General features: G+C 36.4%; 1 protein-coding gene across 1 annotated transcript; it reads right to left on the bottom strand.

Moving 5' to 3' along the window:
• Positions 1-16,557: 16,557 nt before the first annotated feature.
• MAP9 (microtubule associated protein 9) lies at positions 16,558-48,575 on the bottom strand. The gene is made up of 14 exons (XM_059394188.1): positions 48,525-48,575; positions 47,551-47,700; positions 46,699-46,783; positions 45,257-45,577; positions 39,083-39,312; positions 31,714-31,807; positions 30,012-30,250; positions 27,904-27,974; positions 26,710-26,878; positions 25,677-25,766; positions 23,869-24,030; positions 23,592-23,737; positions 23,269-23,401; positions 16,558-17,118 (listed from the first exon to the last, which is right to left on the bottom strand). Exons 2-14 carry the CDS (start codon positions 47,623-47,625, stop codon positions 16,996-16,998), a joined length of 1,938 nt encoding a protein of 645 aa, XP_059250171.1. The 5' UTR covers positions 47,626-47,700; positions 48,525-48,575; the 3' UTR covers positions 16,558-16,995.
• Positions 48,576-72,089: the final 23,514 nt, after the last annotated feature.

Below are 72,089 nucleotides of genomic sequence, written 5' to 3'. Positions count from 1 at the left end.
TTTGACCAATACACCAGTACACTAATAAATATTAAAGGCAAATATTATATAAATTATGTAACATTGGCATGTGTATGAATAGTACAAAAGTGTATCAGTCAGAATTTCATTTGGTTCCAAGTCCTTGAAAGCCTGTTCCCAGCAGCTTTAAACACCAGGGGTTTAATTTCCTTGTAAGAACATAGGTTAAAAAAACACAAAACCCCAAACAAAAAAAAAAACATAGATCCAGAAGTAGCAGTTATTGCCTTATTTCAGCAGCCAGTGTGTCTGGGAAACTCTTGCTTTTCCTGCAATGTGATTGATGCAGCTCTCATGCTATGTTCCAGAGTGGAAGCAGAAAAGCCCACTGCATCTGTCTCCTTTCAGAAAAGTAAAAACTTATTTAGACTTCTCGGCAAACATCAGCTCAAATCTCACAGGCTTCTGCAAGTGTGTCCTTTGTCACCACGAGCCATAGGAAGAAAGGAAAGCTTCTATTTATCCAGATACCTTGTTGCCCTAGACATAATTGTGGTTCTGTTATCAAAGGAGAATGGGAAAATAAATATTTGTTAAGTAAATGACAATGGGGTAATAATGACCTCCAACCTGTTAAATTTTTTATTCCACATATTGTAAATTTATTCCACATATTGTCTATATGGGAGATAAAAAGACTCAGAAAGAAATCAGAAAGTAGTCTATTTTTACCGAATGCCAAAATTAACATAAATAATCATATTTATGCAAGAGCTATATTTAACTTCTGCTTCCATGTGGAAGACCATTTGCAGCATGAAAATCCAGTTACATTCAAGTGGTTGTTTCTTGTTCATGACACAGTAAGAAAGAGATAAAAACATAGATGTGTACAAATACTTTCAAAATGATGTGGGGGAAAGAAAACAACAACAACAACAACAAAATATTTATGAAAGTGTTCAGGGTTAAACCCTCCAAGTCTCCCATATACTGGCTTATTCAATCAACATTTTACATTTCAATTTAACTTAGTTTTAGGTTTTGATTAATCCGATCTTGTTTAGTTTGAGTATGTGTTAGCAGGTGAGGAATACATTAGCTGCTGCTTCTTATTCATCTTGCCAGGAGTTTCTAATTAAGCAACTCTCCTATATGACTCATAAATAAACTTTTCATCCAGTCAAAAACATCTGGGGGCCACATTTATATATTTTTATGAGAGATTTGACTTGCTGTCATGACTCATGGATGGCAATAATGATCATTGATTTGAAGATTGACATTTCCTTCCTTTTCTTGATGTGGGGGTAGTTTTAAGCTGAGACATTCAGCAACTAATGAAGATTTTGGTGTATTATACATGAATCTGCAGTATTCATATATTCTGTTAATTTTCCTTGTAAATCTTTCCTTCAACATAAAAAAATTGTGTATAGGTTTATTTAATTAATATATTTTCTGTAATTATATGTTAATATATGAATTACAATTATTTAAAGGAATTCCTAAGTAGACATATTTGTTACCTTGGGAATTTTATCCATAGCCATGCTTTTTTTTTTTTTGTCTGTAAATATTCCAAATAAGCATTCATGTTGCCAGCTTTTATGACTGAATAATACTTTTTTTTTTTTAAGATTTTATTTATTTATCTGAAGAGAGAGAAATCACAAGTAAGCAGAACAGCAGACCGGGGTTGGGGGAGAAGCAGGCTCACTGCTGAAGAGAGAGCCCGATGCGGGGCTTGATCCCAGCACCCTGGGATCATGACCCAAGCTGAAGGCAGAGGCTTAAACCATTGAGCCACCTAGGCACCCCTGGTTAATATTTTTGTTTTCTGTTTTTAAAAGCAGGGGCAGAAATGTGTAACATTGACCTGAAAACCTTGATGGTTAACAAATCTTTGCCATATGTAGGCATTGAATTTTAATTTTTATTACTCAAGACATTTTTTTCCTTATTGGATTGTGCTTGCTGAGGGGGGAAATACTAATATTGTGTGAATGGCATAGATAATTCTCATCTAAATTAGTTGATTTCTGTACTGCCTAAAAGCACATGAGGCATAATTCTTTTTCATTTTCGCTAAATGATTACTGCGAGTAAGCTATAAATTCTCTATGAACAAATAAACCCAGCCTTGACCCCACGTCCCCTTCAGCAATGATACCCACTCTCGTTTCTCTGTTTCTGGTTACAGCAAGGCACATTGACAGAGTGGTGTATACTTATAATTTTATTTCCTTTCTTCCCCCTTCCCCTAACAGGTCTTCATCCCATCAGTCTGTTGAAATCTTATTTTCAGGTTACACGAACTTCTGTTTTATCCAACAGCTCCAATAGTTAGTCTCCTAATCTCTTGATCAATCAGAAAGATTTGATACTGTATAACATTCGTTTCTGGAAACACTTCATTCTGTTGATTTCCAGAGAACCCACCTCTCTTGGATTAGCTCTTATCATACTGGCCTATGTTTCCAATCATACGCACCGTGTCCTTTCATCTTTCGGACCTTGATATGTTGGGTCACCCTAGGGTTTAGTCTGGGATTCCCCTTGTCTTCTTTATCCTATGCTCACCCTCTAGGTGATTTTATCTAATCCCATGACTTTACACCATACCATCTCTATGCTGCTAATACCCAAATTTATACTTCTGGAGCTTTCCTCCTTTGGTTTGAATATTCAAACTACATGATCTCTCCTTTTGAAAATATTATTTACAGAAAAAAAAAAAAACTTTTTGCTTCCCCCTCAAACTTGATTTCTGAGTGTCCCCAGTTTAATAAAGTCACCATTATTTGATAAGGGACACGGAGTTTGATAAATGGCATTGAGTCTGTTGTTTGGCCCATTTTTTTACTCTTCTATTTTTTTTCGCACCTTCCCCAAGCCCGTGAGTAAATGGTGCAGCATCTCCCTTGAAACACATCTGGAATTTGATGATGCAACTCCTCCTTCAAGCACTGTCCATCTATCCCCTGAACGATTGTAATAGCTTCTGACGTCTATACTCTTGCCCCCTGACGTATATTGTCCACCCAAACACCTAAGGAAATGTTCCATATCTTAAGAGCTTGTGAGGTCACTGGTCTTAATTCTCCGATTTTATACTGTGATACTAGAATGAAACCAAAGCCTACTTCATGCCCCATGAGATCTGACTGGTCCAAATCCGGTTCTACAGGTACTAACATGGTTTCTCATTCACTCCTTTTAGGTTTTTGCTTGGAATTAGTCTCTTTAGATGGACATCTGATAATCCTCCACAGTTCTATTAACTTCTATTATTTTATCTCCTTAACCTGCTTAGAGGTTATTATACTATGAACTGATGGGCGTTACATTATAAATGTGCTTGTTTGTTCAGTGTTTCTCTTCCCTTCTAGAATATAAATGACATGAGGGGATAAACTCTGCTTGGTCCATTCAGGTATACTCTATTCTATAACTTCACTCATACTTATCATATCCTGGGCTTCCATATCATATAGAATCATTAATATTGCCAAAATTATTCTTCTATCTCACAATGCTGCTTTCCTCTCCCTTTGGATTTTTAAATTAAGCTTATCCACTTAATATTACATATTTTTCTTTCTTCTTTAACAAAGGGAAGTGTCAGTGAAAATTTCCTCACTTGCCTCTATAACTAGCATGGAGAGTGAGTTGACCTGGCCAAATCTTCGTTCTGGAAGAGTCACAACTTTGATTATGTATTTCTGAGACATGAGACATCATTCTTGGGGAAGGATGAAGCTGTGTATCCAAGATGTTTCATCTGACATCAGGAAAACAATGCTATTATTGATGACTCTTAGTGTTTTAGGTTGCCTGTCTCAGGCTTGGCTAACAAAATTAATTGGGTTTTCCATATATATTTAAAAACATAAATTAATAGAGAACAAGTTAAATAACAATTTTGTATAACATTTCAAAATAAAATATTTTAAAATTTAAAATGACAGACTTGAATTGTCTTTTATGGACATGATTTCTTTAAGTCAGGGTTTCTAGATGAGATGTCCAGATACAATCCTAATCAAGACATTTAAAGATAATCCCATCAAACCCCTAATAATCCCAGCAGACAAGATATATTATTAATATTGATAAATAATAAAATATTTTTTAAGATTTTTTTATCTGAGAGGGGCACCTGGGTGGCTCAGTGGGTTAAGCCTCTGCCTTCAGCTCAGGTCATGATCTCAGGGTCCTGGGATCAAGCCCTGCATTGGGCTCTCTGCTCCGCAGGGAGCCTTCTTCCCTCTCTCTCTACCTGCCTCTCTGCCTACTTGTGATCTCTGTCTGCCAGATAAATAAATAAAATCTTTTAAAAAAAGATTTTTTTAATCTGAGAAAGAGAGAGTCGGGAGAGGGATAGAGGAAGAGCAAGATGGAGAGAATCTCTAGCAGACTCCATGCTGAGTGACGAGCCACACAAAAGCCTTGATCTAATGATCCCGAGATCATGACCTGAGCTGAAATCAAGAGTCAGATGCTCAACCGACTGAGCCAACCAAGAAACCACTGGATAAAATTTTTGAATAGATATTTCATACCTTACAAATTGGTGATTATAATTTATATCAAGTTGTTTGGCATAAATCAGAACATTACAATTGGAATTTTATTTAAGGAACTGAACAGACTTTTCTTTCATTAACAGTTATAAACTTAAAATTTCTTGTGCAAAGCAAATTAATCTCTACTTATAAACTATTTTCATGTTAGATATAGTATATCAAAATAATCATGGAACTCTGGCTTGTAAAAATGGCACCCAAATTATTTGAAAGGTCAGAGCCATGAGCCTACAGGCGGTATGGATGTTACTAAAATCTCACACAAACTCTGAAGTCAACATATACTTGAAGACAGAACTGTGCCCTTGGGAAGACTCCCCCTGGTTTCCAGGAGCTATCCAACTTCCATTGGTTCTACCTGGGCTGCCCACCATAGTTGTGATTCCTGAGGACCCAAGAAGCAAACTCCCTTCCATTACAGTTAGCTATTGAAATAAATGGCATATGGTTGAGGGTCTTTGGAGTCAAGGTAGAGCAGTGAATTCCATTGTTCTTCACTGTGTAGCAGTCTGCAGGTACAGAGTGGTTTCCATGCAAACCTCCTTGGGGCACCCTTCTAAAAACACCTATGGAGCAGTTTGTAGCTGGAGATGACCCACTTGACCGGAGCTCTGCCCCAAGCCTCTCCTGACTGCCCTGACAAAAAGACAGACTGTTGTCTCTGTACCACATCAGTGTGCTTTTGATCTTTCATGTGCCCTGACCTGGCAGTTTGGAATTTGGGGGAAAGAAAACCGAAACCAGGAAGACGTGCAGTGTTGTTTCATTCGGACCTCGCAGTATTAATGCTGAGAGTCTTGTTTCTTTAGGTGATGCCGTTGTTCATCTAGAAAGTCTTAAACATGTAAAAATTATTAATTCTGTTGCTGACAAAAAGCTATACTCTGTATCCCTAATTTTTTTTTTAAAGACTTTATTTATTTATTTATTTGAGAGAGAGACAGTGAGAGAGAGCATGAGTGAGGAGAAGGTCAGAGGGAGAAGCAGACTCCCCGTGCAGCTGGGAGCCTGATGCGGGACTCGATCCCAGGACTCCGGGATCATGACCTGAGCCGAAGGCAGTCGTCCAACCAACTGAGCCACCCAGGCGTCCCTGTATCCCTAATTTGTCACGATCTTTATCCCTCCTTTTTTGCCTGTTCAGTATGGAGGTCATGTGACAGTTGGCCTTATCAACATACTTGTCAAGTTCCAAAGGAGAGCCAAATGTTTCTCTTAATCATGTTGGTTAAAGTGGGAAACCTGAAGATAGAGATGGCTTTATGTTTAAAAAAAAAAAAAAAAGGAGTCACATTTGTTGGCAAAAGTGAAATACACCTATGTGTTCTAAACCAAGTCAGTGTGGATTGCAAAACTAGGAATTAAATGTGATTTAGAGCTAAAGAAGAACAGGAGGCTATCACATTGCATAGGCAAGCATGTGCTGCCTCTTTTCATGGTGGGACATGTGCAGGACAATATGGCAATAGCTTTCATTGTTAAAATGCACGAATCTTTCAGTGCAGCACTGAAAGGAGTTCTCAACTTTGTTGCTATGATGGTGCTTATCCACGTGTAAAATGATGTGCCCACGATACTTTACAATATCGTCTGTGAGAAATGCTGATGAAGGGACCGGTGCAGACCTGGCCTGATTAAGACAAAGTGCCAACCAAAACCACTGAGAGACATTTCTTGACATGTATATTTTAGGGTTAAAAAATCTCAAGGTTGGGGTGTCTGGGGGGCTCTATCAGTTGTGTGCCTACCCTCAGCTCAGGTCACTATACTGGTGTCCTGGGATCAGGTTCCGTATTGGGCGGGGGGGGGGGTCCCTGCTCAGTGGGGAGTCTGCTTCTCCCTCCCTTGCTCTCCCTGCTCACTCTCTCTCCTTTCAAATAAATAAATAACAATCTAAAAAACCAAAAAATAAAATAAAGAATGGATGAAAACATTTAAAAAAATCAAGCTTTTTAAAGACTCCATGGTAACTGAAATTGTTTCCTTCAATGGCCTATCCAGCTGTCCAAGGCACAATATCCCCATTGACCCCAGACAACAGCCAGCTAATCAGCAGTTTACTGAAGGAGAGGAAAATATAGGTCACATTTCCACATGGTTGGTGTTTTTTCCTTCTTCCTTTTTTCCTCTTCACTTTTCCTTTTATATAAATCAGGGTAGTTTCTCTTTTTTTAAGATGAAATCAATTTATTGGTTGGCTTCCCTTGTATAGAAATTAAATAGCATATTAATGGTCATGTAACTATATGTCTGATTTTTTTATTTGACACTGTAATACCTGAAAAGGATTGGAAATAAATGGTCTTTTAAAAGGGAACTGTCCAATTAAATTATCAAATATCCATGTAATGCAATGGCATAAAACTGTAAGAAAAAAGTATTTCTATATGCATTAGTCCAGAAAGTTTTCCAAGGTATAAATACTATGCGGCCTAGTACACTCGTTATAATATCATTTGAGGGTGGTAAGAAGAACAAATAATTATATGCTTTTAATATATACAATATCTTTGGAAGGACAAACAAAAAAACTAATAACAGTTGCCTTTTGGAAAGCGAAGCTGGTGGCCAAGAACAGCAAAGGGAGACATTTTTTACTATATACACTTTTATACCTTGTTGAATGGATTCTGTACCTTAATTCCAATGTGTGGAGGTTTTACCACACCATTGACAAAAAATTCTGCAACACCAACTGAATGTTCTACAATTTGACACTCTGTACGCAGACAGCATCTGATTCAACAGGTTAAGAGCCCAGTCCCACATGATTCCCCACCCCTTTAACCCCTAGTGCCTCCCCTCCACCTCAGATGCCCATTGCAAACCCAGGTTATTTATCACCTCTGCTTCTGATTGGAGATTCCCAAGACCCCCTCCTTGGGTTCGATTAATTGGCCAGAGTGGCTCATGGAATTCAGAGAAGCTTTTTACTTCCTAGTTTGCTGGTTAATTATAAAAATACATAATTCAGGAACAGCCTGAGGATTCAGTAAGAGATCCGTAGGGGATAGTATGGGGTAGGGTGCTTGCCTAGCTTCCATGCCCCATCCCAGTGTGCTACTCTCCCCAAATCACTATATGTTCACCAACCTGGAAGCTCCCCAAACTCCCTTCACTTCGATTTTTATGGAGACTTCATTTCCTAAGACATAACTGATGAAATCATTGGCCCCTGGCAATTGATTCAACCTCCAGCCCTTCTCTCCTCCCAGGAGCAGGACTGAAAGTTCCAACTCTGTAACCCCTTGGCTGGGTCTCCTAGCAACCAGCCTGCTTCCAGAAGTACAGTCAACTTGTTAACATAACAAAAGACACCAACGTTGCTCTTATCACTTAACAGATTCCAAGACTTTTAGAAGCTCTGTGCCAGAAACGAATATGAAATATTTATTTATTACCACAATGTCACCCTTGTGAATCTAGGACTTTGTGAACCTACCAGCTTTTAGCTCTGGAATACAATATGAAGTTTGTGTTTGCGTTTCGCTTAACAGCGATCTTCATACATATTTATTATTCCGTAAAATTGGAGAATTGTTGGGAAAAGAGTGGGGAAAGTTGCAGGGGGGCCAAGCAGCTTCCCGGAAGTAAAAAGACAGAGATACTTCTTTTGCATGACCCCTCGTCATGATGTAATGAAGTGCCTCCTGTTCAATGTAGTGGGAAAAGGTGGCAAAAAAAGGCTTTCTGAACAGCAAGAGAAGTGCTGATCAGCCTCTGTGACTAGACGCAGCACCACATGGGTTGTCTTAGGATATGACTGCTTCCTGGGACAGGAATATCATGGCCCATGCTTGAAGTGTCCCTTGAACTGACTAAACCTTCTGGAACAATAAGTGTGCTGTGGGGTTCTGTATAGTGTGTGTCAGTTAAAGAGCATGCAGGGCTGGACGCAGATTTGGGTCATTTGGCCTCTCCATTCCCTAATCCCTTCACTAGGCTCGGAGACTTCTGGCATCCATCCCTGCAAACGTCAGATCCACCCCCATATCCTGCATCCCCAAATCTGTCACCTACAAACCTCTCTGAATAAAGGGCATCACTATCCATTCATTCACTGAGGCTGGAATGAATCCCTGATGCTGTTGTCGATTTTCCCCCTCATACCTCAGATTCTATCCATTAGAAACATCTATTTCTCTACCTTCCAAACGTATATCAAATCCAACCACTTTTTATTACCTCCAGCACTACAACCCTAAACCAAATCTCTTTATCTGGGCTAGTAAAGAAAACTCCCAACGGGTTACTCCTCACATAGTAGTAGCCTTGAGAGAACTTTTTTTTTTTTTTAATTTTATTATTTTATTTTTTAAAAAATATTTTATTATATATTGACAGAGAGAGACACAGTGAGAGAGGAAACATAGCAGGGGGAGTGGGAGAGGGAGAAGTAGACTTTCCTCCAAGAAGGGAACCCAATGTGGGGCTCAATCCCAGGACTCTGGGATCATGACCTAAGCAGAAGGCAGACACTTAACTGACTGAGCCACCCAAGGGCACCGACTGAGAGAACTTTTTAGAGTGTATGTCACATCACTTCACCTCAACTAGAACTCTTCCACTGCACTTGGAATAAAACACAGACTTCTTAAAATGCCTCAGACTGTCTATATAATCTTCCTTCCTCTTTGGCTTCATTTCCTTCCTCTCTGCTTCTTGTTTGCCACCCACCATGTTGGCATTTTCCCTCCTTGAAGCCTTGGCCCTCAATGTTCTTGCTGCTTGGACTGTTCTTCCAACGAGTCTTCCCAGTGCTGCCTTCTCATTTCAGGTCACAACTCCCACATTTTTTCTTCAGAGATGCCTGCTGAAAAGAAATCTTCCACAGCCTGGTCATGGTCTATCACACTAAACTACTTTATCTTCTTCACAGTATTATCAGAGACTGAAATTATTTTATTTGTATATTTGCTTAGGTGATTTTTATTTGCCTCCTCCTGACCTTACCATAAGTTCTTTAAAAGCAGGGGTTATTATTGCCAACTCCCTAACGTCCATAGAGGAGTCCCACACATGGCAGCTTGTTCACTGTTTGACGAACGAGCAGTTTTGATATGGGATAATCAACATCTGGTAGCCTTGTGGAAATCACAATCACAAGCTTTAAAGATGTAACTCTGAGTTCTAAATCTGGTAATGAGATGAAAGGAGCTACAGAGTGACCATGCCCTCCACTCACCCAGAATGAAGGCTCACTGTTGAGTCTAGTTTCAGGATCCACACTTGGTATATCTGAATTTAAGCTTTAGTTCATGGATTTTTCTACCAAGATTTGTCCTTTAGCATGAATGAGCCAGTGAGCCCTGGGCTTGCTTGCTGTCTTTCCTCCCGCCTTCCCATCCTCACTCCCTCTCTTCCCTCATTCCTCCTTTTTTGTTGCTGAATAGTACCATGGGAAGGATACCAAGAAAGAAAGAGTTCTCTTGATAGGGCTCAAGCTATTTAATTGTGAATGTTAGAATATATGTGTGGTTTTCCAGCTTAATGCAGTCACACATACACATACACAGAGAGTTTTCCACTTTAAAAATTTTGTTTTGTTTTGGGCTGAAAAAGTGATATATGTTAAAATAATGTGATAATGAGTGATAAGTGATATATGTTAAAAAATGTTAAAATAAAATTGTAAGCTATTTGCAATAGTTATCATACTCATTTTAAAGCCATCTTAATTATATATAAAATAATTTATATAAATTTATCAAATAACAGGGTTCTTGCTCTTTGTGTACTACGGTCATTATAAACACATATGCAGTCTTTTATACTCTATTTTTAACTTGTTCTTTATCAGCCAAGAAATATTCATCCAGACCCCACTGATAAAGGAAAAATGCCAATATGTATAAAATATATAATATATATAAAATATCATTCCCTGTCCTCATAAAGTTCTTTAGTTGGGGAGATACATACATTCGCCTACAAAGGTGAGACCTTCCATAACAGTTATTTAAGAGAAGGGAACAATGTAGTAAAGAAGGTAACAGTTACTCTTGAGTATATGGAAGATGTGTAGGGATCACAGTGGATTTTCCCCAAAGGGAACCCATGAGCACAATAGATTCATTAATTTTAAGAGTAAAATGGCTCTCTGTACAAAATACAAGTGAATATTAATCAGCCTCAGAACAGGATTGGTTTTATTCTTTTTCTAACCAACAGATTTTCTTACTATGCCCGATTATTGCAATTCTACCAAGAATTGTAATTTTGTTTTAAAAGCTTCAAAAAGAAGCCTAAAGCTTATCTCAAAATTAGGTGGGCAAGAATATCCAAGAAAAAAAAAAAAATCTGGAAGTAGGAATGATCAGAAGGTGTGGTTGAAATGTTTCTTTTCTACTCAGTGTTCAATCTCTGTTTAAGCTGAGCAGCTAGGACATTCCTGAGAACTGTAATTGAATCAAGGATGTGTCGTCCCTGATAAACAAGTCGATCTGATCAGACCAAAGGAAAAGACATCTCTCTAATTAGGGGAGAAGTTTTCTCTGTATTTCTCCCATGGATGAATGAGTAAGCATTTTGTCTTGCTGTGCAGTTTTTTTTTTTCTTTTTTTTGAATTGTGGTAAAATACACGTAAGATAAAATTTACTGTCTCACCCATTTTTAAACATACGGTTCAGTAATGCTAAGCACACACATTCTGAGGTGCCGCCAATCTCCAGAATTCTTTCCTTTTGAGAAACTGGATTTCTGTACCCATTAAACAACTCCCATTCCTGTGTAGTTCCTTGTAGTTCTGGCAATATAAAAAAGTTTCTAGTTTTATGAAATTTCTTTTGTTTTTCTGTAGTGATGATGGGATCTGACAAAGTGATCCATGATGTCTTTCTTTTCTTGCACATGCGCCTTAGGGAGGTTAATCCTGAGAAACCTAAGTGACTATCTCAAAGCCTGTTTCGCAACCTGCTGGCTTTCCTGACATTGTGGCCCTCCCCCACCCACCCCCGCCCTTAAGAAAGACAATGCAAAGGAGTAGGGTGGCAGGGAGAGGGACTGAGGGGGAGAGGGAGAGGGAGAATCTTAAGCAGTCTCCTTGCACAGTGTGAACCCAATGCAGAGCTCCTCATGACCCTGACATCAGGACCAGCACCGAAATCAAGAGTCCCAGCCCTTAACTGACTGAACAACCTAGGAGTCCCGCCTCACATTTTAATAGCAGATGCAAAGAATATGACTAACTCCTTAAATACTATGGATTCTTTTTCATTTTATAGATTTAATGAGGTCCACCCTCTTGATAACAAGGGTTAATGAGGTCCACCCTCTTGATAGCCAAGGATGTTGGCTGTATTATTACTTATTATAGTAAACAATTATAAGGAAGCAAATTGCCCAAAATAGGTTAGACTGTAGTTGCAGCATCAAAGATTATTAGAAAATGCATAATAGCATATGTTCATTATCTATTGTTGAGTGGAAAACACTGGTAACCAGAAATTTATAAAAATATAACACATATGTATACATACATATATTCAAACATTTTTATTCTTTAAAATTAAAATAAGATCAAAACTGCATATTTGGTTTTCTGAGTTTTGCACTCAAATATATATATATTTATATAAATAAATTTTATATATGTATTTTATATTTATATATTTTATAGATATTACTCTATATTTAATAAATATATGCAAAGATCTATGTATACAGAAATACAACACATAGGTATACACACAGAGGTGGCATGGGAGAGAGGCACAGAGAAAAACAGAGAGAGAGAAGGAATTTTATTTCTATTTTCTTCACTCTCCATTTAATTCCAACTATAGGAAAAAAGGCACTGGAAATTAAAAGCTGGAAGAGTACAAAATATGTTAACTATGATTATTTTGGGGAGATGGAAATGTGGGTTATTTTTGCTATTTGCACTTTCTAATTATTTGGTAAATTTATAATTACATTACCTTTGTAACTTATGTATTACTTCAAGAAAAAGAAAAGTTTATATCCAAATTTTCAGTCAGTTTTGAAAAATTTTCAGGCATTTCTAGTAAAAGATGTATCAGCATAATATGATCATTTCATCTTTTTTTAAAAGTTCTGTAGTTAGCAGACAGTGTTATGTCAATCTGAGGTGTATAATACCGTGATTCAGCATTTTATACATTACTCAGGGCTCATTATGGTAAGTGTGCTCTTCATCCCCTTCACCTATTTCACCAGTCTCCTCACCCACCTTCCCTCTGGTAACCCTCTATTTGTTCTCTATAATTAAGAGTCTGGGTTTTTTTGTGTGTGGGGGGGGTCTTTGTTTTGTTTCTTAAACTTGACATATGAGTGACGTCATATGGTTATTTGTCTTCCTCTGACTGCTTATTTCACTTAGCATTTATACTCTCTAGATCCATCCATGTTGCTGCACATGGCAATGATCATTTCATCATTAGCCCAGAAATGAAACTCATACCACGTTTTCCAAAGTTATGAAATGAAATCTGGCACGATCAATAAATAACATCATAACCCAATAAAATAAATCTTGAATGGTTAACTTTAATTCAGCACAACATGAAGTATGATACTAGAAAGCAGACAGTAAGTACATCTCAGGTAATTCTTAAAATAACATCCTAAATTTAATACCAATAATTTAGTTAACATTATACAATTACATGTAACATGTTTCAAAATAATCAAATCACCTGAAATTTTAAAACAGAAAGAATTCAGGGAAGTCTCCAGTTAAGCATTTATATAGCATTCATTATTCTGTCAGCCAGTGTACCTAGGAAGCAGGGCAACTGATAATATCTTTGCTTTGTGTAACATGGGAGCATATGGGACTAAATACCTATTAATATAGCACTTCTGAAATTAGAGCCAAGATGACATCAGGGAAGTTTGTTTTCTGTACGGGTTTATTCTCGGGAACTACTTTGACATGCAATTTCTCCCATTTTGTGAAATTCCTTTTTCCCATTGTATCTTCGCCTGTGACTTAGGGCTTGAGAAACTTATGTCCATAAGTTTCTACCACCCATGAAGTATTCATGTAGGTGTCCAAAGAGCCTTGATCTGGTGGAGTTATGGAGAAGGCACTGGAAGGATAAGGACCATCTGAAAGGATCACAATGAACCAAGCTGATAATGACCATGGATACAAAATTTAGTGTGAAAAGTTTTATTGGGTTCTCAAAATTATGGGATGGGGGCAAATTACAACTAGAAAACTGGACATCTCATCTCTAACTCTGGATTCTTCTGGTTAGTGGTATGGGCGTGGGCAAGTCAGAGGAATTTTGTTCAACTTGGAAAGAGGGTTTGGGCCTGTTTTATTAAAGTATTAAAACACTCCCAGATGCAGTTTTATCACTCTAAGGTAATACAGCTATGGACACTTAACTATTATCAGCTACTGCTTTGGCAACAGTGAAAAATATCAGTTTCAATACTATTAAAACAATAAATGAGCCACTAACATTTTCAAAATGTGATATAATACAAATCATGGAAAAATTGTTATCCCTGAACATTTCTTATCTTCTTCAAGAAAACTGCCTCTTCCTTCTGATCTAAAATGCCATATAGTTTCTCTTTATTTATGTAACACTATTTTCTACGAACACTATTTGTTATGGAAAATACATTGTGTAAAATATTTTATTTTTTGTACTGATAAGTAAATTTCTAGGGAAATTCTTTTCAGTAATGTTTTAGAATATTCATTAAATTCTTATTTTCTTTACTTTGAAGTGTCAAGTGATCAATACAATTTACAAAACTGGAAGCTTCACCAGAAAATGTATAGGTTTTTAGTGTCCTTAATTTGAATTCCCTCTTATTATAAATTAATGAAAACTTAATGAGTAAATATGTCTATTTACATTTGATACTTTTAAGGACATATGGGGAACTCATACCCCTTAAACAGATAAATATATTCATGAGAATACTACCAGGCTGGATTCGCTCCTTTCGATCTCAGAAAATAAGCAGGACTTTATTTTCACCCAGCTCCCAAAACTCAACTTTATTTCTGCTGCAGGAAAAAAGAGGGTTTCATTCAACTAGATAACTGGCCAGCACAGGTTGCTGTAAATGGGAAATAATGTATTATTTATCATAGTAAGACAAACTTCCCCATTTGAGGGAAACAACTTGTTGGGTCTTTGCAAACACCTCAATTTCTCTTTTCATCCCATTTCACAAGCAGTGCTAAGAAATTAGTATTTACGTTTCTTTTTAGGAACTCCCTAATACAGGTCATCTCCGTATTCTCCTTTGAGTGCTGGACTGGCCAGGAAAGTGGAGATTTCTTCTTGTTTACTAAAAATGTATGTCAAATAACCATTATCAATGCTGCCTACATTAACCTTCTCACATACATGAAGCGGGGAAATGCAGGGCTCTTGACAGTCCCTAAATGAAAACAATGCCATGTGGTTTACTTTAATTACTAATTTCATTCAGTGCTCACAACACTAAGAAGGGATAATGGCAAGCTACTGAATATGATAATGAAGAAGAAAATAATTGGGAAGTGTAAGCAAATATTTAATATGAAATTTATGACACATTTATGATCTCATATCCCTGATCTTTTTTTTCCTTTTACTTCCCTGGAATTTGCAAATTCCTTTTTAGCTGTGAATAGTTAATTGGATATCAAAAACAACGATTCATTCTGGTAGGCACTATATATGCATTTGGTGAAAAAGAGATGAGCTAAATCCCATGTTTTGATAGTACATAGTGAGGATAACAGTTTCAATTTCATGAAGTATGCTCCTAGTTCCTGGCAGTGTGCTTCTAGTTTTGTTTATAATTTTAAAACCAATTTATTCGTAGCACTGATGTGATCATAGAAAGTGACCCACGGTATCTCCCTAATTTTGCACATGCACCGCAGTGACGTTAATCCTCCGAAACTTCCTGAGTGACTATCTCAAAGCCTCTGTTCTACAACCTGCTGGCTTTCCTCACATTCTAACGCTAGGTACAAGGCATTTGACTAAATCTTTAACTATTATGGAAACTTCTTCTACTTTATAGATCTAATGAAGTTCAACATCTCTAAATAACAAACAGATATTTCTTAAAAGGAAGATAATCTCTGGATAACAATACATGATTTTAGGATCCCAGAGGTGATATGTGTTTGTAAAGTTGATATAATACAGATTCTGGAGGGAGAAAGACTTAATTCTTATCCTGATTCAATCACATGCTAAATGTATGGCAAGTTATTTCTCCGAGTCTCAGTATTTTTTAATCTGCAAAATAACACCTACACAGAATAATTGTTCTAAAGATAAGAATTGACATCTGTAAAGATCCAGCAGCAAGCATACATTAGGTGCTTAATAAATAGTAATTATTTATTCTCATCCATCATTGCATTGCACCATTGGCAAAAGTAGTATTGCAGCTCTGAGAGCATACATTCGGTCTGTGATAAATCAGCTGACCAGTTCAAGTATGAGTCCAATTAATTTAAAGATATGCAGAGATCAAATAAATAAATAAAGATTCTTTGGGCATTTTCTACAAATTGCCTTCTATATAGGTGTCTTCTAAATATAAACTATAAGACTCTGGAAGGGCTAAGAGATTGAAAATTACATTTCCATGAAAATTTACATTGAAAATTACATGGCTTTAGTCTGGAAAAAATTAACAGTGATAATGACCTTGAACTCTCATGGAATTTCCATAACTATTGCGTGAAGTGTATTACTACCAAGAAATGGATGTATTTTTGGTTCCACTGGAATAATAAAGTGAGATAGAACTTAGAAGACACATTTTAGAGGTCTACTCATTATAAAAGTGCCTACGATTGTCACCTTAAGTCTGGGACAGATAAAACTCATATTAAAACATAAGGCAAACTTTTGAAATAAAATGCCTCAACAATTCGAGTTCTACTGACCTACTGCCTTAACTGACTGAAACTCTAACTTGCACAGTGCAAGTGCAACTGCTTGAGCTAAAGATCAGTTTAAAAAAAAAAAAATATATATATATATATACATAAATATGTATGTGTATTTACATATATGCATACCCCCAGAGATGATTCCTTTTAAAACCTGAACCTAGGTGCACAATCATTCACAGATTGCATTAATAATTTCTATGATTATAGCACCTAGATGGTTTCCTATTCTGGGGAATAAACACACTTAAATACCATGCACAGCTTCAGGAAAGTGACCATGGATCATCTGACTGTAAGGACTGTCAGGACGTGATGGTCATTCAAATGGTAAGAGCAATCTGATTATTAGCTTCTCATCTGAGGCAGTTTACCTACAGTCCAAAAAAAAGCTTTCAGTTATTTCACTGATTAAACTCCAAAGCATCTTTTCCATTGTTAGTGGAAACAGCTGGCATTTAATAAAAATAGACTTTTCTAACTATAAGTAATTGAATAAATAGTGGCTAAAATGGGGAATTGATAACTAAATTATGTAAAGCTGAGAAGTATCAGAACACTTTTGAGAATACAGTTCTGCTTGGAGGGCTCCAGGGAGGAAGTGCCTCATTTTCCAGAAAGGGATGACGCTTCTTTTGTTTTCGTTCGATTCTTTCCTGCCTTTCTTTCTTTTCCTAAAGAGAAAATAGAAAACTTTAAATGTATATACATATATGAACATTATTTTCAAATCAAGTTGCTTGCTAAAGAACAAAGTAACCCATTATAAGACATTAAAATGTCACTTCCTATTTAACTGGTTATAAAGGAAAAGCGGCTGAGTATATTGCTCATCTATATTACCAATAGGTACTAATGCATCACTTAATCACTTATTTTTTAATATTTAAAGTGATAATATTTAAACAAAATTATGAAAAATGGGGGAAAAGACCTATAATTCCATAACTCAAAGAGAAAATTATGAGAAGTTAGTGATGACTTGAGAACATAATCTCAGAACTTAATTTACTGGGTGCAAAGGTTGAATATGCCATGACCAGCAGGGACACTTCAAAATTGTTATAAATAGTTGAAAATTAAGTCTCACGTTTCGTTGATTATTAAGTTTGAGCACATTATATTTTTCTTTAGCCCTTTCGTGAATTTTTTTGCTTAATTATCTGGCTATGGGTATCGATGCTTTTAATGCTTAGTAATTTGCATATTTTCATATGATATATATTATCTTTGCAGCACACATTTTACCTACATTACTGTCCTTTTTAGCAAAAAAAAAAAAAAAAATGAACTATTTCAGCCGAGACAATTGTTTAAAGAGTAATGTAATCAAAACTTGTGTGCCCACCATCTGCCTTATGAAAAAAAACAAGGACCAATACTTTTGAAGGTCTCTGTGTTCATTCCTCCATCATACTGCTTCCTCTCCACCCCAGTGAGGTAACCATTACTCTCAACTTGATGCTTATCATTTCAGCGCATCTCTTAGTACTTGTATTATAAATGTATTAATTTCAAAACAAGTAATTTTGTTTTGCATGTTTTTATAATTAGAGAAAAATGTAACATGCTGTACTTTTGCAGCTTCCTTTTTTATCCATCTTAATATTCCTAAGAACCACCTATGTGAATTACAGCTCTAGTTCATTGATATTCCATAGAATATTCATAGAGTTCCAGCATGTCAACTTATCACTATTTGTTAACCTATTTTTGTGTTGTTGAAAACATGATTCTTTTCCCCCTAGTAAACATCCCTGTTTGATGCCTTGTACTTATAAGTCAAGATTTTCTCTCCAAGTATCTGCCTAGGAGTGAATCTGCTGGTATTAATATAATTTGCTGGGAAATGATTTATTTTCCAAAGCAGCTGTAGGAACCCACCACCCCAAGCAGAACCTACATGGACTTTTTATGTTAACATATTAGTGATTTTAAATTCAGTATCTATTTATGTTTTTCTTTTTATTTCTATAGCACTTCTCGGTTTAGAAAAGCATCTTATCCCTGTGAGACTTGATAGTGTTTTGTTTTCCTTCAGTTCTTCTATTGTTTGGCATTTTATATTTAATGCTTAGGTGCTTTCGCTTTGCTTTGAAGTGATCTCATGCCCAAATGTGACACAAATAACCCAAGTTACAGTTTCCTTGCATCCATTAATTTGTGTTATTTATTATATAGCAGCACATCCTTCCTTGTCACAGGTTCTGAGAGGTCCTGGGGCAGGGGATGGGGGCGTCTATTATTTACTGGTTATTATACTGCTTTGATTTGTGTTCATTCATCCAACTGTTAAGCACCAAGATCCTACTCTGGGTCAAGCAGTATATTATAGGGGACCACGTATAACGTGATTCTAAAATCCCAAACACAAATCTGGTCCTTGTCCCTCAGGGGATTTTCAAAACAGACAGTTAACAAACAAACAACAGATCATTTCAAATTGTGAAAATTTCTATAGAACATATAAAAAAAATTGTTGTGATTGCTAAAGAATAAAACAGACTGCATGGCTTCAAAGAAAAGTGGATTCAGGGAAAGTCATTTCAAAGTGAGACAAGCCAGATAAGAGAAGCCCCTTGTGAGAGGCACTGAGGAGAGAGCATTCCAAGCAGAGCGCGAGCAGTATGTGTGAGGGCTCGGACACGTGGGAGAAACGTGGGATGTGAAAGAAAACAAGAGGGCCAGTGCTAGCCAGTGTGACTCAAACTGGGCAGAAGACAGGAGAGGGTACCAGAAAAGACAGGTGGGTGTGTGAGGTGGTGTGGGGCCTGCAGGCCAATGGTAACATCTGGAACACAGGTAAGAGAAGAGAGGTCAACAAATGCCATTGAGGAGAAAGGCAGAGAAATGAGAGACACCAGGGGAGCAAGGTACCCAGGGGAGGTGACAGTTGCCAGAAGATGAAAGTGGCTAGGGAGAATGTTTGAGAGGTCTGGGGAATGCAGCAGGAAACAACACATTGGATTGCTAGATGGTTTGGCAAAACTAACTTTCATAGTGTAGTTACAGTATAGTGATGGCGAAAGAGACAAGGCTGGAGTGTGCTAAGGGTGAAAAGGGTATGGAGTGTAAATAAAACTTCCTTAGAAGTTTAGCTATTAAAAAGGGGTAGTGAGATGTGGAACCACAACTGGAGGCAAATGAGGAATTAAGAATTAAGAATTATACATCTTGGAAAGTGATGGGACAAATCCAGGAAAGGAGAATGCTGGTTCATGGGAGAGTAGGACAGTGAATTTATACTTTATTGCTTGATAGAAACAGTCTTCTACCTCATCTTATTTTGGAAATATTACCTTCTATATTCTCCCATTTTTATTATGCTGGATGAATTTTAGAATCATTTTGTTTCCCTGCACATACTCCCTTCAAAGAAAGGGCTATGTGAGGATTACTATGAAAATTAAACATTAATCCAGGAATTCCTGAAATGTTAGCAGCACTAGCTCTTTTCATCCTACAGCTCAGATTGTCTCTTCATTTCTCTAAGTCTCTGCTAACACTATAGAATTTGGTGGTTTCCTCATAATGATGATTTTCTCAAAGAGCAGCAGTATCCAGGAACCTTAGATAGTGTCACCTCTACAGGCTGGACAGCTTGGGAGGGGCAGCATCTTGGTACATTATGAGGTGTCTATGATTCTTTCATCAGCAAGTGTATGGAATTGATGTGTCACAAGAAGAATACGATAATGCAAGGTTTCCATAAGCATACAATTATTCACATACAACAAAGGGAATGAAAAGAGATATGAAATTCTTTTTACTGTCTTAACATTTTGCCCCATGCTTGATATTCCTACTAAAGCAAAGAGTGATTCTCCTTTCAGAATCCTAACTAAGAAAAAAACAGCAACAACAAAAAACTGTAACTGGGCCTCTGTTAAACACTGTAGTATCTTAGAGAGAGACACACTTTCTAGCTAAGGAGCAGAAAAGCAGTGTGGGGCTGAGTCCACAGAAACTGATTGCACATACTATGCTCTTTTTGTCCATTCCATTTCACATGGGGAGAGAGAAGAAAACATGAAACAAGTCTGCTCTTAAAAGCAGGTGCTAAGTCAGAATAGGAAACAGGCAACTATTTATCAATCTTAATATCAATTAAGATGATCAAAAAGGTTATCTGGAGTAATCATTAAATGAATCTTGTTAAACAGTCCTTTTGAGTACTGTTTTTTGGAGTGTGAATTTTTTACTCATTCCCTTATTAATGGTAACTATTCATTAATCTGGGAACCAGCATAAAGAAGAGAGCCTTACTGATCTTTGACCGTAACTTTCCCCTAAAACGATAACCCATCCAATGCTCATTACTTAAAGCAGGTTTTATAACAAAATCTTGAGATGTAACTTTACATTAAAGTTGAAATTCTTAGATTTCCATATGGGGGTATTTTTCCATTCTTTCTAGAAACAAATTGCAATAAGAAATTGGCAAGTTGGAGGACTAGATCTGTAATGTGACTGGATGTTTTAATAAGTAGCATTATATTTGTCAAGGTTGTACTACATATCAAAACAAGTTATTTTCATCTTTGATAAGTTTTTGTTCTCCAGAGGACTGATTAGAATAAGAAAGTGGTTAAATACTATAATAAAACACAATGTACTTAACAGTGACTTAGTCATTAAGAAAATTCTATTCCCATCATCAAAAGTATGTGAAAACTGAAAAACATGCCAATTTAGTTGCCCTAAGTGATATAGCACAGTTAGTATATGCTTCCTTGATAGAAGAAGACTTTTAATTTTTCTTGAACCAAGGACTATTTAAGAGTTTAAGGAAGCCATCACAAAACACTACCTTTTTCGTTCAAACCATCCAACCAATTCTGATCACCTTTTTTTCCTTACTGTTTTTCTGCATGGACTTAGCATAAAGTAGCACTAAAATCAACACATAAACAAGAAGAAATTCTGTTGGCCTACTTATTAGGAATCATTAAATTTGTAAATTACTTCAGGAAGCACTGACATCTATAACATCATTATAAGACTGAGTGTTTCTATCCAAGAGCAGTTTGGATCCAGGTTCTCAAGTCTTCATTTGTGTCCTGCAGGAGTATTCTAAAATTTTCTTCATAGTGGTCTTATACATTTCTTAAGTTTATTCCTAAGTGCTTCATTCATCTTTTTACCCTATCTTTAAATAGACTGCTTGGTGTCCTGCATGCCTCTCTAGCTACTGTTGGTTTTAAAGCTGATGTGAAAAAGTAAACAGTAACAGTCAGAAATACTTTGAAAGACATGCTAGGAAGGAAGATTAACCAAAACAGATACGAAAACATATGAAGCCCTGAATGAGACAGTACAGTGCTGGAATATGTACCATGAGATTTGAGATTGACCAATGGGACAGAAAGTCAAGAAATTGACCCTAAAATCTGGGAAGGTATCATATAACAAAGGCAGTACCTCAAATCAATGAGTAAAAGATAGGCTATTTCATAGGAAATGCATTTGGAAAAAATAAAATCAGAATCATATTATCATCACTATTACTATTATCAAGGTAAATTACAAGCTGATCAAATGTTAAAATGTCAAGATACTAAAATTAGAAAGTTATTAGAAGAAAAATGGGAGTACTTCTTTTAGCCTCAAGTTATAAAGAAAGCTTTTTCAATTATGCTTGAAAATCAGAACCTAACAGATTGATAAGTCTGACATCAGAAAATAAAATTAGTTCTTCATGGCATAAAATACTATATGCAAAGTTTAGAGACCAACAAAACAATGGGGGAAAAAGTAGTTGTAACTCCTATCAGAAATGATGGGTTGATTTCCCTAATACTTAAACAAGCTTCTAAAAATCAAGAAGAAAAAGAGCAACAGAATAATGTGGAAAGTCTATAAATTAAGTTTCCACAAAAAAATTATAAAAGACCCTTATACAAATGAAAAGCTGTTCAAGTTCAGTCCTAACCAGAGAAATACAACCACAAAATACCCTGGATGATATTTTTAACTAGCAGATGGATGTGGATTTAAAAAAAAAAAAAAAGGCAGACAAGCATTCCTACTAGAAAGATACCCTACTGGATCCCAAACCCAGCGGAGCAATTTTACACGGTTTGGTTGCTGCAACATGGGATGTGCTAACCACTCAGATGAATGTGTCACCAACTCATATATAAAGTACTTATTCATATGAATGCATTCTTAGCCAAATATTGATAAACATGCATATTTATAATGATATTTTAAGCCAGAAAATCGTATTTTGCTTAACATCAATGAAAAGTGACCATAAACATAAGTACGTTAAAACAAACAAAAAATACAAAAAACAAAATAATGTTAAGTCCAGCTAGACATTTTCCTCCCACACTTTCTACTTACTTTCTTTCATTAAAAAACACCAAAATGAAACCTTCTCCTTGAGGTCATTAGAAAGATCAAGAGAATTTAAAAAATGGAGTAACTTTCTCACTATTCAATCCCGTATTACTATGTGTCATGACAAGTCCCACCTAAAATAGCCTGGCATACCGTCAGCAACGCACTTGTCAGCTCTCCATGATTTTAGACAGAATAGTCTTTGCAAAGGAAGAACAGGCGTGATTGGTAAGTAAATGCATCAGGATGCAGATAACGAAGAATATTCTGCCTGACATTTGAGTGCTTGAGGAAAGAGTAAAAGCATCAACAGAAATGAGTAAATCAAAGAAAATAGGATGGACACAGGGAGAGAAAGAGATTCCACAAGGCAGCTTCAGGTAAAAATGGTCAGTAGGCAGAGACAGAGAGAACTGGATGGGAAAGTCACGAATAAAGGGCATTCACAAGACACAAGTGAATTAACAGACAATACCTACCAGCCATTTTTCATATTCATCAATAGCTTGCTTATCTTTATCTTTTTTCTCTGCTCTTTTCAGTTCTTCTCTTCTTTTCTCATTTATTTTCTCTTTCTCCTTTTCTTTGAAAAAAGCATCCTTCTTTTCATTCCTATGTAGGATATTACAGAACACCGGATGGTTAAAGGGGAGGATAGAATAAGAAAAAATTAAGATTCCTGAATATAGCTTTGCAATAATGAGATGGCAATGTTTTAGTAAATTTCAAGCAAATAATCTTTTCAAGAGCCTTAAAGTGTTATTCACTTGGAAACTATCAAATAGCTCTCATTTGGGATTACCATTTCTCAACAGCAGTTAGGTTATCTTTCCTTTTCTCAGCAATCGTCTCCTCCTCTTTCTGCTTCTTCGCTCTTTCATATTCTCTCTCCTTTTTATTTTTCTCCCTAAGATATTCCATCTTTTTCTCTTTCCATCGTTCAAAGGCCTGAAAAAGTACACAGTGATTTTCTTATTAACTGTGAAAATGATCAATAAGGAGAGCCAGAGCTAGTCACTAATCTCCAGTAGTCAGAGAAGGCAAAATCATGCCACCAAGAACTTTAAGCTGCCGAGTACCTGCAGTGCTTCTTCCTTTCTCACGGCATTTTCTTCCTCTGTTTTCTTCTTGTTTTTGGCCTCAAGCCTTTTTTGGGCAGCTATTTTCTTTGCTTCCTTTTCTTTCATAGCCTTCCAGGCCTCAAAGGATGCTAATGCTTCTTCTCGCTTAGCAGCTTTTTTCTGTTTCAAAAAAATAAGAGACAGACATATAAACAGTGGACAGACAGCGGCAGATACAGACACATACTGATTGTGTTGAATTCCCTTCATCATTGTCATTTCTAGACCTTGTTGTTCAGAGTAGGTAATTTTTTTAGAATGGTTGAGACAAGTGGATTTAGAAAAAAAGTGTTATCGGAATTACTCATTTCAGTTTAAAATATCCTTTTCTAAACCCGTTTATCAGATATTGATCTGCTGTTCATGGGAAAGAACTCTTTTTTGGAAGCCTACTAAACAAACGTTATCAAAATAAACTATAATGGCCTGAGTGCTACTGCAAAATGCTCAGAATAAAATATTCCATTACAAGGAAAATATCAGGAAAGTTTCAGGCTTATAAAGTAAGAGTGAACTCAACTGGCCAAGTCCTGCAGAAAGCCCCGGATCTTTGCTTTGAACCTGAATTTTGACTGACATCAAAGCATAAAACTGTTACAAAATGAACACAGCCGGGATGCTGAAACTCGGTGCTAGACTGAGAAAAATGTAGATGAGGGTATGGTAAGCATGTTATTACTTTGACTTACCTCCATCTAATTCCATTATATTCTCTGCCTTATTACTTAATGCTAAATGACATGAAGTCTTATAAAAAAACACGCTTTAGAAGTAAAGGTACAAGCCACCTCAGCGAATTGTGACGATGACAGAAGGTGTCGGGCTTGCAGCTCAGCCATCTAAGGCCACAGAACTGCTGATGGGGATGCAGGCACACCCCTGCATGCTTCTCCATCAGTACCAGGCATTGGGGAACCCCGTTTCCTTCTGAATCCCTTTAGTACTGGACAGCACAGGGAAGGGTTTCTATTTCAGAAGTCGGGAGGGAACTTAGCATGTTGCGGACCACCAGGCAGGAGTCAGAGGTAGAGACTAAAGTACAGACCAGAGTAAAATAAGAGTCCACCTCCAGTAAGTGGGAAGGATACCAGTCAAGAGCTCACATGGGCGTTAGTATTTTCTTTTTCCCCAAAGGCGTTAGTCTTTTTTTTTTTTTTAAAGATTTTATTTATTTATTTGACAGACAGAGCTCACAAGTAGGCAGAGAGGCAGGCAGAGAGAGGAAAGCAGGCTCCCTGCTAAGCAGAGAGCCCAGTGTGGGGCTCGATCCTAGGACCCTGAGATCATGACCTGAGCCGAAGCTAGAGGCTTTAACCCACTGAGCCACCCAGGCACCCCTCCATAGATGTTAGTCTTTAGGACATAGATAAAATTCAAGATGGAAAAGAGGAAAAATGGAGGTTCATATCTGCTGATCCTTTATGTTCCTGGCTAAGTTGTAAGACTGAAGTCAATTTTAACAGTGAAAAGTTAAGTAAGAGTGAATAGGTAGTCCAAGTAATAGTTAAGTTCCTAAATCAGTAGTGTCAAATATATTCCACACATACAAAAATCAGAAATCTTTGCATATCTGTTTTCATGTGAGATGGTTATATTTATATCAAACTAAAAATGTATGAAGTGCCAGAGAAATAAAATCAGTAATCAATTCTTTTATATCCATGTTATTTTGCCATTTAAAAAACAGTGGATTTAGAAATGTTACTCAGAGATATTTTATTAACTTAAAAACCCAGAATATTTTCCATTTCTATATTTCAGAATACCTGTTCATTTTGGATTCTTAAGTTTTCACTTTCGATCCTTTTAATTCTGTGCATTTCATGTAAATACACATTTTTCTTTTCTAACCACTCCTGTGAAAACAAGAAAAAAGTATATAACATTCAGTTTTCCAAATGATTCAGAATTCTTACTCATTTCTGAAATATTTGATAGAAATTTTATTTTAAGATTTTATTTATTTGAGAATGGGGGGGGGGAGAAAGAAAGAGAGGGAGAGAGAGAGAAAACAAGCAGCGGGGAGGGACAGAGGGAGAAGCAGATGCCCCGCTGAGCAGGGAGCCTGCTGTGGGACTCGATTATGACCTGAGCTGAAGGCAAACACTTAACCAACTGAGCCACAGCAAAATACAAAATGTAGAAATTCCATATAAACTCGTATCACTTTTCTTTTTCTGATAATATTCTAATATATAAAGATGAGTTAAGAAAATAAAACTTATCTTAGTTTTAACAACAGACTCTGAAGATTGAACATAATGGCTACATAAATTAACATTTTTCTCCAAAATTTACAAGTATAATTTTCTAAAGTGTACTAGTGTACTATTTTGTAAAACAAACAAGACCAAAAAAAAAAAAAAAAAAAAAAAAAAGGATGTCTTTGGATCTTTGGGAACTGTGAAAAAAATCAGGAAAGTCTTGTTCTGTATAAGCTTAATGCAAAGTCTTAGGAAAAAAGTAAAACTCTTTGTGTTCTTAACAATATACATTTTAAGGAGAAAAAGTATAAAAACATGTATAGACCTTAACAGTATTTTTGCTTTTATCGTATTTTCATAAGTTGTTATGGCATATTCTCTTAAACAACCATGATCAGTTAAGCAAAGCTTGGAAGGAAGTATTCTAGTAAAACAAAAAAAACTCTGGGTTGCTCAGGTATTATAAAAGAACATCTTTCCTAATAAATTAAGTATTAAGCCATCATTTATGATAGGGTCTTTTTATTCCTTGGTAAACAGGTAATCTTATTACGTGATCAGTTCTTCATTTTTTGTTATATGTTTTCCTTTTTACCTGATAAACAGCTGCCCTTATGCTGTCTGCTCTTTCAGGTTCTATGTTCTGTTTCTGTGAGGGCTTTTGGTCCAAGACTTTCAAAGTCCCTAAATAGTGAGAAGAGGTAGTTGTTGACGGAGGTCTCCTTACAGAATTAGATTTCTTTAAGAACTCAGGGGTCATTAATCTGAAAAGATCCAAATAAATCAACAGAAAATATTAGTTGTACTTGGTAGAAGAAAAATTCACTAGAATTCACAACTACTATATTTGAAATTATATTGTAAATTAATAAATTATAAGTACTTTGGAAGTGATGATAAAATAGGAAAATGATAGTTTTTTCTTCATCTACTAAGAGCTTCAAATGGATGCTCTTTCAAGATATTTATAATTAGAACATTTTCAAGAAAAATGGACTACATCTCAAGTTATATGGAAAAAAAAGTATTAATAAAGTAGATTTTAAGTCTCTTGTATCATTTTGTTACAAAAAACAACTCTAAATATAAAATTAGAACAGCATCCTCTATTTCAGGGGTTGGCAGGAAAATATGGCCCATGATCCAGTTTGGTACCGTCTATTTATTTTTTAAGTTTACTGCACCACAACTATTCCCCTGCTACACCAGCAGCACTGAGTAGTTACAACGGAGACCATACAGCCTACAGATTCCAATACATGTACTAACTGGCAATTTACAGTTAAAGTTGGCGGACTCTAGTTTTATTTGATTTATGGTAATTGAAAAGACTGAGAAGGTTCTGATTATCATTTATGAGTTAGGCATTTGTTATCATCAGTGTGAATGAAGCAATATAGAGTCTTTTCATCTCAATAAACCAACTTAGTCCACAGAACCTCGAGGTTTTAAGTACAATTTTCATGTATGGGACAAAGGTGTTTAATAGAGAAGTATGATGCTGGACTTCAGCTTTATTACTGATATGTACTGTCTCAGGAAAAACAGGACAGAAACTCCATCGTAGGACCAATGCAGAGCATAGAGAACTCCTAACCAACTCCTTTTCATAAAAGAATATGATCAACTCAGGAGTTTTATCATGAAGTAATGAACTCATTCATTCATGAGATGAGAGTTTAAAGAAAATCAAGTAATACCAAATGAAATTCACTTTACAGAAGTTAAATTAAAACTAGCTATATTGGAATGTACATTCATTAATAAGGGATAACGACAGCTTTATTACCTGCCAGATGCACTGGAAGCTCTAGAATTTGTTGACTTTTTAGTCTTCATATTTCTATCTTCAATTGTTTTCTATTAAAGAGAAAATACCACAGATGGATTACTCACTGTAACTGTCATAGTTACCTGCCTAGAGGCCAGGAAATTAATGTTTTTAGAGCATCTACTATGTGTCAAGTACAGCAGCTACTGGAAACTAATAAGGATGCTACATTTTAGGACGTGAAACACAAAGCCAAATGTGAGTCATAATGGAGATAAACTAGGGTCCAGTGAGTGTGACTAGGGTGAGGGGTTACGTTAATGACAGTGACCAGGAAAGGCCTCCCTGAGGTCTTTTTTTTTTCTTTTTTTTTTTTTATTTATTTATTTGACAGAGATCACAAGTAGGCAGAGAGGCAGGCAGAGAGAGAGGGGAAAGCAGGCTCTCTGCTGAGCAAAGAGAGCCTAATGCGGGGCCCGATCCCTGAGATCATGACCTGCGCCGAAGTCAGAGGCTTAACCCACTGAGCCACCCAGGTGCCCCTGGCCTCCCTGAGGTCTTGACAGCAGTGTCAAGTAAAATGATGGGTAAAAAGGGGCCCGCATCAAGGAAGGTCTGTGGGAAGAAAGAAGCAGTAAGTACTAAGAGCCTAAGAAGGGAAAGAGCTTGATAGTTTTGAGAAACAGAAAGTGAACGACACCAGTGCACAGCAAATGGCAGCGGGAGTGGATGAATATATAGTCAGAGAAGAACAGTGTGAGGTCCTGAGGATGTGGGAAGGAATTTGCATTTTATTCTTCTGATGACAATCCAATTGAGACCTTAGCAGGGGAGTGATGTGATTTAGACTTGAGGAAGATCCCTCAGGACAGAGTAAGGATAAAGCCAAGGATTCAATCAAACGAAATGTTACACTCTTACTTGTTATACAAAATTCCCTGTTGTTATTGAGAATTGCCCCTATTAGACATTTCTAGGATCCTGTCTGTAAGTTCCAGAATACCCTTTTTCTTTTTAAGGAGTAACTTCTCTACTTTACAGAGACAGATCAGTGCTAGCATTGAAGTGAGACCACAGATGTAAGCACATCACTAACTTGGCATAAGTGATTTTTCCTGAAGAAAGTGGTTAGGAACAATATAACTGGAACATAGTTTAATGAACCATCTCCATAAATTTTAATACAATGCACTAGCACTAATATTCTGTATTATAAAAGTCCTACTCAACCACAGTTTTCAATTAGCACTGTTACCTTCCCCAAGATTAAGTATACATAGCTACCAGCTAACTATAGCTATAAGGAATAAAGACTAAATTTAAGAGGAATAAAGACTAAAAGTACTGTACCATAAATTTTAAAAACTATAGTTTTCTGACACCTTGTAGTATAGTGACAAGTAATCCTACACACCAAACATTTGGTTCTCAAGGTAATAATAGTAATAATAACATTTGTGATAATAATCCTGTCCATCCTTTTAAGTAAGCAAGACGGTGATAACATGTCGTAAGGATTTTCCTTAAAATTTGTAAAATGTTTCGGGGTGCCTGGGTGGCTCAATGGGTTAAAGTCTCTGCCTTCAGCTCAGGTCATGATCCCAGGGTCCTGGGATCGAGCCCCGCATCGGGCTCCCTGCTCAGCAGGGAGCCTGCTTCCTCCTCTGTCTCTCTCTGCCTGACTCTCTGCCTACTTGTGATCTCTGTCTGTCAAATAAATGAAATCTTAAAAAAAAATTTGTAAAATGTTTAAAAATGATACCTAAAAGAGTAACTTTCACTAATTCAAAACCTCAGAAGTTGTTCCAGATAGCTATATTTTTATAATACGGAGACTTATAGAAACCTACCCACTTATGGGTTTGTATTTCTGAGATATTTAAGAGTATATTATGATCATATGCCTTTGATAATTTTTAAGGAAATACTGACTTTTTTATATTCACTGCAAACCTCCACCAAAGTAAAACTCTACTGACTCTATTGTCTACCTAACAATATGTCATTATCAAAAAATGAGTTTTCCACAGACAATTCAGAAGTACATAATGTGGCAGATAAAATATTTAAAGCATCTATTTTGAGTTTCAAACTGTAGTATAAAAGGCATAATTTCATACAAATACCTTTGAAGGCTCTGTTGCATCAGTAGATATTAAGATACTCTGATCTTTCAACAATGGTGGATCAACTGTTAAGTCATTCATCATCAGTTCAGCTTTCTCCTTTTCTTCTTCAAGGTCATCAGTAATCACTTGACTTTCCTGGGATTTCTCAATTGGAGGAGTGACAAAGTCTATCAAAAATGAATTCTCTTCATTTTCATTGGATCTCATGTGGTTTTCAGGGAGTTCTTCATTCTGATCTATTTTGAGACAGAGTCACAAAACTGAAACTCCCTTCCGAACTAGTGACAGATTCATTTGCTTTCTACTAAAAGGAGTGTTTACAAACTCTTTGTCTTTCAGAATACAATAAAGGAGAGCTACTGTATTCAACCTGAGTAAACTTTTCTCCAGTGATCTATGAAAGAGAAAATGGCTACTCAATCTACAAAAACACCTGACATACCTAACACTTAGAAAAAAATATATGAGTATAAAAATGGAATAACTATCCTAAAGCAAAAGACACACCAAAAGCTCCTGTTGATGATAAACCAAGTAAGTAGGCTGGCAATATCTATTCTATTCAAAGTCTGGCCTTCTTAGCTGGAACAAGAGACTATGTAAGCTGGAGGCACACATCTCTACGTTACCAGAGGCACAATCAGTACAGACTTGTATAGGTGCAGGGGAACCAAGAACCCATGCACTTTTAGAAGAGTCATCACACCAAATAAAGCCATCCTCTAGACAGCTTTATCCCTGTTAAGATGCTTGCCTTTACTAACAGGCACTAAAGGTGAGCCTGTTGCTTATCCTTTCCATGCTCCAAAGGACAGTCTCAGGCTCTGGCATGAGAAGATCCCATTTTGCTATCACAGAACTGCTTCTGTTATTCTGTCTGCCCCACTTTGGAATGTTTAACAGAAAGAAATCAATCACCAACTCTCAGCTCTACTCGGAGCCACCTGCTGGCAACCTTGTCTCTTTATTGTCAAAGTCTTAATTCTGCTGCTTTCATTAAAGCCATCTTTGAAACCTGCTTTGCAGTAAGCAGGAGTTAAGATAATTTTGTAATAGAGTTAGACCTGTTCATCTGGAGAGCACTCATGACTCCAAGTACCATCAGTGGATTCTTTAGAGCTGCTAATCAATGCGTTCAGTTAAAAGAACGACTATGGAGCCAAAGATTCAAATTACAGCTCCGTTACTGACCTTGGGTATGTTTCTCAATATCTCTGCACTTCAGTTTTTCTCATCTGTAAAATGACAAAAACTATACTACACAGCAAGCACTTAATAAATGTTACACATCTCGGTCCTAGAAACAGTGATGCCTTTTTAGCTCTCATGAAGCTCTAAGTCATAGGACTAGGGAAAGACATACATTACCCCTCACACTAACTGCATGCTTACCATGACACTGTTCTCAGTGCTTTACGTGTATCATTAACCCATTTAGTTCTGATGGCCACTGTGTGGGGTGGGTGGCTCTTATGATCCCCATTATAAGATCAGTATACAGGGTCAGAGAGATTAGTTGCTTTACTCTTGGAACTGTGTCTAATTCTGCATCTAAAATCACATGGTTAGTAAATAGCACAATTTGAGGCAAATACAAACCTGTCATTCCTATAACTATGTATTCTTTCTTTTACAAATAGGATTCTAAGCAGTATAGAGTTCACACATAAACTAAGATGTAATAATCTGATACAACCACCTTTTATGGATGCTTTTCCTCCAGATCCTGGTGAAAAGGAATCTCCAAGACTTTCTTTAAGGGATGGCGATGATAAACTTGTTAAACATGGTTCCTGTTTAAAAAAAGAAAGAAAGAAAGAAAGAATTTACAATGTAGGTTTAGTTCTTAAGATTTGTGGTAGGGCAACAGCATTATTAAGCCCATTTTAAAAGTCTGAAATCATCATAATTAGGAGTTTGCTGTTGAAACACCAAAAGCATTAAGCCTATGGAGGCTAACATGCTTTACGTGGAAGACTTGATGGCTTGATCATTAAAAGGGATCACTAAAGAGCTATTCTAGTTCTTGAGCCAGCATCTCGATATTTGTTTTCAGTGATTTTCAAAACTCTTAATCTCAAATCAAATCTCATAAATATTTGAGATGAAGATTTGATATATTTTTCTCTAATTCTTATTTCTAAGAAAGCATAAAGGAGACAGTAGGCAAAAACCCTTGGTGTCAAATATTACTATTTGGCAAATGAAAGCAATTTATAAAACCAAGTAAACAGCTACTACCAAATATTTAGATAGAAATAGTATAGATTTCATGCACTTGAGTCTTCCTCAAAATTCTGAAAAGTATATCTGAAATGAAATAATTGTGTGTGTGAACTACACATCTCTTTAGAGAACAGTAATCTAGCCAAAAGTTGATGGTATCACACTGTAAGAAGTTTGACTTTGTTGTATAAATAATAAATTCTATTTTTTATTTCCACAATGTTTTATGGTACAAATACAATTATTTGTTAAAAGCAATAAATAGAAACCATCTAGGAAGATGACAAAAGGGATGAAACACAGGAATCTACCTCGAGAGACAAAGCTTTGCAGAGGGGACTAGCAAGTTAGTAGCTTTATGTCTGAGTGAGTTCACCCATCTGTGCAGCTCGAGTGGTACAAGGTTACAGCCTTACTGGGCTAGCTTAAGGGAGCAGAGGATAGAGTCTAGGACTAGAAGATCAGCCAGTAAGTTTGAGGAAGAGCTGCAGTAGGCATGAACCCCAAAACCTTCGTATAAAATTCATTCAAAATTCTTTGCTCATCTATGAATGGCATAGAAAAGACATCAGGAAAGATCCTATAAAATCACAGCAGTTACAAATTGAAAGAACTAAGCAGATATCTGCAACAAGGGAGACAGAGTTGGGAATTTGAGTTCAGCCACAATATCCGTATACTAAAACACCATTCAGAGGAACATAACAGAATCTAGAATCTCTATAACATAATCATTCACAATGTCCTGTATTCAATCAAAAAGTTGTTAAATACGTAAAGAAATGGAAAATGGTGGCACATACTCATGAAAACAAAAATCACAAGAATAGTCCTTGGAAACTAACCTAGAGATGACCTATATATTACAATTAACCTTTAAAGTAGGCATTATAAATATGCTCAAGCACTTAAAGGAAATGCACGCATGGAGGCTGACACAGATGGGATCTTAGATACTAGAAATATAAAAATACCAATGGGCATTATACAGTTGGACACTACAATACTGAAATAAGAAATTTGCTGGTAAGAAATTTGCTGGATAGGTAACAGCAGATCAAGATGGCAGAACATGGCTGTGAACTTGATGATAGAGCCATACAAATTATTCAATCTGAAAAACAAAGGAAATAAAGACTGAAGAAACATGAACAGAATTTTAGAGATTAGATGAGACATACTAAAGATTTGAGTACTAAAAGAAGAGAAAAGAAAACTATGGCAGGAAAAAAGTATTTTAAAACTTCCCATTTTCTTAGAAAATACCAGCTTATACATTCTGAGAACTCAAAGAAACCCAAGTCAATACTTTTTAAAAACACACACATCTAGTTACTCTGTAGTCAAATGCTATAATACAAAATTAAAAAAATTTTTTGAAAAGCAGCCAGAAAAAAACCCAAAACAAGATATATTTAGGAAGGCAACAAAATGATTACCACTGATTTCTCACCAGAAATAATACAGGCCAGGAACAATGGAAACCTATAAAGAGTTGCGAGGATGAGAAGGGAACTGTTGGCCCCGAAGCATATATTCAGCTAACCAATCCTTCAAAAATGAAAATGAAATAAATATTTTTTAGGTAAGTAAGACTACAGAACCCATCACTAGCGAAACAGAAATAAGTTATTAAAATTGAAGGGAAATAATACTAGAAGGTAATTTGGACTTATAGGAAGGAATAAAGATCCTCAGAAATGCTATATATAATTTAAGAAAACTTTATTTATTTTTTTCCTTTAATTTATTAAAAGTGGAACACAAAAAATTACGTTTAAAGAGAAATTGTAACACTGAATTGTGAGGATTATATCATATATAAATGTAGCGTAATATGACAACAATAGCAGGATGGACGAGGGAATATATGGAACTACACTATCACAAGATTTCTATATTAAATATGAAATAGTGTAGTATCTAAGTAGACTGATAATTCATAGCTGCATCTTGAAATCCAGAGCAACTACTAAAAATATAACACAAATAAGTACAGCTAAAAAGGCAAAAGAGGAATCAAAATTGGAAACTAAAACCCATGTGGTTAACTCTCAAAAAAAAAAAAAAAAAAAGGCAGGGAAAACATTATAGAGGAAGCATAAATCAACTAAATAAAATGCAATAAACAGAAAACCCACAGCAACAAATCAGTCCCAAATTAAAAGTAAATGGACGGGGCACCTGGGTGGCTCAGTGGGTTAAGGCCTCTGCCTTCGGCTCAGGTCATGATCCCAGGGTCCTGGGATCGAGCCCCACATCGGGCTCTCTGCTCTGCAGGGAGCCTGCTTCCTCCTCTCTCTCTCTGCCTGCCTCTCTGCCTACTTGTGATCTCTGTCAAATAAATAAATAAAATCTTAAAAAAAAAAAAAGTAAATGGACTATACACTCACAAATGGAATAGAATTAAAAAGTAAACTGTCAGACTTGATAAAAAAAAAAGGTAATACCAAATAATTATTACAAAAGAGTTAATATAAAAAATTTAAAAAGAAAGTCAAAAATAGTTTGAAGAGAATGATAGGAAAAGGTACACTGTGCAAATACCAGTAATAAGAAAGCTGAGAAATCAGACTAAGCAAACTGCAAGATAAGGAGTATTACCAGGGGTAGAAACATTTCATAATGTAAATAGGGTTGAGACATAATGATAATAAATGTGTATGTGTCTAATAACAGAGTCATAAAACACTGACAGAACTAAAGGGAAGCGGAGACATATTCACAAACATAACTGAAGATTTCAACACCCCTTAGTCAATATTTGGTAAAACAACTAGACACAAAAACAATGAGGATGGAGAAGATTTCAGAGACATTACCAGCCACCTTGAGCAAACTGAAGTTATAGAACATTACACCCAATGTCTGCAAAAGTTACGTTCTCTATAAATGTAAATTGAACTTTCATAAGATACACTTAGGCTGAGCCATTAAAAAAAACCTAAAGAAATTTTTTAAATGTGAAATCAAGTAAGATATATTCTCTGCTCATAACAAAATCAAATTAAAATCAATACAAAATTACATCTAGAGAAGATACAAATATTTGAAAATAAAACTAATCACCACAAAATAACCAGTCAAAAAGAAAATTAGAAAATACATTTAAAGGGGGCACCTGGGTGGCTCAGGGGGTTAAGCCTCTGCCTTCAGCCCAGGTCATGATCTCAGGGTCCTGGGATCAAGCCCCGCATCGGGATCTCTGCTCAGCGGGGAGCCTGCTTTCCCCTCTCTCTCTGCCTGCCTCTCTGTCTACTTGTGATCTCTGTCAAATAAATAAATAAAATTTTTTTAAAAAAAGAAAATACATTTAAAGAAAATATATTTAAAAAAATGACAGTGAAAGTGAAAGGCATCAAAAAAATGGGGTGCTCCTGAAGCAGTGCAGAGAGGGAAATTTGTAGTTGTCAATGGTTTTAATAGAAAGGATAAAAGGCTTATAAGCAATGAACCCATTTTCTAACTTAAGGGTATAAGTAAATTAAACCCAAAGCAAGTAAGAATAATAAGTGAAAATCAGTGAAATTAGAAACAAACAATAGTGAAAATTAACAAAGTCAAAGTTGGTTAGAAAAGTTAGAAAAGTTTAATAAAACCAGATAATGCCTATCAGGATTTAACAAGGAAGACAGAAAACATAAACTTTTTATTAGAAATAAAAGATGGAATGTTATGATAATCTCACTGTCATCAAAAGGATAAAAAGTCACAATTATAAATTCAAAATCTTAGATGAAATGGACAAATTTCTTAATAGACATAAATTACCAAATTGATGAAACAGGGAATCTGAATACCAAAATATGTATCCAAAAATAAAATTTACTGTCAAGTATCTCTTCACAAAGAAAATTCCACATTGATTTCACTAGTGAATTTTCTCAATTAAGGAAAAAAAAATTGATACCAAACTTTCGGTTTCATACCAAACAAACTTTTAGAAAAAAAGAGGAAGAGATTCTCCCCAACTCGTATGATACCCAAGCCAGATAATAACATTGTAAGGAAAAAATTATAGGTAAATAGCCCTGTAAATATGGATGTAGAAGTCTTAACAAAACACTAACAAATCAAATCCCACAATAAAATATTCTACCATGATCAACTAGATTTTATCCCAGGAATGCTTAGTTTGACATTTGTACATATATATGTATCATCTCCACACCCCCTGCTCTCTTCTCTCTCTCTCTCTCACACAGACACACAAAAAGGAAAGGTGGGAGATGAGGATGGTAAGAAAGCAAATGTCACCATTTCAAGATCCAAAATTTCAAGATATTTGAAGGAAGATAAGGCAGTAGAAGGAGAGGCATGGTATCAAGAGAGAGTATACACAAAGTTAAAAAGTCCTAGTCATAGTTGAATGTGAATGGAAACAGACCAATTTTTGACTCTTCCAATAAAGGGCCAAAGGTCATACGTATGGCGAGAAAAGAGTTGAGCAAAAAAATAAATGGGAAATCCCTGAGAAGGTGGGTTTAAAGAAGATTCAGAGCACAGGAAGATTTTTATAATGAAAAATATGTAACATTTAGATTATTGAAAGTAGAAGTATGCAGGGGCGCCTGGATAGCTCAGTGGGTTAAGCCTCTGCCTTTGGCTCAGGTCATGATCTCAGGGTCCTTCCTGGGATCAAGCCCCACACCAGGCTCTCTGCTTAGCAGGGAGCCTGCTTCCCACTCTCTCTCTGCCTACCTCTCTGCCTACTTGAGACCTCTGTCAAATAAATAAATAAATAATCTTTAAAAAAAAAAAAAAGGGAAAATAGAAGTATCCAATATACCCCACAATAACATAAAAGTTTTGTGTTATGGTCTATGTTATAATCAGTAAGGAGAATATGGTCTCTAGATCACCCAGCAGCATAGAAACACTTCATGATCTAATATTGAGATAAAAAAGAAGTATGATACAAACATTATGTTAAGACGACAAATGTGATTAAAAAAAAAAGTTTAGAAAAACAGGCTAAAAGGAAATAAAACTGATAAACATAGTTACTATGAGATTGTGGGATTATAAATTGGTGTCTTATTTGATTAAATTTTGTCATAATATGATGTTACTTTAAAAACTTTAGGAATATCATTTTTCCCCCTTAAATCAAGGGATACGGAAATGTTAGCAAAGAGCATTTAAAGCGAGGCACCAGTACCCCTTTCAATAGTGTTCCCTTGAAATTCATGTCTATCCAGAACCTTAGAATGTGATCTTATTTGAGAATAAAGTGTTTGCAAATGGCAGTAGTTAAAATGAAAACATACTGGAATAGGTGGGCCCTAAATCCAATGACTGGTGCCTTTTTGTAGAGAAAAGAGAGGGAGACGCTGAGACACAGGGAAGAGAAGGCCACGTCATGATGGAGCAAAGGAAGGATGTGATGCTGCTACAAGCCAAAGAGCACCAAAGACTGCTGGTAACCAACAGAAGAAGAAAGGAAGGATTCTTCTCTAGAAGCTTCAGAGAGAACATGGCACCGCCCATTGGACTTCTAGCCTCCAGACTGGAGGCTTCTGTCTGGAGTTTGTGGCAGCTTGTTATAGCAGCTACAGTAAACTAACACGAAATCTGCTTGAACAGATCATTTTATTAAATATAAAATGACTGGGTTTGAGAACACCTCTTTTTCTTTTCTTGAATTTTTCAGAACAAATTAGGAAAGGGCACATCGAGGTCAGAAAGATTTATATCAAATTGTCAGCTTTACTGGCAAAGCTAAACTACGAAACCAGATTTGAACCTGTTGTCTACCGTGCTCATACTTCCTTGTCTGAACTGGAAAGGTTTATTTATTTAGTCATAACACACAGGAGTTACCCCCAGTTTCCCTCTGTACCACCTTCCAGGGACCAGATCTTTACACACATCACTACAGCAGAGGAGTGAGGAGAAAAAGAAAGAAGCTTAGTCAGGTACCACTCCATTCCTTTTCCCCAGTTTGCTCAAGCAGATTATGGAGACAGTGTTCTTCCCATTCTAAATGTTAGGTGGCAGTTCACTAGGGACAGTGCAATGTAAAGAGGGGAGGTCCAGTATTCTCTCCTAATAACAATACATAGTAAACTCCCTGATGAAATCCCAAAGGGTCACATTTACTCCCATTCTGGCAGATCCTCAAAATATAGGACAATGCCATGATCATTCAATATACCTTTGTTGAGTGAATAAAACCAAATAAATAAAATGACATTGACTATATTATCCTTAGCCATAAATAATATAATTCAAAGATATGTGAATATGGGACACTTGGGTGGTTCAGTCAGTTAAGCGGCTGCCTTTGGCTCAGTTCATGATCCCAGGGTCCTGGAATCGAGTCCCGCTTTGGGATTCTTGCTCAGCAGGGAGCTTGCTTCTCTCTTTGTCTGCCTGCCACTCTGCCTGTTTGTGCTCTTTCTCTCTCTCTGACAAATAAATATATAAAATATTTAAAAAGAAAAAGGTATGTGAATAAACCTATAAATTCTTACGATGAAAGATAGTATCACACAGATTCAAAAGGGCAACTTTTTTTTTCACATTTTACTTTCTCTGCAATTGGATGATTCATTTTATAATTACTGGTGTCTATAGTTTTCTCCTTTCTTAGCAGTACATAAAATAATGCTACATCTTTGTTATATCTTAGAGTTGGTGAAGTTTTAGACTCAGTGGAATACTGTATATTAAAAAAAAACACTTTAGATTTCCCTATCAACTGCTGAAGAAAACATGTATGACACACACAAACATCCACACACATGCACATGCATGCACACAAATATTCTCTTTTCCATAATTAGCTGCAAAGACCTCAGTTCAAGAGCACAAGCCAGCAATTCAACAGTAGTGCTAACCTCAGGATCGAGGGTTTCGGAGAACAATTTTTTCATAGCTTCTAGTTGTCTGTCACTTAGTTTTGGAAAGGGGGAGGGTGCAGAATGTGCCTCTAATTCTTCATGGAGGGCAGTGGTCTCATCTTTGCCTAGCCCATCTTTCTCCTCCCTGTGGCTGTGTTTTTTCAACATGCTCCGTGGACGAGGTAAAGGCTTAAAGTGCTTGTCTGCTTCAAGACTGCTGCCATTTTCTGTTGAAAAATAAACCGTTTTAAGGTGAGCATACCGAACAGTGCCCATGACTTCATCTACCACACTTCGCCGCCCCACTTCCTTCCTGTGCCTGCGTACCGTGGCTCTCTGTCCTGGAGAGCCAGAAGCAGCCCACAACCCTTCTCTACACAGAGCTCCCAGAAGCACAAATAAGCAACAGCTCATGACCAAATTTTCTTTATTAAAAGTAGTTGCCATCCTGGAAGGAACTAGCATACTTATGTTTTGTGAAAAGTTAATGCTTCAATTTTATGAACTCTCCTAGCATGCAAAAAATTAAAAAAAACAAAAAAAAACAAACAAACAAAAAAACCACCAACTATGCCCCAGTTTCTGCCTCTCTTAACAGGAGGGGGCTCATCTATGAGCCTTCAGCCAGTATCTGTGGCTAGGCCACATACAGATTAGTCACATTCCCAGACTTGATAGTCAAAACAGTGACCATGGCCCTGTCCAGGGTTTTACAGATTGGGAGGGGAGGTGGTTCTAAACAACAGAAATTCTAAGAGAAAGGTAAGTTCTGTTACAAGTTCGAAGATGATGTCGATACTTGGGGCAGAAGTGTTCGCTCTCCCTGGACAGAGGAATGAAGAACATTTATGAGCTGCTGCTTTTTGCCCATAAAACTTTTCTGCAGTTATTACAAATTTCTCAGTGACTATTTCCATTACTTCCAAGTTTAAAACAACAATCTAGGGCTGGTGTATGTCCAGCCCTCAAAATATAAGAAAGTTTTTACATAAACTTTTTGCCCAAATTTTACCTGTTAAGCATATTCATTTCTTCACTGTTCTACCAGTGTTTCCCTCTAACAAAATTTCAAACTAAAATAATCAGCATCTTCCTCCTCTTCATCTACACATGGCCTTATGAACACTGCTAGAAGACCCCATCATCATACCAAGTGGCACTACTATAAATGTTTCAATTGCAAATTTTAGCTGTGTTCTAAACTCTGGCGAAATGTTCAAGCCATCCCAGATGTTCCCTCTCTATCTAATGGGTCAGGATACCCCACTGATTCTTCTTGCGACATCTCTCATTTAACCCACTTCCTGCATCCCCACCCACAGCTCCTCATCCGCTCTTTCCTAGATTACTGCCTCGAAGGTATTTGAAAAATGAAAATCAGATCACATTACTCCTTTCCATAAAATGCCTCAATGGCTCCCCAGCGTCAAATCCTGTGGAATAAAAGCTTAAGGTCTTATGGTCTTCTCCAGCTGGCGCTGCCTCATCTACCCGCACATCCATTTTGTAATCTGTGTTCCAGAAATGCCAGGCTCACTGCTGTCTCCCTGCTGTGCCGCAATCCCTCCTGCTACCATACCTTTACCCAGCTCATCTCTCTGACTAGAATGTCCACTTCCCACTGCTTCTCCTGACAAATGCTTGCCTGTCTTTCGAGCCTCAGTGTAAGCAGAATATTATATAATGCCTAAAAGAAGGTGTTGAGTCAGGTTTTTTTTTTTTTTTTTTGTAAATTGTGGCAAGAACAATTTACAAAATTGTTAAGAGGTAGGTCTGTAACCAGGTCTGTGGTTACAGCCTATCTTCTTAACAAATTTTAAGCGTACTAAATACGGTACTGTTAACTAGAGAATCAGTGTTGTACAGATCTTTGGAATATATTCACCTTCGTAATGAAACTTTACACCTGTTGAACAGCAAGCCCCCTTTTCCTCACCCCAGAGCACCTGGCAACTACCATTCTACCTTCTGTCTGGAGGAGTGTGTCTAGTTCAGGTATTTCATACATGAATCTTGGCTCTGACATTTACTAGCATTATAACCTTACATGACCATATCATCTCCACGAGCTCAGTTTCCCCATTAGTAAAATTAGTTAAGAATTCCCAAGGCCCCTGTGGCACCTAAGTGAGAAAATGAAGTGCATAGCACAGTGCCAGACTCATGGTAAATGCTCTCAGTGAACATTAATAACTGTGGTAAACTTTTCTTTCTTTCTTTTGTTTTTGTTTTTGTTTTTTTTTTTTTTTTTTTTTGGTTTGTTTGTCACTCCTGTTTTCTTTGGGGTAGTCTCTCCTCTTCTCCATCCTTGTAATTCTAGTGGGTTAACAAACATCTCCTCCGTACCTCAGTGAGAGGGGTGTGCCCACAGTATATGTCACCCTCCCAGCTTATCACAGAAACATCATTTCTCCTGTCCACAGCAGATGGTCAGGTCAGTATTTTTCTATTTAGAGTTGGAGGATATGCCTTTAAGGTCACAAGGCCCAAAGAATATGATTTGGGGACTACTAGTGGCATTCTTTCCTGCCAGGTGAAGGGAAGTCTGAGACAAAGAGACCCAATGACAAAAATATAGGACCAGCGGATGGAGTAACTGGGCCAGTGACAGGGGTGGGAGGAGACAGTGAGGAGGTCTGGAATTCAGGGAGGGAAGAAGAATTAGAAGTAGAGAATGCAGTTCACATAAAACTACAGTTTACAAATTTAATCAGACCTAAAGAGAGGTCTTTTGACATCCATGCTCAATAAGGTGATAAATTTCTTTCCACTGAAGTTTGAGTCAAGTCATTTGCAACCAAGACTCCTGACTATGGGTACTATTATTTCAGTCAGAACTATTATTGCCATTTCCTCCAGGAAGCTTTACCTGATGCCCTCAAGTAAACTGAGGTGCCTCCTTTCCTGCGTTCTTACTACACCTTTTATATACCTTCCCAATAAATGGTAAAGTCTTTGCTACAGTCTAAATGCTTGTGTACCCCTCAAATTCTTAGGTTGGAATCCTAAACACAAAGGTGATAATATTAAGGCAGTAGGGAGGTGACCCCATCACAAGGGTGGAACCTTCATGAAGGGGATTATAAAAGAGCCTCCAGAGAACTCTCTCGCCCCTTCCACCATTGTAAAGACACAATGTGAAGTCTGAGATCTGGGGCTCTCACCTGACCGTGCTGGCACTGTGATCTCAGACTTGTAACTTCAAGAACTGTGAGAGATAGGTTTCCATTTTTGAAAACCCATCTAGTCTATAGTACTTTCATATAGTGGCCCAAATGGACTAAGATAGTCTTGGAGGATCGGTACTATGTCTTTTGGTTTTTTTGTTTTGTTTTGTTTTTGGTACAATGTTTTTTAATGTCGTATTCTTAGTTATCATCACAGTGCTTGTAACATACTGAAATTTATATTTATAATAAATATGTATGGAAAAATAAAATGATCTGCTTACGAACAAATGCTAAGTAATAAAAGCATTTAGAAAAGTGCTTTATGCCAGATTGTTCTAAATACTTCAAATATATAAACTCATTTAATCGTCTCAAACCTTTAGTTCAGGTTCAACTATTACGCCCATCTTACGGACAAATAAAATGAGGAACAAAGAGGTCATATGCTCACGGTCATAAACTCTAGTTTGTGGGATTAAAGCAAGGGCACCCTGGCTCCAAAGTTCATGACTTTAGTCATTTTAATGTTAAAATAAAAGCAACACATCCTGCAAAAATTACTTTCTGCAATCATTCCCCATGTGACAGTTGCTCAATCAAGTGAAGAATCTAGTTACTGCACTTTTAACAAAAGACAGCAAGAACAAAGTAAACTTTCAGGTTCCAATATTTTTATAAAGCCTTAATTGCTACTTGGCAATATCTCACATTAAAAACACTAAGTTCCAAACTTCATAAGAAAAAGAAAAAAGTCTAAAAATTCAGAAAAGGATAAAGCTTAACTTGTGAACCACACTCTTTCTTTCATTAATGAAATCATTCACTTATGATTACACTAAAATACTTATTGAATTGTATATGCCAGGCACTAAACACTAATCTCAATTTTTTTCCTCAATCTGAAGAGTCTACGAATAATGACTTTAATATATTTTATACCAAAATTCCACTCCACTCCTAGAAGTACTGTCAAGCTTTCAGAAAGAAAAAAAAAATACAACTATACATTTTCAAAATGCTTTCTTTCCTAATTAAGTGTAAATGACTGTTTTTGGTAATTATTTTTATATAACATAAAATAAATTACAAATGGCTAACGACATTAAAAATAAGTATTGCACATTTGTGTCTAGTATTTAGAATCTTGGTGCCATCTTGTGGTTTAAAGACAGTATTTCTTTATTAATTTTAATTTGTCACAGTTTTTTTTTTTAAAGTGTTAATAGATTATTGATGATTATCCACCATCCAGTTCTAACTAGATACTTCTACATAAGACTAACTTTTAGCTTCTGTATGCTTACATTTTCTTATTTACCTAATGAAAAGCTTTTCAGAATCAAGACAAATATGGTAAATACAATCCACAAAAATAGATTTCTAAATTTACTGGAACCAGGTAACACTGTCTGCTCTATCCTTCTTGAAGATTCCCCATTCATATTTTTTTATTAATGGCTCCAAGAAGTTCTCCCACTAAGAAATCACTTTAAAATTTCTAAAATTCTTTGTTTTTCCAATAATACCAAAGAACAGACTGTAGGATGTACTTTGGGAAATGGTGAATTACTAGATTACTCACCAAGTTCCATTATGTCCCTTTCTCTCCACTTTTGGTGCTATTCAGTACACCGGGAAGGTACATTCAGCAACTTAATTCTGTTTCATTATGTCTTGTGCTTATATTTTTGGTAGAACTATATAGTTTCTGAAATATACTTCAATAGATTCTTGAAACAATTCAGTAGAACAAGAGCAGGTTTTATCCTCCTCCTCAAGAGGACAATAAGGCCTACCTTATTTGCCAAGGTCACATATAATTAACAATACAGTGGCTCTTCTCCTAGTAGTTCCTGCTCTGTTCACATTTGAAAGTCAATGGGATTGTGGGGGAAGGAGTGGTTCCCTTAAAATTTCCGAAATAAAGTTCTGTGTGATGTTACTAGTGATATCTAATATGTGAAGTATGAAATATGTACCAGTAGAATATTTGATGATGATATAAAGGAAAGATATTTTTATGAAGGTCAGTATCAACTAATATTTTTTCTATAAAACAGGAAAAAAAATGCCTAGAAGACACCAAAACCTTAAACTTCTATGCCCGTTTCTGTATCTATGGTGGCCCAGGGGACCTCTTGAGAGGCTGGTTCCTGCTTCACTTCGTCTTTGCTCCATTGTGTCTAGAGCTCAGTAGAATTGTGAAGAAATGACTCTACTCCCAATCACACCAGGAACTTCCCTTCAGAAAACTGAGTTTGAGTGGATTTTCCCAGGGCACAGAGAAAAACTAAATGGGGATTCTGTTTCCGTAAGGCAAGCTGGAGGCTTAAATAACAACACCAACAACAAAACTCTCTCCCTTCACATTCTCAAATGTCAAAAAGATTTTCTGGCAAATGATGGCATGGAAATGATTGAAGGACTAGTTCCTTCCTGCTGTAACTAATTTCTGGAGTGTAAAATGGATTAGAAAGGACTGTATTGCAGTCCCATCTCTAAAAACAAAACTGAAGCCCAAAGGCCTCAGAAGGCTGGACCTAGAAACTTTGGGAGCCACAGCTGTAGAGGGCAAGGTACTCTGGCCTTCTGTTAGGCACCAGCATACATGCAAGACTAACATGCAACCGGACATCAGAATTATGAGTTTTCTCTGTGGTTCCATTATTTTGCTTTATAACTCTAAATTACAAAGTTATGCCTATTTCTTAAATATTTACTAGCTACCATATAAAGATATTTTGTGATTATCTTAAAATAAGTTTTCAAGGGGCACCTGAGTGGCCAGTGGGTTTAGAGTCTGCCTTCAGCTCAGGTCATAATCTCAGGGTTATGACCTGAGGAAGCAAGTCTCCTTCTCCTTCTGCCACTATCCCTCCCACCACGTGTGCTCTCTCTCATTCTCTTTCTCTCACTCAAATAACTAAAATCTTTTTAAAAAATTAAAAATTAAAAATAATAAATTAAATAAGAGAAATATAATTATAGTAACATGAATTACCTGAAGATTTGCCTTTGACTGGAAGAATTCTGGGTTTAGGTTTCATTTTAATTTCGTCTTTTTCAATTTCCTGGTCTTTATTTTGAGATTCAGATAAGGGAGTTCCAGCCATATCTCCACAGCCTTCAGGTGCCATTTCCTCAACATTTTTGGTGGAGAATACTGACTCATCTTCCATTATGTCACTGTTTGATTTCCTGGTTTTCAAAAATGACAGTTTTGGAGAATTCTTTTCTTCATCATCTGATAAATGGAAATCATTCATCTTTTTCTTATCCAAATTTTCATCAACTGAGGTGTCAGAAAAATCACCTAAGGAAACTGAAAAATGGAAGAGAAAAAATGTTTTCAATAGCCTTTTTAAAGCTGTGAAGGTCATATTAATCAAAAAGATTATCTTAAAGACTAGAAATGAATTTACAACAATGAATGGACAAGTATCTGCAGCTCTAACACACAGCTAACTTAGGTAATTGTTATCGGTATTTTTGGAAAAAAAAATTCAATTTCATTAATTTATTCAAAACATACTTAGTGAGTGTGAATTGTGTGCCAAACTTGCTCTGAGAAGTTATTCAAAGGTTCCTCAAAATAAAGATGACTTGGGTTATTTAAATTAGGTTTTGGACTGTAGAGCTTTTATTTGCAAATGACTTCATTATATAAAATCAAAAACACCGGTGAGTGGAAGATTTTACTAGTTAATTAAATTATTACTAGCTAATTAAATTATTTTCCATAAAAACTTTGGTACTACAATTTCATCCATACTGAATATTAGATTTTACTGTGAGAAGAGTATTAAAGAATGCCAATTTAACTATACAGCAATAGTTTAACTACTGTTCTGATGATTTTCACAGAGAACATTAAAAATTATTCACTTAATATTAAAGTATAAAGCACTGAATTTCAAGTTTGGAATTCTGTGTGCTTACATCTGAAACCAAAAATGTTAATATTTTTACAGTACCGAAAGAGACAAAATTAAGGCATACCAGCACTGATATGCTAGGTTTTTAAAACTAAACACCTATTACAGCCAAAAGAAAGTCTGATTTACAAAAAGCATTATAAAAGTGATTATGACATGCACTAAAGTTTAGTTCTCTGGGCTCTAGTTTTTAATTCGCTGTAGAGTCTCATACGGTTGGCACTGTTGTGTCCAACATGGTTTATAGCAGACAGGCATACTTTTACTTCAAAACTGCTATCAGTTAATTTATATTTTTAGTATACACCATTCAGAAATAAACAAAGATAATCATACAACTTCTTGAGCTTCCGAGTGGCTTTTTGCTCACTAAAAAGTTGGAAATTTAGAACCAATTATTTAGAACCAGTTATTTTGACATAAGTGATTATTTTTGAAGGGATGAGCTAAACATAACTAAGGAAACAAAAAGAGGAAAAGTGGTTCACTTTTCCACATTGACACATACCAATTTCGTCACTCTCAAAGTCATCTGAGTATTCAGAACTCCTTTGCCTGGCCGAGCGAGCTGTAATTGCTTTTATTAGCTCATCCTGAAACGAGATAATTAAAATCAATTTCCATCCAAACATAGAGGTCTCATATTTAGAATTAATTCTTTAAACAAACAACGCTTGATTAATAACTGCTTCAAACTCGGGTTTCATTCATATAACAAATATTCAATGAAAGCCTACCTGAATCCATGCACCCAAGCCCTCAGACTCAATGTGTAACATCACAGACAAGCCCCTTCTCCTTATGGAATTTACAGTTCAACAGGAGGAGATAGGCAACAGCAAATAAATTAGTTACAGGGTGTAATTAAGGCAGGAGAGTAATAAACAAGATAGGACTCAATTTAGACAAGATTTATTACAAACTGGCATTTTGGAAGAAACTGGTACTTTTTAAGATCTTTTGTTTTAGCACACTGCAGTAATAAATGTAATACCGCAAACTTAGAGGCTGAGTTCAAAACTGTAGTGACTGGATGGAAAAAACTGAAATGTTATTATAACAGAAAAAAACTACATGCAAATTTAAAGTTTCTATATAACTTAACTTTTAAAAGTTGATTTAAACTTTTAACTTAGTAAGAACCTAGTAGTGAAGCTAGTTAAATAGTCTGTAAGCCACACAGAAGAGTTAGTAAGTAACACTTGAGCCCAAACAGGACCACCTGATAAAACATCCAAAGGAATGTAAGATATACTCCTGTGTTACACAGGGCCCTTTGTAGAATCATTTCAAATCCAACATTGCTAATACAATGTTTACCTTTAAAATCACTCAAAATAAAAATGTTTGAAATACTTACCTGGAAAGAAGTCCTTTTGGTGACTTTTGGACTCTTTGTATAAGCCAAAATTGTGCTAAAAACTTCATCGGACATAGTGTTTTTTTATTTTTACTCTACCTTTATAAAACAGCTAATAAATAATAGGAATAATTCAAACTCTGATGATATCTGAAATAAAAAACAAATCAGACTTTTTTGCATATTTGAGAATTTCTATTACTACTCCTTAGTGCTAAAAAAAAAAAGAGCAAACAAAAAAAATTAAGAAAAGCATCTCATAACATTGTGCTACATATTCACTTAAATATTTAGCGTCCTTATAAAGAAATATAAAATTTTCACAAGTTTATTATCAAAAAAAGGAAAAGTCAAATTGAAGTTATCCTGAAAGAATTAGCAATTATTTTAAGGATGAGCAAATAAACGACTGTAACAGCTTAGTATGGTAAAATGTTGCCAGTTAAAATGCACCACCTTATTTTTCACTTCTGTTCCATACAGAAAATATAATAGTGCCCATGAAACAGCCATACTTTGTTTTAAAGGCGATTGGCAGCATTTTTAAAAGATAGAGCTAGAAGGACAACCAAAACAAGCAAACAAGCCAACAAGCAAAAGCTTGCGTACAGCTCTAGTGAAAGACAAAGATCATAATGCTACACTTCAACAGCGATATAGATATGTGTGTGTATGTATATATACATACACACACATATACATATCTATCTTTTTTTTTTTTTTTTCCCCAATCTCTCTTCCCTCTCGCAACAGTGCTCACAGGGCGCTGGGTCCCAGCCGGCTCCGCACTGCACCGCGCCGCCTCCCCGCCCAGCTCCCAGCACTCGCCAGGCCCGAGCACACCGAGCGCCATCCACGTCCCGTTCCTCCAACACCCTCCAAGACCCGCGTTCTGTCCCACCCCAGCCGATCCTACGGAGGGCTCCCGCCTCCCACTGAGCTCCTGGACTTGGGCCGGAGCCTCCCGTCCTGACCTGGGCCTGCCGGCTCTCGGGGACCGCACCGGACTGAGCACCTGACTGAGCAAAGGGGAGGGACTAAAAAGCGGAGATGGGAGACGGTTGCTAGGAAACCGCGTCTCCGGAAGGAAGTGACTTCCCAACCGCCAGGTCTCTCGGGTCCAACGCCGCTCTTCCGCCTGAAGCGCTGCGGAAGGAACGGCTGAAGGAAATGACGTCACCCCTTTGGGTCCCTGGAAAAGGGTGCACTGTCGTCCGCAGCGCTACAGCTGTTGCCTAGGAGACAGGCCCCTCCGGCTCCCACCCGGAACCAGGAGCCTTGTGTTTTCTCGTGGAGTGAGATCCTTACCTCCACCTGCTGCTCGAGCCAAAGCACATTTACCGTTTTGCCAGAGTTGGGATATGTAGTTCTGTGAATCGGAATAGTGCACTGACAGAATAGCTACATAGTGACATTTGCGGGCTGAGGAGAGGAACTGCTCTGTTGAATCCCGATACTCCTTCCCTATACCCGTGTGATGTCAGGCAAATTATGCTCCAGTTTCCTTTTCTGGGAAAAATATAATGATGATGATAGCCACCTTAGAGGGTTGCTGTGAGTACCCAATGGAATAACGCAGGTGGGATACCTGCAAGGGCGCCTAGGATTGCATTCAGTCAATATTAGATACACTTTTTATGCAACTCAGTCACAAAGCGCCTGGAAAGAAATCATCTCTTGTGGACACAGGCGCAAACCCATCCCAAGTATTTCTTTAAAGCTTCCCCCTTTGTATGGGAAGTGGATAATCTGGTTAAAATCAAACCAGTCAATAAACAAAATGGTCTAATACTGGAGCACCACATGCTGCTAAAGGAACCCAGATCAAGATCACTTAATTAGCATAGGGAATCCTTCAATAAACAAAAGACAAACACTTCTTTAAAGACTTCAAAATAACATGGATTTTGTACTATTTTTAATTTAAAAGATATTTAATCCAAGCTAAATTGTCCAAATAAATATATTGACCAGTAATTAAAGTTGTACCCGATATTTTTTCCCATATCTCTAAAATTTATTAATTTTTCACTCATTCAACAATTATTTATAAACAAATCCCATTGAGATATATGGTTTAATAAACAAATGTACTGAAAACTAAATGTGCACAAAAAATGTGAAATTTAGCTAAAAATTATGCTTTTAGCAACATTTACAACATTTACAATTCAACTTTTTCAAAATTGTGTTTGGTTCATGTTCCACTTGTTTGGAAAATGAAGTTTGATCAACATTTGCTTAATTTTGGAATTTTCAAACATTTTTGAGTGAGATTTCTCATTCCTACCAGTTACTGTTAACTTTCTAATTCATATAAATTATTAATAAATAAGTATGATGGGGTGCCTGGGTGCCTCAGTGGGTTAAACCTCTGCCTTCTGCTCAGGTCATGATCTCAGGGTCCTGGGATGGAGCCCCGCATCAGGCTCTCTGCTCAGCAGGAAGACTGTTTCCCCCCCTCTCTCTTCCTGATCTCTGCCTACTTGTGATCTCTCTCTCTCTCTCTTTCTCTGTCAAATAAATAAGTAAATAAAATCTTTAAAAAAAAAAAAAAACAAGTATGATTCCATGATTCCATTGTGGTACCTGAGCCCACAGTGAGAAGACAGGATCTACATCATCCTAATATGCGAAGTCCTAATTTGTTCATGTTGAATATTTATATCCATCCAAAAAAACTGTTCATTTTTAATCCACCTGCCTAATATGTAGTTTTCATTTACATGTGATTTAAGAAAATAAAAGTCACACAAAATATTAATGAAAAAGCCTTTAAAATACTCTTTTCCATAGAACCCACTGGATTTTTAATTTCAACTTAATACAAAATAATTAATAAACAATATCCAACTATGACTTACAAAGCTATAGTAAACAAAAGCAGTTAACCTGACCTCAATCTTATTTCTACACAAAATCTAAAGCACAGTATTTTCCTACTGTTATCCTAAGCAGTAGAATATTATGTACTTTATCAATATTTTCAGGTAGCTTCAGTATAATATGTTAAAAATGACATTATATAATACCTGAATTAATACTATGATTTTATCTAACACATAATTTGCAATAAATGCATAATTGTTGCGTGAACTCATGCATAAACAAATAGCATTTTAAATGAAAAATAATTTTTGAAACATCCCCAAAGGCCACATATACTCAATTTAAAAAAAAAGGCACTACAACACACACAATTTCAGTAGCTTATATAACATCTTCTCTTTATTTTGTTTTTCTTTTTTCAAGTATATATTTGATCTCAGAAATATTTGCTTAGCAAGTATTTTTTGAGTTTATGCCCTTTTCATTTCTCAACCTTGCCTTCACTCATTCATTCATTCATTTAGTACATCCATATCAATAACATTCTAGGTCAGATCCGGAGAGTTCAAATGTAAACCGGAGTAGGTCTCTGCCTAGAGATCTTATAGACCAGAGACAGCTGGAAGGTTGGGTAAGCACACAGTGATTATGCATTGTGCTAATTTCTCTGTAGAAGTACAAAGAGAGAAGGTCTCAAGAGAGAGCATAGAATTCTTCCTGAAGACACTACTAAGTTTTCACAGAGAAACTAAGTGTGAGTTGATTAATGAGTTTAGGAAGTAAGAGAGATCAGAAGTATATTTTAAGCAGAGGAAATGGTCTATGAATGTGAAGTCTATCTCATTGCAGATATAAGAATTTGAACAAAATGATAGTGTGTTGCCTTTCAGGTCACAAGGTGAATGAGAAGATCTATTTCCAATCATAAGGCAACTGAGGAATGACTTCTTCAAAAGTTCCCTGCCCTCCGCTCAGCAAGCAAATTATTTATTGTCTTGTGACTGACAAGCGCAAGTTAGAGACGAAGGATGTACTCACAGCCAGTCCTGGGTGAATAAATAAAGCACATGTCTAGCATTTTGAGAAGTGCACTACAAAAAAGCAAATCTTCACTGATGTCAAATGATAAGGACTATATATACATTAAACACTGAATGCTCATGCTGGAAGAGAATGAGAGTAAACAACCAAGATGCAAGTGCATTACTCAATGCCAGTGCCGACTTCCGGGGTGAGAACTTCTAGAAGGAAAGTGTTGGAATCTTGAGGAAGCCAGTGATAAACAACTACACTGATTAAAAGTGTTTATCAGCTTCCAATTAATGAAGGAAACCAGCCACTGTTAGTCTATTATATCAGCATGTCTAATGTACCATCTTGAGACTCAGGTAGTTTTGAAAAAACATTATTCAACTTGATAATCAGGTAGTTATTTTCGTCTGTGAAATGTTGGACAAGATTGGTTTGTTATATTGACTTTATGATGCTACTGAAGTTTTAAGAAATCTTCAGTTTTATTAATGTTTTCATACAGACAATGAAATTATTCTTACTTTGGAAGTTGAGCTAGTGTGTTCTTTCTTTCCTGATCTATTAGCCCACACTGTGTAAATGGTTTTACATGTCATTTCTTCCAAGTGTAGCGCCCTCTTTCATCTATCTTTTTGGAGTTGCTCAGTACCTTCCTGCTTTGTGCACCTTCACCTTAAGACAAATCTGATTTAGGGATAGAAAAAGACAAACTATTACTGTTTTTGCACAAAAAATGCTTGAGTTTCTGAGGAATTAAGATACAGTGTTGAGGAAAGTCCAGGCATTGGTCAGTCAGACTTTCCTTGTAAAAGATCACCCCTTTCAGGATGTTCAAAGAAAGAGAGGCCAGAATCCAGCTGTAGGTAGTGTGAATAAAACAAATTTTTCAACACTATGGAGAAAATATAATTTTGCTTTAGCATTTCACTTCTGTGAGAATATAGATTTTCCTAATCTGGGAAGTCTTCCAGGTCAAAAGAAATCCGTGGCATGCATTAGTAACCTACTTCCAAAAGATGGCAGCAAAGGATTTAGCATCCTGGAATATAACAAGAACATGATCATTAATATTTTGGGGATGTTTTATTATGCTTAGAGTGATTAAAAATTACACTGAAAAATAAGCTACTTTTAAAATAATTTTATAAAGCTTTTTGAATGATCAACCTTTTCCTTACATTAGAATGTTAGGAATTTAGTTTAATGTGACAAGAAAATATTTTTTTTTATAAATATTTTTAAAAGACCTGCATAACTGCTCATACTCCAAGCTATACTCTACTCTCCTGAACTCAGCCGTGGTCATTGTTAAGAGTTAGCATTCTTTTACATACTATTTTTCCTATTCACATTTAAATGTCCAGGTTACACATAACCTGGTCTTTTCACTTGAGTATCTTTTCATGTTAATTAAATTTTAATTGTGCATTACTCTATGGTTATACAATTATGGATATTCTAAAATTATTATTGAACTCTCTTTAGATTATTTCCAGCTTTTATGAGAGCTGGAATTGTTGGGTCAAAGTATAAATACATTAGCTGGCTTTATATTCATTTCCAAAATGCCTTCCACAAAGGTTTTTACAACATATGCATAAGAACATAACATAAGAATAGTGTTCACCTAAATTTATTCATGACTTAGATACCTTATTGCTCCCTTATAAGATGCAATTGTGTAGACTAAACTTTTCTTATCATTTTATTGTATAATTCCTGGGTTAATTGTCTCTTTTTAAAAAATGTCATATATTGGCACCAAATAAAAAAACTACACATCAAGTAAAAACATGAATATAAAATATTTCCTTCAGTTTTTTAAAGGAAACATTAATGGTTAAAGAAAAAAGGAATTATTTTAAAATCTAACAGAAAAATATTCTTCTGGAGGTAAAAATAAAACATTTCAAATCTCCTAATTCCATAACTATTACTCCTAACATTAGGAAGGCACTATTTAATAAAGTGTTCTTAAGGAGATCCATCAGGTCACAGAACTGAAAAATAACATAAATTAAAACTCTTCATGTTTAAAACAGGCAATGATGAATGCTAAAGCATTACTAAATAGTTTACGTAACTTCAAAGACACTACATTTGCCCAATCAAGGATTCAATTTTAGGCATTTTATATACATATACTGTAGCCAAACTTAGAATAAACATTCGTAAAAAGTTTCTATTATGCAAGCTTCTTAACCTTAAAATGAACTTTTGTGATTCCTGAGTAAATATATAAGGTGATGCTTTTATTCCCTTGACTTGGATTCAGATGTCAGCCTTTCATTTTAAACAGCATGTCCGTACAACCCATAGCCAGCTGATTTTTTTTTCTATTATGGAGGAAAAAAAGAGGAATGTATTCTATAAAAATCCGATGCAGGCTTCTTCTTTTTTTTTCCCCCTGCATTACATATTATAATGTTTCTTTTCCTTCTATAATGAAAGCCCACGAAATTTTCCCTTTAAGATAGCCAATACTATCTGTTAGATAAGATAAAATTTTCCCTATTTGCTGCCAGTGAATCTATTTTTTTCCCTGTTTTTTTATTATGTTGGTTTTATTTTACATTTTGAAATGTTATATGTCAGGGGTTGGTAAAGTGATGTCTAAAAGGTTACAGATCGTACAGATTTTGTTTTTCTTCTTCTTCTTTCACTTTTTTTTTTTTTTTTTTTTTTTTTGGAGAGGGCTAAGATTGCAAAACCTAAATCTTTTGGAAGTTTGGACTTACCTTTTTAAAAAGGAAATCTCACTGTTTTAGATGGAATGAAGTAATGAGACATGATTTTGCATCTGGTTTATGAATATCAGTTTCAAAGTTTATATTTGAGTATGTTTTAGATTCTTTTCTTTTAGACAAAGCAATTTAAGAACATTATGTCTCACTTAGAGAGTTCTGCTGTCTAAATGAAACTGTGTCACCCTGCAAGAATAAGTTAGAATCCTAGAATGCCATAGAAAGAATAACATATCCTTGGTATATGAGTTGACAATGTTAAGGGAAAATACATGTTGGAATACTTCTAATGACGTAGATGGAATACATGTTTTCATTCTTAGCTTTAATTATCACAATTTTATTCTTCATACTTAATCAAAATGTGCTATCCTACTTTATATACATCGATTCTAGTTCTATGCTGCAGAATTTCAGAGAATAAATCTAATATTTCTATCACATGACAAAATTTCCATTTTGGATATATTTAGCATATTCTCTCTCCCCATTTACCTTTTTCCTTTACTGCTATTTTCTGTAGTTTCAAAAGTCCATTATCATCCTGGTTGTTCTTTTCTGGATAATATAATTTGATTTTGTCCTTCAAAAGTTGTGTCTAAAGATAAGCAGAATAACAACCTAGATGTGGTTTAACCTATGTAAAGGAATGATTCCTTTCTAAGGCATGAAAACTGCTAACAGTCTGAGCTTATGTTGATGTCTTTCTAGAAGATGGGTTCTACCATTGGTTCATGTTGTGGACTTGTATCAACCAGATGCTGTGATTTTTTAGGTACAATATGATTCAAAAGAAACTTTGAATCAAAATGTATGTGATATTTTAATGTGTTAAATATCATTGTATGGTTTGGGGCAACTCTTTTAAATCTTTCACTCTATAGAAAACTTCTTGAGTTCTTATTTTGCCATCGAGCATACAATTTTTCACTTTTGTATTATCTTTAAATTTAATAAAGATATGTATATGGCAAGGATATTTACTACAAATATCATTAGACGGGTACCTGGGTGGCTCAGTGGTTAAAGCCTCTGCCTTCAGCTCAGGTCATGATCCCAGGGTCCTGGGATCGAGCCCCGCATCAGGCTCTCTGCTCAGCAGGGAACCTGCTTCCTTCTCTCTCTCTCTCTGCCTGACTCTCTGCCTACTTGTGATCTCTGTCTGTCATATAAATGAAATCTTTTTAAAAAAATTGTAAAATGTTTAGAAATGATACCTAAAAGAGTAACTTTCACTAATTCAAAACCTCAGAAGTTGTTCCAGATAGCTATATTTTTATAATATGAAGACCTATAGAAACCTACCCACTTATGTGTTTGTATTTCTGAGATGTTTAAGAGTATATTATGATCATATGCCTTTGATAATTTGAATTCTCAAACAAAAATGGACATTTGGGCTCTTTCCATAATTAGAGAAATGGAATTACCACTTATATGATATATAATGGAATATTACTCAGCCATAAGAAAGAATGAAATCCTGTCAATTGTACTGACATGGATGGAATTAGAGAGTATTATGCTAAGCAAAATAAGTCAAGACAAATACCATATGATTTCATTCATGTGGAATTTAAGAAACAAAACAGATGGAGGAGGGGGACAAAATTGCAGAGGAGTAGGGGACCCTATTTCAACTGGTCCCCTGATTTGAGCTGGATATCCACCAGAGCACTCTGGACACCCATAAACCCTGCCTGAGATGTAAGATTATATATGTTTAGATCTCTATGGGACAGCAGATCATCAGTTGAGAGGTACAAAAGACAGAGGTGGGATTGTGAAGAAAGATATCAGGAGGATAAACAGAAGGGGGAGGGAGCCACCAGAAGGGAGCTATTGGAAAGTAATACCCCAATGCAAAAGTGCCCTGTGCTTGGGGACCAGTGATACCTTGGGAACCAGTGGCTGTGGGATGAGAAGGGACTGATAGTAACACTCAAATAGAACAAAAGGGCTTAATGGACAATTGCTGGGATGGGGGAGGGGAACCTTGGGGTGCTGCAGGCACAGATCTAAGCCCACGGTCCTGGGACCAGCTGCAGCTGCCACCCACCTGTGCCTGAGAGGACCCAGCATGGAGTTGAGTTAGTAGTCCCTGGGGCTGGCAGCTTCAGTCAGTGGTCCCTGGGTCCCCTGGGTCCCACCTCTGTGACTGCCTCCACCACCCCTTGGGGCTGAGAGGACCCCAGAAGTACTTGAGTCTGGGTCCCTGGGACCAATGGCTACCACTGTCACCACAGCCACTGTTGCCACCTCTGCCACTGCGGCAGAGAGGACCAGCCTTGGACTGGAGCCCACAGTCCCAGGATCCACAGCCACTGGTGCCAGGCTTGCCCAGACTGTATTGATCATGATTTTGGTGGTACAGGGGTACAGAGACAAAAAGGACCTTGGGGGACCACTGAACGGGTCACTTGGGGGCACGCACTTGGGGGCCTGGAACAAACAGCTTAAAATCCGTGAAGACAGAATTAGAGAAACAAATGACACCATGAAATTCTCCAGTGTCAGAATTATTGGGATCTCTGAAGTGGTGGAGAGAGAGAGAGGACTAGAAAATATATTTGAACAAATTGTAGCTGAGAATTTCTCCAACCTGGGGAATGAAACAAGCAATCATGTCCTAGAGTCAGGGAGGACACCCCCCAAGATCAGTGAGAGTGGACAAATGCCCAGGTATACGCTAGTAAAACTTGCAAATCTTAGAACCAAGAAAACCATTTTAAGGGCAGTTAGGGGGAAGAGATGCCTTTTGTACAGGAGGAGGAACATCAGAATAATGTCAGACCTGTCCACAGAGACTTGGCAAGCCAGAAAGGGCTGGAAAGGCATATTCAGGTACTAAATGAGAAGAACATGCAGCTAAAAATTCTTTATCTGGCAAGGCTGACATTCAGAACAGATGGAGAGATAAGAAGCTTCCAGGGCTGGCAGACACTGAATGATACATGACCACTAAGGTGGCCCTGCAAGAAATATTAAAGGGGGTTCTATAAAAGGAGAAAGACCCCAAGAGTTATATAAAACAATGATATACAGAGATAATCCATAGAAACAAGGATTTCACAGGCAACATGATGACAATAAAATCTTATCTGTCAATAATCACTCTCAATGTGAACAGCCTAAATGCTCCCATAAAACAGCACAGGGTTACAGATTGGATAAAGACAGGGCCCATCCATATGCTGTCTACGAGAGACTAATTTTGAACCTAAATGTACATCCAGACTGAAAGTGAAGGGGTGGAGAACTATCTTTCATGCCAATGGATCTCAAAAGAAAACTGGGGTAGCAGGTTTCTACTGCTGCTTTCTAATATCAGACAAATTAGATTTTAAGCTAAAGATACAGAGATAGTCAGAGATACAGAAGGACACTATATCATTCTTTAAGTGTCTATCCAACAAGAAAATCTAACAATTGTGAATATCTATGTCCCCAACATGGGAGCAGTCAACGACATAAGCCAACTGTTAACCAAAATAAAGAGACATATTGATATTACATTAATTGTAGGAGACCTTAACATTCCACTCTCTGCAATAAACAGATCAACTAAGCAGAAAATCAATAAAGAAACAAGAGCTTTCAATGACACACTGGACCAGATAGACCTCAAAGATCAATACAGAACATTCCAGCCTAAAACAACAGATTAATTTTTCTTGAGTGCACATGGAACTTTCTTCAGAACAGATCACCTACTAGGTCACAAATCAGGTCTCAACCAATACCAAAAGACTGGAGAATATTCCCTCTGTATTCTCAGACCACAGTGCTTTGAAACTGGAACTCAATCACAAGAAAAAGTTTGGAAGAAATTCTAACACTTGGAAGCTAAGACCATCCTGCTCAAGAATGTTTGTATCAATGAGGAAATCAAAAAGGAACTTAATCAATTCATGGAAACCAATGAGAATGAAGACACATCGATCCAAAACCTATGGGATACAGCAAAGGAGGTCCTAAGGGGGAAATACATAGCCATCCAAGCCTCACTAAAAAAAAAAAAAAAAAAGAAAAATCCCAAATATACAAACTATCTTTACACCTTAAAGATCTGGAGAATCAACAACAAATTGAACACAACCCATGCATGAGAAGGGAAATAATTAAGATTAGAGCAGAGATCAATGAATTAGAAACCAGAAATACAAAAAACCACATTAACAAATTAGAAGCTGGTTCTTTGAAAGAATTCATAAGGTCGATAAGCCACTGGCCAGAATTATCCCTCCCAAAAATAGAAAGGACCCAAATTAATAAAATTATGAATGAAAGGGGAGAGATCATGATTAACACAAGGAAAAAAAATACAATGATCAGAAATTATTATTAACAACAATATGACAATAAATTAAGCAACCTGGAAGAAATGGATGCATTCCTAGAAACCTATAAACTACTAAGACTGAAACAGGAAGAAATTGACAGCCTGAATAGACCCATAACCAGTAAAAAGATTGAAGCAGTAACCAAAAACTCCCCAAAAATAAGAGTCCAGAACCTGAAGGATTTCCTGGGGAATTTTACCAAACATTCATAAAAGAAATAAAACCTATTCTCCTGAATCTGTTTCAAAAAATAGAAACAGAAGGAAAAGTTCTAGACTCTCTATGAGGCCAACATTACCTTGATCCCAAACCAGGCAAAGACCCCATCAAAAAGAATTTCAGACCAATATAGCGGATGAATACGGATGCCAAAATTCTCAACAAGATCCTAGCTAATAAGATCCAACAATATATTAAAAGGATTATCTATCACGACCAGGTGGGATTTATCCCTGGGATATGAGAGTGATTCAACATTTGCACATCAATCAATGAGATAGAACACATAAATAAGAGAAGAGACAAGAACCACATGGTCTTCTCAATTGATGCAGAAAAGGTACTTGTCAAAATATAGCATCCTTTCCCGATTAAAACTTTTTAGAGTATAGGGAGGGAGGAACATTCCTGAACTTCATAAAATCCATCTATGAAAAATCCACAGTGATTATCATTCTCAATGGGGAAAAGCTGAGACCCTTCCCATTGAGATCAGGAACACAAGGAGGATGCCCACTCTTGCCACGATTATTCAACATAGTACTAGAAGTCCTAGCAACAGCATCAGACAACAACAACAAAAAATGGTATTCAAATTGGCAAAGAAGACGTCAAACTCCCTTTCTTCGCAGATGACATCATGTTCTATGTGGAAAACCCCAATATCTCCATCACCAAATTCCTAGAACTCATATGGCAATTCAGCAATGTGTCAAGATACAAAATCAGTGCACAGAAATCAGTTGCTTTCTTATACTCTAGCAATGAAACTGTGGAAAGAGAAATTAGAGAATCAATTCCTTTTATAATAGCAAAAAAATCACAAGATACCTTAGAATAAACCTAATCAAAGACGTAAAGGATCTGTATTCTAGGAACTACAAAACACTCATGAAAGAAATTGAAGAAGACACAAAAAGATGGGAAAACATTCCATGCTCATGTATTGGAAGAATAAACATTGTTAAAATGTCTATGCTGGCCAGAGCAATCTATATTTTCAATGTCATGCCAATCAAAATACCAATGGCATTTTTCAAAATGCTGAGACAAATAATCCTAAAATTTGCATGGAACCAGAAAAGACCCGGAATCACCAAGGAAATGTTGAAAAAGAAAAACAAACCTGGGCATCACATTGGCTGATTTCAAGCTATATTACAAAGCTGTGATCACCAAGATAGCATGGTACTGGCACAAGAACAGACACATAGACCAATGAGAGGCCAGATATGGACTCTCAATTCTATGGTCAACTCATCTTCAACAAAGCAGGAAAAAAATATCCAATGGAAGAAAGACAGTCTCTTGAATAAATGGGTGCTGGGAAAACTGGATAGCTAAATACAGAATAATGAAACTTGACCATTCTCTTACACCATACACAAAGATAAACTCAAAATTGATGAAAGACCTCCATTTGAAACAGGAATCTGGGGTGCCTGGGTGGCTCAGTGGGTTAAGCCTCTGCCTTTGGCTCAGATCACGATCTCAGGGTCCTGGGATCAAGCCCCGCATCGGGCTTTCTGCTTAGCAGGGAGCTTGCTTTCCCTTCTATCTCTGCCTGCCTCTCTGCCTACTTGTGATCTCTCTTTCCATGTCAAATAAATAAATAAAACCTTAAAATAAAAAAGAAACAGGAATCCATCAAAATCTGGAGGAGAAAAAATAGGCAGTAACATTTTGACATCGGCCACAGCAACTTCTTTCAATACACATCTCCAAAGGCAGGGGAAACAAAAGCAAAAATGAACTTTTGAGACTTCTTTAGGATAAATATCTCCTGCACAGCAAAGGAAACAGTTAACAAAAGAAAGAGGCAATCTACAGAATGGGAGAATATATTTACAAATGACACTACAAACAAAGGGATGATAGCTAAGATCTATAAAGAACTTCTCAAACTCAACATCTAAAAAACAAATAATCAAGTCAAAATATGATCAGAAGATGTGAGCAGACACTTCTCCAAAGAAGACATACAAACGGGTAACAGATACATGAAAAAGTGTTCATCAACATTAGCCATCAGGGAAATTCAAATCAAAACTGCTTTAAGATACCACCTTACACTAATTAGAATAGCAAAAATTGACAAGGCAAGAAACCACAAATGTTGGAGAAGTTGTGGAGAAATGGGAACACTTTTACACTATTGGTGGGATTGTAAGTTGGTGCAGCCATTTTGGAAAAGAGTGTGAAGGTTCCTCAAAACATTAAAAATAGAGCTACCCGGGACGCCTGGGTGGCTCAGTTGGTTAAGCAGCTGCCTTCGGCTCAGGTCATGATCCCAGCATCCTGGGATCGAGTCCTACATCGGCTCCTTGCTTGGCGGGGAGCCAGCTTCTCCCTCTGCCTCTGCCTGCCATTCTGTCTGCCTGTGCTTGCTCTCGCTTCTCTCTCTATGACAAATAAATAAATAAATAAATAAAGTCTTTAAAAAAAAAAAAAAAAGAAATAATTTAAAAAAATAGAGCTACCCTATGATCCAGTAATTGTACTACTGGGTATTTAACCCAAAGATACAGATGTAGTGAAAAGAAGGACCCCTGCACCCCAATGTTCATAGCAGCAATGTCCACAATAGCCAATATATGGAAAGAGCCAAGATACACTTCAACAGACAAATGGATACAGAAGGTGTGGTCCATATACATGATGGAATATTACTCAGCCATCAGAAAGGATGAATACCCAACTTTTGCATCAACATAGATGGGACTGGAGGAGATTATGCTGAGTAAAATAAGTCAGAGAAAGTTAATTATCATATGGTTCCATTTATTTGTAGAACATAAGGAATAGCATAGAGGACATTAGAAAAAGGAAGGGAAAAGTGAGAGGGGAGAAATCAGAGTGGGAGACGTACTTCTGAGAAACAAACTGAGGGTTGTGGAGGTAGGTGCAGGGGGCTGGATGGATGGGTTAGCCTAGTGATGGGTATTAGGGAGGGCATGGATTACATGGAGCACTGGCTATTTGTTTGCAAGCAATGGATTGTGGAATACTACATCAAAAACTAATGATGTACTGTATGGTGACTAACATGACACAATAATAAACAAACAAATAAATAAATAAATCTGAATAAATAAATAAATAAAACAGATGAAAACATGGGGGGAAAGAGAGAAAGGGAAACCATAAAACAGACTCTTAACTGTAAAGAACAAACTGAGGATTACTGGAGGGGAGATGGGTGGCGGGGATGAGCTAAATGGGTGATAGGGATTAAGGGGGGAGCTTGTGATGAGCACTGGGTATTGTATGTAAGTGATGAATCACTAAATTCTACACTTGAAGCTAATATTATCCTGCATATTGACTAACTTGAATTTAAATAAAAACTTGAAGAAAAAAATTTAACACTATTAAATATATTTAAAATTAATATAATTAATTTAATTACATATAATTAAATTACAGATAAACTTTAAGATGGTTTGGGAGGAACAGAATTACATTGCAAAAAATTACTATTACCAGACGCATCGAATATTGAACTACTGAAAGGTATAGTAATAGTTTTATTTTAGCAAATAAAGAATTTAAGCATAGAGTCAGAATGAAAACAGAAATAGTCCTAATAGTTCTAGGATTAGTTAGGGGACATTGATAGAGTAGGTGGAGTAAATTTCAAAAATGTACGAATTTCTTTTTTTTTTTTTTTGAGTGTTACATATAAATTATTCCAAATCCTAGGATAAGCTGCATTTCTATTACAGGAAACACCAACAGACATGTTTCCATTTCTTTTAGTTTCTATCTTTAGACATTTGGTTATTGATAAGAATATTTATTTCTATTTGATTTTATAGTTAGACTTTTGTTGCAAAAACACATAAATACACACACAGTCTTTCATAGTTTTTGAGTAGGATTCAAACTATCATTGAATAAGAAATCTTTTATAACTTTGGGCATTGCTTTTATTTTTTGGAGTTAGATTTTACCTTATTCTATCACAGCACTCTCATCATAGAGTGATGATGTCTCTACTGTATTCCTTATATCCATGTCAATATAAAGCTACATCTTGAAAAAGGGGAATAGTGGGGAGCTTCTTTTTTTTTTTTTTTTTTTAACCATAGGCATGCAAAGAGGACCACTGTGCGGTTGCAGGTTCTGCTCTCTGGAACTTCACAGAGAAATGGTAGAACCAATGGAGTAGTGAGATCAGGCACAGGAAACAATAAACAGGAATGGATAATCTCCTCACCTGTTCAACAAATCAGTTGGAAATTAGATGTCTATTTCTAAAATGGAGGTGATAGGAATATATGTAGAGTGGAAGAATATGAAAACCAGGGAGTGCTACCCAGGAGATGGAGAGAATGAAACACAGGGTAAAGGAGGAAGCAGAAAGTGCTTTCAACTACATCAGTTGTCTGTGTGCAAGGAAGGGCAGCATTTCCCAAACTGTGAATGTGACCACTAATGACTTATCACATTAATTAGATCATAATCAAGATTAAAAAGAGATTCCTGGCATAAGCTAGATTAGAACAGTACATAAATACACAGACATTATAAACCAGAAAAGTATGTGCTATTTCAGAAAGCCTATATTCCCACATATATAATGAATATATTATATACGGAAAATATATAACAAATATTTATAATACATTACATAATATACAAATATAATATCTATAAAATAGAAATTTAATACACATATTGTATATGCACATATGTTGAGGTGGTATAATAAAATATACTTTTTTCAGTACGTAGGAGCAAAAATTTTGATAGCCACTGAATTGTTGAATGTCGTCTGCTCTTTAAGGCAAGAGAATGGGAGGAGAAAGAGAAGAATCTCCTAGTTCTTATACAACCTGAAACCAGTTTCCCTAAAAACACAATATTTAATTTTTCTACCATTATGGGAGGACAACTCCAATTTGTGTGACAGCTTTACAAAGAGAAATGGACTAAGCACTCTAATCTTGCAGGGGTTGATACAATTAAGAGCATCAAAAATGTGAATAAAAGTTAGAGAAATACAGAACTCCATGACTACACACCTGCTTCCAACCCCACAATCCCACTCTTTTTCAGGCAAACCAATGTTTTATTATTACCGATACACTGTGTTTTGGAAGCATCTTTTAAATAGAAATGCCATTTCTTCTAAGCCTCCCACATACCATCATTCAAAATTCTTTCCCACATTTATATCCTCCACAAAACCTTCTATAATTAACCAAATACAATGTGATAATTTCTCCCTGAGTATCCACCTTTATTTCACACTGTCCAGATCTTAAAATAGATAGATTCCATCATTTAATCTCTATTATATGTGCGTGTTTATAGAAAAAGTGAAATAATTCTTGTATATAACTTCCATAGATTCAGAATTAAGGGTATTGTGTGTTCTCTGTGTGTAGATATGATATAGGTCTTACATAATTACATGTCTTTCTAGTCAAATGTTACTTCAGAGAAGGGTTGCACTTATTTCAATTTTTGTATTTTTTAGTGGAGAGGGGTGAAATTTGCTTCACAGTCTTTCCCAAGGGCAGCGCAATGGACATAAGAGAGTTCAGCTACTTTTAGTTTCTGGTGATGATAGAAAAGGTGCTAATTTCACACTGAAGAACAGATCGTTTCTTGAATCAGTTACCGTAACTTCTTTCGGTAATCTTATTCCGTATCTTTTTCAGCATAGAGTATTTTATGATTTTTCTTACTATGCTCCCCAAATAGTGCAAGCTTGGACTACTTTGTAATATATTAAAATATATTAAAAGTGCTTGCAAATATGATAGTCAAAAACAGTATAGAGGGCATTTACAATTGCACTGCATGTGTGTTAGAATAAATCTCTGAACTCACCCCAGCTTATCTTCTTGTATCCTGGCTTTTTCTTACTGGTTTGTGGGTGGAACATTCCTCTTTCAGTGGTTCAAGAGATTACAAGATTTTTTTAAAAGATTAAATTGGACATTTATGATTCAGACATGGCATTAATTGTTGATGCTCCCTTTAAGTTTAGAATATTCTTATTGTTGGACTTGTGCAAATGGCAGATAGAGGAAAATAATTTTTTGAAAAAATGAATCAAAATATATTTTAGAAGGAAAAAGATCAGAAACAAGATAATAGACAAGTTTGGAAATCAACTCAGTGGGGGCAAGAGTGTTGATTAATTAACAGGAATAATACTGTAAGACCATACTCATACCTGTGGCTCTGACCACCAATTCTTCGTTGTAAATCAATGGACATCCAAATCAGAAATTTTCTCAATGCCTGTTGAAACTAGATATAAACCTATCAAATTTTATTCAATTATATGAGTAGCTCTTAGATTTATGTACCATTTTTGTGTCGTTATCCATTAATTTTTTCTATTTGTTTATTAAAATTAAATCTTCTGTATTCTTTTTTTCTTTTTATAAGTTTTTTAGACTTTTGTTTCATGTTTTCACTTTTCTTTACATCTTCAATTTCAATGTAAACATTTAAGTAGATTTAAAGTAGATGTTGCAATTTGGCACTGTGTTCATGTGTCTTGCATAGTGGCATTTTGTCTGTTTTAATTTGTCAGTTAAATTTGGGCAATAGGATCAGAAATCTGTGTTAAAATCCTGGCTCTTCCACTTAATAGGTCTGTGAATTTGGGGTAAATTGCTCAACCTTCTGAAGCATCCTCCTTTGCAAAACAGAAAAAAATGAAGATACCTTTCTCTGATTGCTGTTGAGAAGATTAATAAAGATAACATGGAAAACATTATCGTAATGTTAGAGTCAATGATGGAGCTGTGCATTTGTGTTTATATGTGATATACCTTTCAGTTTTTTATATTACATTTTCTGTCATTTATTATATGTTATATAATACATTATATGTTATATAATACATACTATATGTTCCAAACTCCTCCTATCTCTATAGACACAACCCAACTGCCCCTTAATTAATCAAGATCATTTACTCTCTTCTTGCAAAAGAAACCCAAATGCCCAGGTTATAGTCTTAACTTCTACACGGGATCATTGTTTTATATCCTGGGTGAAGCATTAATCTTTTGGGAAGCAAGACCTTTCAAACAGACAGAACCCACCATTTCAGGGATGAGAAACATGATCTTCAGGTAATTCATTAGGAATAACAGTAAGTTAAGATTTCCTTCTTCCTTGCTTGTTCCTGAAACTGTGTACCTTTGGGAGAACTAGCCATAATATCTGTCCCAGTTCAATGCATGTACTGCATCATGTGGGAGAGTACCCTATTCTGACCAGTACAGTAACTGAGATCCATTCAACCATTACATGAGAGCCAGTTGCTTCTGAGTAAGGGAAAACATGACACAACCAGTGATCCCATGGGGTCACCGTAGTACATCATTTTTTTCTTCGGTTAAAAAGTGTTCCTCAGTCAAATTCAGTGCTCTGATGGACACCATGATGGTAAATATGACATTCAAAAAAAATTTTGGGTGGTGTTTCTGGCAGAGCAATCTAAACAGAGAAGACAAAGCCACATGCAGAACAAGTATGTATATTTCAGTAATCACAAATCTCAACTTCCTCCACGATGAGTATAGTCTAGTAGAATCAAACTGTATAAAAGTGACTGGTCGGTCCCATCTGCATATGGTGCCCTAGCAGGGGCGTGTTGTTGGTGTCTGCTGTCGGAAGGTTAGACATTCAACATTAACAAGCCAAAACAGCCATGGTGAGGATGAATTTAATTTGCTGAATTCGTGTATAATCTCCCTCCTTGTTGAGGATTCCACTTTGAATAAACACAGGGGTAGCTGAAGAAAGGCTGACTAACATTCACAGAGCATTAGCTAATCTTATCCATCTGATTACGAATAGAGTCTTCCTGGCTTTTTTATATTTAGCACTCAGAACAATAAACTAAAAATTGGGACGCCTTCCAAATGATCTATCCACAAACTTTCTTGTCATCAATTCCGTAATACTTTATTTCCAAGAAATCATCAGACAGATCAGTGCCTTGTTGTAGAGGAGCTGCCATCCCTCCTTTATCATACCAAGAGTGAATAAGCTGATCAACTGCCCACAGTGCTGCCCACTGGAGGATTTCTCACCCTCACTCTCCTTTGGGCGCTGTCATTTTGCACCAGTGCACTACTGACTGATATCAGCAGATTGCCTGCTTTTTTTTCCCACCCCACACCCGCATAGCTCGTCCTAGGAAATTCCCAAAGTAGTCTTTGTTTAGTTTGAGAAAGAGGTGAAATGCAGTTGGAGTAGATGCCACAAAAATAGGAAGCACCTACTCCTGTAACTTCATGTTTGCCTTCAGGACTGTTACTTGTCCTCTCTCATTCTCAGATCCTACTCCCTCCCAAGTAAAATTAAGGAGTGTGTTTCATGGTATAATATCTACCATCATTTCGAGCCTGCAAAGAACTATGTTAGAGCTCTTGAAGGATACTGGAGCTCCCCTCACTGACATATGTCAGTGCTGCAGAAGAGTGTCCTTCTGGATTCTTCGGGGCATGTATTAAGGGTTGGTTGACTAAGCTACACATAATAAAGCTACTCCAACATTTCCAACTCCTTATTCTATAGATTCCTTCTTTGGGTTGTACAAAGGAAGTTCTGGAATCTCAAGTTCATTGACTACACAATACCATCGAATTCAGATTTCCATCGGACAACCAATATTAAAATTACTTCTAGTGCTTGAGCTAACACATTAAACAAAGACACTCTGATAAATATGACATTAAAAAATTCCATCTGACAGAGTGTTAAGCTACTTCCTCCCCCAGTTTAACACTGATAGAATGCAATCTCACAAATATTCTCCAGGTTTGCACTGAAATATGTTGAAAACTATTGTGATTATTTTGGTCTTCATGTGATATTTTCCTTTTCCTTGTCCATACTTTTTCTTGTTCATATGCAGCATATAGGAGTCTGACTCTAGTTACAGATCTAGAGCTATCAAGAAGTGTGGAGAACAGGGACATCTGGGTGCCTCAGTCAGTTACGTGTCTGCCTTAGGCTCAGGTAATGATCCCAGGGTCCTGCCTCGCATCAGGCTCTCTGCTCAGTGGGGAGCCTGCTTCTCCCTCTGGCTGCCACTCTCCTTGCTTGTGCTCTCTCTGACAAATAAATAAATAAAATTTTACAAAAAAAAAAAAGGACAGTTTTTTAAAAAGAAAAGAAGAAGTATGGAGAATACATTTTGAGGCATAAGAAAAATGCCTCAAATAAAGGCAATGAAGGATTTCCAAGGAAAGAAATCTAATGGGCTGAGACTAAGAAAGTCAAGCCCTTTCTCTCAGACAGTCACAGTGGAATTTAAAGGATAAAGGTCACCAGATTATTCTGAATCTACCCCAATTTCTCATGTCCAGTTCTTTAGGACTCACACTTTCTCAACCATGTCCTGACTTTCATAAAGAAGACCTGCTCAGACTATGAATTCACTATAGTTCAATTTGTGCTACAATTATAAGCAGAAGCATAAAATTTATATTTGCTTTAGTAAACAGTGGTGTTGGAGCTATGAGGGAGAAGATTGTCTTGCGTAGTTATTGAAGCTCTCTGAGAGGCCCAGAACTACTTCTGGTAGCAAATGTTCCATGAGCCAGGGTTCAGTAAGAAGAGCAGAAAACATTCCAAGTATTGAAAGCCAGAAGGATATCATATAGAGAATTAGGGGATTTAAAGAAAAAAAAAAAAAAAACTATAGGAAAACCTTTAGGTAGGAAGAGCAGAGGAGCTACTACAAATTTTAAGGAAGTCAGGTGGTGTGAGGTATGAGGAACAACTGTTAATGCTGTGAGCTGCCCACAGCATGATGATGGCTGTTCACCGGAGGCTCCCGAGGACACGTAAGGCCGGCAGTGTTCTGTCCCACATACTGGCTGGTACTCCAACACTATGCTCTAGAGGAATTATTTCAACCATAAAATGTCTCTACTTGACTCCCTTTAATGGGGTAATCAAGACTATTGTGTGCTTCCAGAAACAAACACGTAATTTATTTTGATTGACAAAATAAACAAGAAAACTAAAAATAAAAAAGAATTCAAGAACACAAAACCAAATACAACGTAAACATTTTCTGTTGTGGTCTGTTTTTATTTTTAGTTCCTTAACTATTACTCTTATAATGTTCTCCTAAACATTTAATTCAATAGTCGATGTCGTATTCATTTTAGGAGTGCAATCTAAAAAACAAAATGAGGACTGTTGGGAAAAAAATCACCTCGATATTATTTACATTGCTAAAATAAATGAGTGATTTTAAAATTAAAGTACTTTTATTCTGATGGTTCAAATAGGGAGATTCCCCCCCACACACATACTTTCTGGTGCCTAAGAGGAAAAACTTTTCTTATTAATGTATTGTGACCCGTTAACCCATGCTTTACTCCTCTCCACAGATGTGGGATGAATTACTTTATGAAAGCCATTGATCTGTACTTTTCATGTAGTTGGAGCTAACCATTTTAAAATTTGAAAGTAAAAAATCTCTTTCTAGAGACCCATTTAGAACACGGTGAGACTGCAGTCCTGAATAAAAGTGGTCCCATATATGTTGGGTGAGGTGGTGCAGGATCTGGGCTGGAGAAGGGGGCAGGGAGGAACTCCATTTAATTCTCACATTTCAGCTATAAGCTCCCTATGGCTTCATCAACTATAAGGCAGATCTGCCTTCCTCCAACATCTGTATCACAGGTGGCTTTGAAATCAGATTTGTAAGAGGAACCCAACAACACAAGGACAAAGTGCTCAACTGAAAACAATGGGAGAATGTAATGTACATTGTACATGTAAATGTACATTGTAATGTAATGTGAATTACATTGTATAATTACAATGTAATATACAATGGTGACAATAGTTAATGATTCTGTATTGTATATTTGGAAGTTGCTAAGAGAGAGTCAAATGGGCCAAGGACTTGATGAGACACATTTTCAAAGAAGATAGTCAAATGGCCAATAAACACATGCAAGATTCTCAATATCATCAACCATTAAGAAAATGGCTACATTTTCCCATTCTCAAATGTAGAATTTCCCATTCTACATTTCCTAAAACCACAAGATAGCACTTCACACTATTAGGATGGCTATATTTTATTTATTTATTTATTTATTTGGTAAAGGTTTTATTTATTTATTTGACAGAGATCACAAGTAGGCAAAGAGGCTGGCAGAGAGAGAGGGAGAGGGAAGCAGGCTCCCTGCTGAGCTGAAAGCCTGATGTGGGACTCGATCCCAGGACCCTGAGATCATGACCTGAGCCGAAGGCAGCAGCTTAACCTGCTGAGCCACCCAGGTGCCCTATATATATATTTTTTAATTTAAAAATATTTTTTAAATTTTCAACTTAAATTTTAAAATTAAATTTTAATTTTTTAAAAAATTAAAAAAATTAAACTTTAGAACAATTTTAAAAATGGAAAAAAATAAATGGCAGAGGATTGTGAACAGACTAAATGCCAATGAACTGTACATTTGAACGTGTTTTATTTTATGTTATATGAAGAAAAAGTAAACCCTATATGTGGTTCCTTTACATGTGAACCTTGAGAATCAGATTAAATAAATTTTGTGAAACAAAATATCACACAGAGGCTTTGCGCAGTGGGGACGTGCAGCTTTATACCTCAGGCTTTAGCTAGCTGGACAACATGGGATTTATAAAAGGCCCATCCTGGCCTTAAGCGAATATGTATGAGCTTACTGAGCCTTAATAAGCATGCAGAGGCAATGATTCTGCTGTAAGAAAAGACTAATCTCTGCACACCAGCCTGTTTAGCTCCTGGGAATACATATGTGAAGGGCTTCCTTGTGCATTTGACACAGGATTCTCAAACTTCAATGTGCTTGCAAGTCCCTTCAGCAGCTGGTAAAAATGTAGATTCTGATCCAGTAGGTATGGCGTGGAATCTGAGCTTCTGAATATATAATAGGCTCCTAGCTGACACAGAGGCTGCTGGTGCACAGATTTCTTGAGTGGGATTAACCAGCCTATTTGGATCTGCCGTTTTTAGAGGGCCAGCACCAAACAGTGACTGGAGTGCAAGGTGAATGGATACGCCTCCCTCTGGCTCCCTTTGGGTGACCCTGTCCTTATAGGCCCCTCTTTCTTATTTAACTATTATGCACTCTCATTACGAATGTAGGGGTGGTATTATTTTCAATAATCTTAGGAACTGAAATGATAAAATCGTGGGAGAGCAATGCCTACCTGCATTTTCTCTTCTTGACTTGTCATGGATCTTTCTTTCTCTTCTTCGCATCTGTCCTTTTGCCTACCTATCACTTTGCCTTTCTTCTCTTTCTCTTTGGCCCACTCTTTGACCAACTCCATCTGCCTCTCTATTGTACTCCTTTTTGTAATGAAGGGACTAAGAAAGAATAGACCAAAGGCTAGAGAGAGACTCTTATACTGTCAAGGATCAATTGACTGACAGATACAGAGATAGAACCCAAATTTCCAAATGCATATTTCTTTTTTTTTATTTATTTTTTATTTTCAGCATAACAGTATCATTATTTTTGCACCACACCCAGTGCTCCATGCAATCCGTGCCCTCTATAATACCCACCACCTGGTACCCCAACCTCCCACCCCCCGCCCCTTCAAAACCCTCAGATTGTTTTTCAGAGTCCATAGTCTCTCATGGTTCACCTCCCCTTCCAATTTCCCCCAACTCCTTTCTCCTCTCTATCTCCCCATGTCCTCCAAATGTATATTTCTTTAAAAAATTACACTTTTACAAAACTTCTGCAGATATAATTTAATAAGACATCCTATTTGTATAGAATCACCTATTTTAAAAATATAACAATTAATTCACTGCCCCTCTTTCATTTCTGTTAGAATGACCTATTGTCCCTGGTATGTTTTGCTAATGTGGAGGATAGAGCTAGTGTAGAACAGGAGAGATGAGAGAAGGAAGACAAAGCTTCATGGCTTTTGCTGCCCTATTATCTATGTAACTGCAGAAATGATCCCAATTTTTCACCCTTCTCTATTCATGCCCTTGCTATGTGACTTCTTTATTCCTCACATCAAAGGTAGAGTTTATTTACTTGCTTCTTGATTTTGGATCAGCCATTTGACTTGTTTTGACCATTGGGGCTATTAACAAATGTGACACCATGTAATGGTTAATTTAGCTTAACAAAATGTAAACAAGTTTTGAAATCTACTGTCAGAAGTGTACATACTAAAATTATCAGAATACATTTGGTAAGCTTGAAAGTTATCAGTAGGGTAATATCATTTCTTGTTTTTGATATTTATTTCAACAAGGACCATTATATTATACTCTTCAAAGTAGATCATCTATAAAGGTTTTGGGCAAAATGTTGCCAAAATCTTATCTATAACAAATTGGCCCTGAACTTTAGAA

Source organism: Mustela nigripes, chromosome 1 (assembly GCF_022355385.1).
Source record: "Mustela nigripes isolate SB6536 chromosome 1, MUSNIG.SB6536, whole genome shotgun sequence".
Classification (NCBI taxonomy): Eukaryota; Metazoa; Chordata; class Mammalia; order Carnivora; family Mustelidae; genus Mustela; species Mustela nigripes.
The sequence above is the reverse complement of the archived record's forward strand: the minus strand, read 5'-3'. Positions and strand labels throughout refer to the sequence as shown.

Excerpts from the sequence above, each read along its gene's own strand:
- MAP9 (XM_059394188.1), bottom strand. The coding sequence starts at position 47,625 with ATGTCCGATGAAGTTTTTAGCACAATTTTGGCTTATACAAAGAGTCCA. Across the intron at positions 27,975-30,011 it reads ATGCAACAGAGCCTTCAAAG|AAAACAATTGAAGATAGAAA; the intron begins GTATTTGTATGA and ends TCTCTTTAATAG. Across the intron at positions 23,402-23,591 it reads CTAACTGCTGTTGAGAAATG|GAATGAAAAGAAGGATGCTT; the intron begins GTAATCCCAAAT and ends TATCCTACATAG.